This window comes from Adelges cooleyi, unplaced genomic scaffold (genome assembly GCF_023614345.1).
Source record: "Adelges cooleyi isolate 19-005CV unplaced genomic scaffold, UGA_ACOO_1.1 ACOO_flye_CR_arks_rails_tigmint_CR_PRNA_38, whole genome shotgun sequence".
Taxonomy (NCBI): Eukaryota; Metazoa; Arthropoda; class Insecta; order Hemiptera; family Adelgidae; genus Adelges; species Adelges cooleyi.
The window spans coordinates 988,249-1,060,337 of NW_026096056.1; the positions used below are offsets into that span (position 1 = coordinate 988,249).

At 33.5% G+C, this 72,089-nt stretch overlaps 3 protein-coding genes across 3 annotated transcripts; 2 read left to right on the top strand and 1 right to left on the bottom strand.

Moving 5' to 3' along the window:
• Positions 1-543: 543 nt before the first annotated feature.
• LOC126841287 (uncharacterized) lies at positions 544-17,957 on the bottom strand. The gene is made up of 4 exons (XM_050577656.1): positions 17,668-17,957; positions 13,804-13,909; positions 12,817-13,046; positions 544-1,449 (listed from the first exon to the last, which is right to left on the bottom strand). The coding sequence occupies exons 1-4, from the start codon at positions 17,782-17,784 to the stop codon at positions 544-546; spliced, it is 1,359 nt and encodes a 452-aa protein (XP_050433613.1). The 5' UTR covers positions 17,785-17,957.
• Positions 17,958-21,448: 3,491 nt separating this feature from the next.
• LOC126841270 (carcinine transporter) lies at positions 21,449-40,959 on the top strand. Its single transcript, XM_050577624.1, has 12 exons — positions 21,449-21,502; positions 25,390-25,602; positions 27,669-27,854; positions 33,034-33,137; positions 33,336-33,490; positions 34,650-34,818; positions 34,904-35,030; positions 35,095-35,216; positions 35,401-35,615; positions 37,566-37,747; positions 39,821-39,999; positions 40,401-40,959. Exons 1-12 carry the CDS (start codon positions 21,467-21,469, stop codon positions 40,573-40,575), a joined length of 1,863 nt encoding a protein of 620 aa, XP_050433581.1. The 5' UTR covers positions 21,449-21,466; the 3' UTR covers positions 40,576-40,959.
• A 1,233-nt stretch (positions 40,960-42,192) lies between these two features.
• LOC126841272 (uncharacterized) lies at positions 42,193-48,603 on the top strand. The gene is made up of 4 exons (XM_050577626.1): positions 42,193-42,524; positions 46,011-46,062; positions 47,196-47,551; positions 48,275-48,603. The coding sequence occupies exons 2-4, from the start codon at positions 46,038-46,040 to the stop codon at positions 48,473-48,475; spliced, it is 582 nt and encodes a 193-aa protein (XP_050433583.1). The 5' UTR covers positions 42,193-42,524; positions 46,011-46,037; the 3' UTR covers positions 48,476-48,603.
• Positions 48,604-72,089: the final 23,486 nt, after the last annotated feature.

The window sequence follows — 72,089 nt, forward strand, 5'->3', positions numbered from 1 at the left end:
ACGACGATGGTGGTGAAACCTTAAAGGAAAAAAAAAATAATCTTCTTTATTGACTCATTTCAACGCGTTCATTGTGAGTAGATAACAGAGAAAACAAATGGTTGATTCAGCTGTTGTAGTGGCATCGCATTTATTCATAACGCCGTCAATGTAGTTTATCTGTGTTGTTTGGCTACTGATAATTACACCTGCTTAGAACAAGGCGTACACGCGCCTCGTTTGCACACATTTCAAAGTAAATATTATGTTTTGTTTCGACAAAAAACACGTTGGGTTTAAACGCAAAGATTTAATATGTTACATAATATTATAAATCCATCGCCGTGCACACTTAACAGCAGCTGTTAAGTACGGATATTTTTTTTTTAACATTATAGTGGCACACACGGTAAAACGCTAAAACTATGTACAACATTATTGAAAAAAAAAAAAAAAATACATAATATAATTTATAACGTACAATTAACAAAATCATAAAGAGTTGCAATTAATTTAACAGTACTTTACACATGGTTTTGGGCAAGTTAAAATGAAAAATCCAGTTTAAAACTGGCCACAGGCGAGCGCGGCCGGCGACTTGACGGCGTTCAACAGTTTGGCCCCGGTGCCGTCCCAGTTGATCACGTTGGCCTGGGACGACAGCTGTTGGTGACAGCACATGAACGCCTGCCGGACGAACGCCGCGTTCACGCCGATGTCGCTCAGACTTTTGCTGACCATCTGCAGGTACCGCTTGGCGTTGGCCGACACGGCGTTGTCGACGGCGGCCGACACCAGGTCGTCGCCGGTGACGCGTTGGTCGGCCGCCGCGCACCGTTCGTCGTCCGTCTGCCGCGCCGACCGCTGCTTGTCGTCGTCGTCGTCCCTCTGGACGCCGTTGGCCGCGGTGACGGTGGCCACGGTGGTGGTGGTGGTGGTGGTGGAGACGGTGGTGGACGACGCCGGTGACGACGGTGAATCCGCCAAGTCGTCCGGAAGCGTCTGCGAGAATTTCACGTCGCTAATGGTGAACCGCGTCTCGCTGACGTCCACGACGGTGTCGTCCACCGTCCGTGTCTGGAAAAAGGTGTTCCGGATGAACTTGAAAAACGGTATGATGACGAACGTGAACAGGCGTTTCATGACGGCGAACGCTTTGCCCAGCCACTGGAACGGTGTCGGCGGGGCTGCCGTGCCGGCCGGGTCGTCCAGATCGTCGTAAACCGCTTGACGCCTGTTCTTGGGCGCCGCGCCGTCGGTCCGCACTCGTTTGACGACCCGCCGTTTACCGCCGCCGCCGCCGCCGCTGCTGGATTTGATGCCGCCCTCCGGCACGGTCAATGCCGGTGTCACCGCGGTGCCTGTCATGTACAGGCCGTACGCCTGGAATCGATTCCGGCACGCCGCGCCGTCGTCGCCCAGTATTCCGTTGCCTGTTCCCTGCAACTTCCACGCGGACACCGCCGTTGTCTGTTTACAAAAAAGAAATAAAAAAACAATCATAATAAATGATTTACGTTTAAAGCAGTGGTTCCCAAAGTAATTTTTCAAAAAACATTTTTTTTTAACTTGACAAGCAAATCAAGTACTCCGTTTATTGTTTTTAGAACTGGCAAAAAAAAAACAACCTCAAAATAAACCGTTGGGTATGATGCAAGTCTTGCAAATGTTTGGTACAACAATAATTGTGGATGTTATACCCGAATAAAGTCGACCCGAGTTTAAAAATATCAATTGTATCCACATTTCAATATTCCTCCTCCATAACCCCTCCATAATCCATAGTGATGTCAGCACTGTGTCACTTAATTATGAAGGATTATGGAGGGATTATGGAGGAGTATGTAGAAGTATTAAGGAATTATAGAGGATAATTATGGAGGTGAATTAAATGGAGATAGTGGATTAGAGATAATACGCCTCGAGGGCAAGAACATCATAAAAAATAGTGATAATTTATGCAACATACATATAATAGAGAAAAGATATTAGAGATACTAGATAACCAAATTTGGAATATATCACAATCATCATACAATATAAAACGACAAGAAGATAAGAGTACACTATATTATCATTACTATTAACTTGTATTAAATATATTTCACTGACGGTCTTAAGAGCCAATGGATGATATTTTCAGGCAATTTCCAATACAATCAAGCCGAGTGCACAAATTAAAATATATAATAAAGATATGTGTGTTTGTGTGAAGGAAAATTTGTATAAAATTTCGGTATTCAAATCTCAACAAAAACAGTATGACAGTATGGCGATTGTATTGAAAACGCGTCTCTTCTCTTACCTCTGTTAACAATGACGTGTGTGCGGTCCTTAAATAAAATACCTATTTATATTTTTAAAATAGGTTTACATTTTTTTAGTATCTCATTTAAAAGAATGAATTCAGTTCAGTTCCCTGTCGACCCTGTTGACGGATATGCATTTTTTTTATATTTTGCTTTGCAAAAAACAAATTGAATTAAATAAAAAAACCATTAACGCTCTTATAACGCGTGTTTCCACGTTTGCAAAAAAAACAACATAAATTCTAATATTAGCGAGAAACATTTGTTTATAATAAATTATTTTAAACGGGTATCTCCTGGTGATGTATAAAACGTTGTGTTTACGTTTCGGAAAGATTATAATAACGCTTAAATTAATCTTCGGGTTTTAATAAGAAAGCAAAAAAAAAAACTCATTTTTTATTTCTCTGCGGAATTTAGTTGGCAATGACCTAATAGCCGGCAGCAGCAGCAGCAGCAGCAGCAGTATAATCTATCTATTAGTCATAGAAGAGTTAATAAAAACTAATATTTTTGTGGGGAAAAAAAATATAATAATAATTTAAAATGAGCCGTTAAATTCGTTATTATTAATAACGTAACCGTGCTCGATTATTCTTGGCAACGGACGACCGTTTTAGAAAACCGCACACACACGTACTTAGGCTTTTTGGAGTTTCTTCGGGCTTAGAGTTGAGCATGACACATCGGTTAGGTGGATTATATAAGTAATATATTAACCTGACCGTGTCCGAGGCAAAAATGAAAAATATTGCAGTTGTCAGAGCAATAATAACTATTATAGTTAAGACACGGTGGACTTGCCCCACAGGATAGCCGCAGAAAAAAGCAGAAGGGTCACTATCGATGAAAACAAAAAAAGTGACGGCCATGTTGAAAGGGCATTACGTTGACCTTACCTTACTTGTTTTTTTTTATCTATTTAGTACTATCAGTTCGAAATATCGATATTGCGGTTTGTATACACACTATCAGCATGGAAGAAAAAAGGTCAAAATTTAAACCATCTCTTTATATCAAATTATCATGTATATTTATTTAAATTTGTTATAACTGTTAAACTGCTATTTATTATTATGTGGTTTATGAGCGTGCACTTTCTTTAAAGAAATGTGTACTGAAATCATGTGGGCTTGTTTCATTTTCCTGAAAATATCCTGTTCGGTAAGTAGTTTTTGTTATAACTATAAAACAATCATATCAGTCAACAGTTTTAAAATAAATATAAAATAGCTTTTTTCTTTATACTTTAAATGTCAAACCCGGTAAAAGAATTGTCCACTTGATACTGATAGTCTTAATCTAAAATATATTTCATTGTGTGGTAAACATTTTGAGGAAAATATACCTACATTTTTCATACTGAATTTATTGATTGTCATCACCAATATATGTATACATGTTTTACTAGAAATCATTTGATAACAATTTCTAGTAAAACGTGTTTTGTACAATAATTATTTCGTATCTAAAATTTAGTCACACTAAATTGAAGAGGGTTTTTGGCTTTAAATAACAGGAAGAGCACAATCTGGTTTTTATCCAATCCGTGTTGTCATTATGATAATGTACATTTTATTATCTTCTAGTGAATGGAATCGCAATCAATTTGCTCAGCACTATGCCGAAGACAAGACTATGGGAGTGGGCAAAAGGGGTAGTTTAGGGGCTTTATTTTGGACGTTGAACTGGCTTTAAACGGTATGCTAGTACGTAATAACAATGTACAGTATGGATGGAACGATATTGTTGTCACAGCAGATTGCAGCACAAAAATAAAAATCTATTTTTTAACACTTATCAAAATCAACTTTTTATAGTAATTTATTAAAATAACTAATTATTAACCGAACACTCTCCGAAAGCAGGCAAGTAAGTAAGTCGGTAAGCGCAAATATTGGTGTACGTTATTTATTTATTTCCTTTTTTTTTTTTTTATATTACAATAGCTAACTTAAGCTGTTAAGAATATAACATATATATATATATATATAAGTACAAGAAGGTTTGTTGTGACTTAATTTTCTGCTCTGTCGGCTCGACGGTCGTTCCGACATGAGCATATTTTATTATAATACATGTGTATATCTATATAATAATATTGTCATTTTGCTGTCGAGGGGTAACGCACGGCTACGGTCACGGTTGGCATACCGGCTCGAGGGGAAAGTTTTGTATTGTTTTGTCTTTGTATTTAAAACCGTTCGAGTTCGAGGGTTGTAAAAATCGAAATTAAATCCAATTTCTTTTGATTTTAGCTCTACAAACTAAGAGCAAAACAAAACAGCTTTCATAGTGATTTTGAAATTATTATAAAACATGTAAACGCACTTGTTTTAATCGACACTCATCAATGCGCTAATGATTTATTCAAATTTGGCGAACACTACTCCCCAACCCCTTGTGAGATGCCTGGCCTTGTAATTTCGGATGGCATTGCACAAAATGGGGATATTTTGTTTTTCTCGGTTGGCTACACTGCCGGATCAAACAAAGTCCGTTTGAAAGTGTTGTTATTGATCGATTCAAGCACTTTTAAAGGTAAATATTATTGCACTACATTAAACTTTTATAAAATAAATTGGTTACAATTTTAGTGTCAAAACTGATCAAGCTAGTTGAAATCAAATACCCAACCAAAACTGTTTTATTTCCACGAGGTTTGTCTTGGGAATTGCAGATTGACATTGGAAATTGGAATAATTGGACAGACATGTTTTTTTCCACGACAAGACTAAACTCTCAAGACCATTACCAGCTCTCTAGCAACAGTCCATTGTCAAAAAAGTCATCCGAAATCACGGTAAATACCGGTTTTTCAAAAGGTTCATCGTGGAATGGAAAAAATGAATTGTATATTTTTTGATTTTCACCGTTTTCTGCAATAGTGGTAGTAGTGAAAGCTTGTTAAAGAGCCAGGGTGCTAGAGCTAGGACTCGACACATCTGTTGTGTCAACTGAGCTCGGTTTTTTCTATTTTTTTTTTTTTCTAATGATAATAATTTATGGAAAAACGACGGACACGCTTGATTATAGAATAGCCTAAAGCTGGCGCCGAGGAGAGGACAAACGGATTAAAATATTTCAACGGTCGGCCAAAAAAAAAAAAATCGTATAACGAAAGTTTCTGGAGCGGTTCCAAGGAGCGGATATGATTTATTGTGTGTGTATATATTACATAAATAAAAAATAAAATATATATATATATATTATGTAGACATACATCACCGCACACACTCGACTAATACAGCGGATCAAACCGTTCGGAGTGACTGGCCGTCGACGGCAATTATATAATTAGGCACCGTGACGAAAGGTCAAGTATTTGGACTAACGCTAAAAGCTAAGACAAGAAAAAAAAAATCCCCAGGCTCTGTTGTTGTCTTTTTGCGGAATTTCGGTAAACCGCAAGACGTTGGGTTAGTATCAAATTTAAACGCGACCGCAATCATATCATTCATCGTTTCGCTAATTACAGAAATTTGCCATCTTTCAAACGACAGTCTCGTTGGAATAATTGTCGTAGGTCTACTATTGTAATACCACCACCGGCAAACGTTGAATGTGATTCAGAAGTTGCTGCTGTGATAATCTTGTAAAGAATCGTGTGTACACTTTGGTTTAAGATCATCTCATCTCACACTCAATCCCGCGCATCCTTCTCTATGTGATGCTATCTATTTCCAAACCGATAACCTTGTGACTCAATCTTTTAAAAACGATTTACCTACGATAATGGCCCGAATCGGTTAGGTCGGGAATTTAGCACAGAATATGATTTTTGCCAAAGAGCGACACGAAATTCAAAAATCGAGTTAGCGTTAGGTTTGTTTTAGGTTCGTTTAGGTTACATTCTGATTAGGCAGGTAAGGATAGGCAAGATTTAGGTTGGATCATGAACAGACAGGCAAGACTTGGGTTAGATTCTGATTAGATAGGCAAGATTCAGGTTGGATTTGGATAAGATAGGTGAGGTTACTTGGGCTGCTAGATATCAAACTTGTGGTTTTGACGGAAGACGGATAGCCGTACCTAAGTAAAAGCCCGTTGTAAGAGGAGAGGTCGAGAGTAGTGTTTGCCAATCGTGATGCGTTATTGTTTTAAATATTCCGGTGGTTATTATTATAGGCAAACGAACGCTAGTAGCTTCTAATTTGTAACATGGGATTCACTTCGGCGGTCACAAATACTATCTTAAACCGTGAGCCCGAGTGCGAGTGAGTGAGAGAGAGAGAGAGAGAGAAAATAGTAAAATTAATCTCTTGTGGAATGCAAAAAAAAAACCCGTAAGCGTGTGTGTTTGTGCCCAGATTTCACCGAGCACACCTTCATAGTAGCGTTTTCGATAAGCCGAACCGTGATAATATTACTGTTTTAATATAATATCGCATCCGATACCGTGAACTACTATTGCAAAACATAAATTAGTTCAATATAATCCACTGTAAATTCACTATGTTATTATTGTCGTGTACGGTTTATGATCACGGCCATGCCGGACGGGGAGGGGCAAAGGGTTTGGAGGAGAACATAAGACTAATCGCGATATACCCGCAAAGTACACAGTAATAATAATATTATGTTGTATTATCAGTAAACGCGCGCAGTGTACTTGTATGTAACGGTGGTAAATGGAAACAAAAAAAAAAAAAATAATAATAATTTTACCGAAAGAACGACATTTTAAGTGTCGTACTTTAGCTCAGAGAATGTTGAAAAAATATTGAAAAGGTGTTGAAATTTCCTAAGTTATTTAAATGCAAAAAATAATCATCAGTTAAACTAGGGAGCTGAAATTTTGGAGATTTAATTTTTTTTTTTAAAGATTTAAAGGGTAAAAAGAACAGTCCAGTGTACAAAACGCATACTTAGTTTGTATATATATATATATTTTATTGTTTATTTTCTGTAAACACTGTCCAACTTTGAGGAAAAAATTGTATAAAAATATTCATTTTGTTATTCAAATAGCCAAAAATATACATTAGGACTTGGTTAGCTTTTTTTTTGTTTTTTTGAAAGTTACCATTCTCCTAAAATTAAAGTGTATAAGCTAAATAGAGAAAAAAAACAATGACAACGTCTAATGTATTGCCAATTATCACAAATTAGTTACAGCTAGCTGTTTTTCATACTTGTTTCAAATTGAATAAGTTTTAAGCCGAAGGTAATATTGCACGCAGTTTCGGAGCAAAATTACTATTTTAAAAGTCTAAATAGAACTTTTCAAAAATATAAAACATTTACTTTACCTACTGTTGTGTTTTAAAAATATTTCTTTTCAAACCACTACTGTGGTCCAAGTCGAATGCACTGTTTGTTTAGCTAATCGAAACGTTTTTTTTTTTATTTTTTTTTATACAATAAAGTGAAATTATTACTTACATGTGTTGTTTACAAAATGTCCTTGTTTATAAATCAGTGCAGCGAATGTTTCCATTGCTTTTTTTTTTTTTTTTAATTTAATTATTGGTTTACTGCCAACGGTGAGGTAGTTTATTTATTTTCTTATTGTATACAAACGGTCGATTAAAACACTATATTTAAACGTTAATAAAACTTTTTCACCGGTACGGTGGCTTCGGATAAAGATTTTCAATCCAAACCGCGTTAGCAGTGTGTTGTTTTATGTATGGACATATTTTCCAATACTTTAAAAAATAGTATCAAATTTGTTTTCAAAATTTTGTAGTGTAGAATGTAATTGTAACAGTAAATGTAGTTTCAAATAATATATAAAAAAAAAAAACTGCATGTTAACAATATTGCAAGCGAGTAAGTGGTTTGTTGGTTTGTTACAAAATGTATTTTATTACATTGGCTATAGCTATTTTTCGTAGGTTTTTTTTCCGTTGGAAATGTGTTTTTTAAACTTTGGATTTTTATATTATTTTTTTTTTTTTGGTATTAAAGTTTTGGATTTTCGCGTTTAACGTTTATTATATATTTTTTTTTTTGTCACACACCGTACACCGTTGCGGCCGGCCACCTACTTGTAAAATATATACCTATATATATATATATATTTTATACACAACACAATACTCATATGTATTGTGCACGAAATGGAAAATGAAATACTACCGGAACAAATGGGTCACACACAATATCTTGCCAGAAGTGCCATATTATAATAATAATAATAAGTAAAATGCCTTGTGGTGTACAAGTGAAGTCCGCGATGAAGTTACGAGATAAACACGTTTTGGAACGTGTCGTTCCGTGTACCTGTCAAATGAACGCCCTGTATACATGTATACCTGTATATATATATATAATTATTATGTAGTACCCATTCCCGGTGCCGGTGTAGAGGCACATATGTTATTATTATATAGGTATATATACACATGTACATGTTCCTGTAGATTTATTATGTTTTTAGAATAAAAAAAAAAAAAAAAAAATACTAAAATTCCATTGTTATTACTACATATTTTTTTTATACAGTAATATATGCTAATGACAATGTAATAACACATAAATAGTAATAACGCACAGAGTTTTTCTTGTGTCTGTAACGATATATATATATATATATATATATATATATTGTAATATTATTGTTTTTCAACGATTCGGATTTAGTTAGTAAACTCGAAAGATTCAATTATTACGTTCATCGTATAATGCCATGTTTTTTTTTTTGTGAAATAGCGTTTTTACATATATTATAGTTCAACACGACCTAATCCTACTACTCTATAAGACATTCCAACAAATATGTGAAACCCTTAAAATATGAAATACAATATAATATACAAAAGTGTATATATCTGACTAATGTTTAAAAAAACATCATATTGGGGTTGTATTTCTTTGGCTACATATTATAGTTTGTAAAGTAATGAGTCGATGAGTTTTTTGTTATTTTTTTTTTTTTAATCAGCTAATACAAAAGAAATAATATTTAGTTGAAGGTATTGCGTTTAAAAATATCAACACTATATCGTGTTTGAGCAATTTTTGCATTTTAGTAAGTATATATACATTATATAGATATATACATGTATATATATATATATATATATATATATATATATATATATATATATATAATCACATTATTAATTGCATTAATTTGTTTGTAAATACAAAACAAGTAAGCTAATATTAGTTATAGCCTATAGTTTCTTCTAGTTAGGGTTAGGGACTAAAACGCGGTAAAAAATGGTATGTTGCTGTACAGTTTTCGTTTTACTTTTTTACCTGATTTCACTTTTTTAGATTAAGTTAGGTTCGGTTTTACACTGACAAAAAGTTCTGCCGATAACACCGATTGTTGTGAATGAATATATTCTCTTCAGAGTGTTATACCTAGTTTATTATTATTGTTGCTGTAGGCTTGCGTCGAGATTTGCCAGTTATTTTTCTAGTGTAAAAAATGTTCAACTAAAAGCGTACACGCCTGCACTGTATAATAATATATGACGTGACAACGGACACACGTAGGTTAACATGGGCAATTGCCAAATTATCATAAGCGTCGATCCCGATTATACCGTACGGATACGCGCGCTGGGAATTCTTCGGTTGACGGACAAGATTCATTTGACACGGCAGCAAAATAATATACTTTAAAAACTTACAAATGTTTTTTTTTTTAATACGGTAGTAAAAAAAAAAAAATACATGTTAAACACGACCCGAGACAATGTGTTAACATGCGTCCCGTTTTAGTAAATACGTGTATAGTATTATTATTATAAACTCGAATAATTTATAACCTAGCGCAACAAGTCACCGCCGTTTTGTACCAATAAGATTTTGGAACAGAGTTTACACGGATTACTATAATTGGTCGGGGCAAGGACCGACTGGTAAGGAGCTGTCGATTGATTGGGCGAGCAAAAAAGATAATTGATATTATTGGTGCTTTCCAAACACTCGCGGTCCAACCACAACGCACGGTGCGCGTTTTGCACCACGCCCACCAAGTGAACCGACCAATCAAATGGAAATCAACCACTAACAAAACTATACTGCTCTTTTGATATCACTTCCAATCTCGTACCAAGAAGAGGGGTTGAGTAAAAATGTTTACAAGAGGTCTTCTAGAAGCTCAACTATCACCTTCTACAATAATTTTTAATAACTATTAAAATACTACTCACTATAACCGAGAAGCACTTAATTAAACTTGTTCTAATCCAATATGTTATGCCATTTTACAAGTTTTAGCTAAATGCTTCTAAACGTAGGTCTCGACATTCCGATTATGATAATTTTAATAAAATAAAGTATTTAAATTTTCTTTTTAAAATAATTATGAGGAGGGTGTAAAAAATCAAATATTTCCTATAAAATAACAAACAGTACCAGCGGTCGAGATTTAGGTACTTCTTTATACATACATTTTTAAAGGTAATTAAAATGTCATTACCTTTTCTGTAAGACGGGATCGTTTTCAAAACAGGTGAGCTAATAAACTCTCTTTGGCTTTTTCTAGTTTCCAGTTTTATTTTATAATAATACTTATCTACAATATTATTTGTATGCCTCTCGGACACATTTTAAAAAATGTTTATTTTAATAGGTCATGTAAAGGATATGCATTTCTGTAGTCAATAGGTCCATAATCGTAGTAATCGTCTGACATGTTCGATGGGCTTGCAGTGTTTTAGCTCTTATATATACCACGATGGTCAAAATGGTAAAATTGGCGTGACCTATGGAAATATAAAAGCTGGAATCGAGGAATCGTTTGTCGGATAACGTTAAGATCCACTGAGATAAAGTCTTCTATTCATCTATTTTCTTATCAACTGCAGTCTGGTGGCAGTCCATTCATTTCTCCCACGAACGAACGTCTTCCTTGAACTGTGGTGTTTATGAAAAGAAGAGTAAGTCGCAGTATCTAAGTGGCTCGTTGCTGAAACTATACTGACAGTCACAGCTCTGACGATCGTTTTCTTCTACCGTTAGTGTGTCAGCTGCGGCGGTTGCTGTCGGGTTTCTCGATCAAAAGCATATTTTTCTTATTGGCGATTGCATTCTACTAGTTGTGCGGCACTAAGACGGCTTATGGTATTTAGTTATCCACATTGCGCGTTGTTCTCATTCAATGGCGCCGGTTAGTTTCTTGGTATAATACACAGCTTAATAAAAAAAATAATAGTAACCGATCTACCAATTAATCACTACTACGCTGTGTATCTAGAAATATATTTTATACCAAAATATGTGTATAATAATAATAGTAATAATATTCGTGGATTGACACGTTCTAGTCGTTAAATTCCCCACGTTCCTAAGCCGAAATATTTTGATATAGGTAAGAATATATGTTAAATAATATGGTGGCACGCTTAGCTACCTGTTTCTTGCTCCTCTGATCTCCGTGTAATAGAGCTGATGTAAATTTCAAAAAATAAGATGTTATAACCTATCCAATTACCCTTAGCCGAGAAGGTTATGAATTAGGAAGGATTGTCAGAGAGGAGAGACTGATCGAGACAACAGATTACTCTGACCATTTGGGTCTTCTCTGAAAAGTCACCAGGAGAGGGCGAACCCGAGGAGGAATATTGAATCCTTTTGGACATTTTAAATGCCCTCTAAAGAACTCTTTTTATTTTTTTTATGGGTGCTATTGTTAATCACAAGCACAGGAGATTGCGTTACACCGAGCGTGGGTACGCTGAGCGTTTAAATAGCTGGCCGAGGCCTGGCAAAAAAAAAAACACCTATTTCAATTACTGTTGCTCCTCAAATCCGTTTGTTGGCGTTACGTCAAGACCGACAGCTTTCATAAAAACAACCACACGCGTCTAGGACTTTCTAACGAGCCTATACAGTCGGTATACACTTAGAAAAGTAATAAGGAATTATTATTTTTTTTTTATATAAAAAAAAACGTGCAATGTAATAGGCAGGTAGGCAGGTAGGTAGGTAATAATAACAGTTATACGGTACCTATTAATAAGCGTACAATAACATAATGGATGGTGCGTGGGCATACAATACAAACGCATACTGTCTCAATGCGAAATGCATGTCTTATACACGACTGATGATGCATATGATTCAGCCGGTTTGTCTGACAATACATTTTATTCATTTGCCGGACTTGTCTCGGCTAAAAGCGATCACACTGATCTGAAATAATTCAGAACTTGCCACCAAAAAAAAAAACTGATTACAATGCATATTTTGTTATTGACTAATTTCCATGCAGGAAGAAGACACTGAGTGCATTATTATTGCATGTGATCTACGCGCACCGAGCTAAACCTATACAATATTATTAACCATGTTGGAAGGAGTGACAACTTTTTCTGTATTTCCCTATTCGACAGTAGATTGTGGACTTAAAACCCGAACAAACTTAAACCGATTCGTCGCCACCGAGCTGTCTCAGCTGACTATTTCGGTTTGGTTTTATTGTATTTTCTGTCGCTAATTACCATCGAGTTGATTAAGTATGCTATTTTAGCGGAGTATGTGATGTTAACGGTATGTAGATGTAGGTCTGCCACTGACCCGATGCTCGTTTGTGGAAATGTGAAAAATAAAAACGATCACTTACGTTATTGCTACCTTCGGATGCGGTTATTTGTCCGACCGAATGGATTTTCACGTTGACGAACATTGCCCAAATGCCGGTAGAGCTCTTCCACTGAAAGCAAATGTGATTCCACTGGTCTTTGGCCAACGTGGCGCTTTCCGAAGCCACCAGTTTGCCCTTGATGATCACTCGTATGGTCTGCTTGGGTTGCGCCATCAACCGCCACAGGAACACCGTCTCTTTTTTGCTACCTACATTGTGTAAAAATACAGATAAAAGAAAAAATTGTAATTTATACGGGAGAGAAAAACCGGTGTGACAGTTTTTAAAAAATAATTTATAAGTATATAAATATATTACTGTTGTCCATTATCTGTTATCTGTTATCTGTTACCCGTTATCTCTTATCTCTTATCACTTATCTCTTATCTCTAACTGAAAGCGAAAGTGTAACGCGAAAATGGCGACACGAAATTTCTTGTACACAGCCCAATTAACAAGTACTATTCATGTTAAAAATATGTCAAAACCTTTGGAATAAACTCGACTAGATTTTATAATTTAATTAATTCACAATGAATATACTTTGACGTATCATATTCCGAAATTGTAAGTATAGATAAATTAGATAAACGATTTAGCGGTACACACGAGTACCGTTTTGTACAAATTACAAAATTAAAAACATTAATTACCTATGTTAACGAAATAAAGTATATTGTGTCGGATGTTTAGATCATTTAATATGTTTTGTAATTATTGATCTAAGGCTAGATAGCTAGAATATTATCACAGACAAATCAAATTTGACCGCACATTTTCCTCAAAAAACATGGCCGCCAGTATAATATAGTGATAACAAGTTACAAATTTCATATTAAATCCGTCAGAGGTAACTCGATACTCGACTTCTAAACTGTTTTTTAAACTACAAAAAGGTAAATCACATGTTTCTTTCTATACAGTTTAGAAAACGACGATAAAGACACACAATTGTATTATGCTTACCCGTCAGACGGAATATGGTTTGGGCCTGAGTGAAATTTGTCAATTTTATCCAAGTGCAAATTGTGAAGTCGGTCATGTTGTACGACAAGTCGTCGAACTGCACGTACTGAAAAAAAGCAAGTATTCAATTTATTTATTAAAAAAAAAAAACAAATAACTTTATAAATACTATTACATGTCGAGGAACCAATGGGAGACCTACCGAATGAATTCCAAATTTTGGTTTTTTTGGAATGGTGGGTGTGGGAGGGAGAGAGGAACTTAAGCCATTCTAATCAAAACTTACCCTCTTTTTGTGAAGCAACACTACCTTTAAGTGTAGGTCCAATTAATTTAACAAGAATTATAATAATTTATGTAGGTACTACTCTTAGATACTCTCTACAAGATAAGTACTAGATGCGTTTACAGTAGGTAACACATTTGTCCATGTCGATGCCCGCTTTTAATCAAAATTATATGCAATATTCAGATATTATGTAAACTTTACTTCATCAGCTATAGAGTAGTGTTAGAGAGCATCGTTTGGTAATATTATTGGCTTAACACGTGTATGAGTACACGTATGAGTTGTGTGACAGTGTAAACGCGAGAAGTTAAAAACTACTAATAAAATATAATTACTCTCGAAGGACATATTATGTTACTGAAATAGTCAGAAAAGGATTTTTATAGACATAATAACCGTTTTTTGGCAGAAGCTCAATCAATTTTCTTTGCTTAATAAGACCAAATACCAGTACGGAAATAGGTCTGTATTATTCGTTTAATTTAAATATCTCTGGAAATGACTACGAATAGACTTCCAAGATATTATTTCTAGTGTACTTAATAATAGCAATGGTCCTGTTGAAAATGACGGGTTACATCGCCAGTGTTGTATAATATTTGAACAGAGTTGAAAAATATTCAAGTGATTTAATGGAGTTCAACGACATTTAGCATACAGAAAACTATTGGATTATAATTTTATTCGAACTGTCTATTATATTTTTTTTCAACTGAATAATGTAATTTTTTTTAAGTCACTTCAAGTAAGCCATTATGCAAATATATACTTGACAATTTTTAAAGTAATACACCATCTGTTATATCTGTTAGAAATGGCTAATTATAATAATTATAGACCAAAAGTTCTACTTGTAAATCATCTTGTAAACATTCTATCAATGAAAATAACACTTCAGTTCGTTTGATACAAACAACACAATGGAGAAAGTGCTATTATCACGTTGTGTGGTCACATTATACTAATTATATATTAATTGTACGATTATGGTACATTGTAAATTGGGAAGAGTTGGGCAATATCTATTTGGTAAAAAATCTAATAACGTATTAACTGATATAAAAAAGTAATATTTTGTAGGAATAATTTTTAAAGACATTTATACATCTGAAAATTGTTACATCGATATCATTTTAATCCATTAAAGCTTTAAGTGGTTAATTTTTTTAAGATTTTTTTTAATAAATTCCCATTGAAAGAGATCAAACAACGACGCCTAAAGAATGGACAGTTTTGACTAACGTTTTGCGATTAGTCAAAAAACCTTTTACACAATCTCGCTTTGTGCCCAACAGCTGAGAGATTGTGTTGCATCTATAATATCTATATATATATATATATATATATTATAATATTGTACTATTATGTTCTATTCGATTATATTATATTTTCTCAATCGCCATACCTAAGTAGATAATTAGGCACAACACACCATAACGGTTTGCCAACAGCTGTATAATGTTATTACTATTATTATTGTATTGATAATAATTATTATTATCATTACTCAATGTTTTTCAAAAACGGCTTTCAGGTGTCCGACCGATTGCGTGGATTCTATTGATTGCCCATTTTGTTTGACTAATACACTCACTTGAGATGAGTCGACGGTTTTTTATTCACACATAAGAAGTATTCGAGTGTCTTTCGCGCGACTCATCCGCATAATATTTAACTCTCCTTTTTTTTTTTAGTACAACAACGTTCGTGTCAAGAACAAAAAAAAATACATGCGAAAATCACGACGCCAGTTTTTTTTTTTTGAAATCAAGACAAACATTCGACTAGGATGGTGTTATAACATTTAGGTATATGTAGTCAACGACAGTCAATAGCTTAGGACGACGGCGTGGCTTGCTATAATAGTGATATAGAAATTAGTTTTTATTTGTTTTTTAACACTCTATTGTTTAACAATAGTACAATCAGATAAATATCCAATATCCGTGTTAATAAAATACCATATTTAGTTTGTTCCAAGAGTTAAAACAACAAAAATATAATTATTACTAGTTTTCCCTAGCCAATACTCTCAATACTCTCAACATTTTTCAACTAAGCTTGAACTTTCATCTAAGTAGAGTAGGTATATTTTGGTTTTTTTAAAAATTTATAATAAACATAAAGAAATAAGTTAAAAGTGAAAATAGTTGTAATATTAACGTAAAACGTTTGTTTAAAAGAAGAAAATACAATTTTTATTCTTATTTAAATAATAACACATAAATATTCAAAATGTCACAACTTGTAAATATTAATTAAAAAATATTAGGTTATTTAGTCTAGAGGTCCATACCTACTTATTGTACCAAAATACATTAAAAAGAATTTTTTAAAATGAGGAAAATCCGATAAAATAAATGTATTAAGAGTTTTAGTATTGAAAAATTGATATTCAAAAGATTTTTCTTATAGAATCTATGTATAGACTTATACTTAGAGGAGTGGTACGACTAGGGTGGTCAGTTGTAGAGTTTTGTAAAAAAATATCATAATATTGTTATAATTATGAATATCCTTAAAATGTATGTGTTTTCATACTCAAATGAAGACCACATATAGTGTGAATTATCTCTTAAAATGTGTTGTACTAATATTATAAAATAGTTACGTGTCAGTAAAAAATTGATTAACACCTCCCCACCCCCTCCAAAACTCTGAGTATTACAATAATGGTTTTAAAGAGAGATTTTTCAGATCAAAATGTATTTATGAGAATTAGTTATCAGGTATGTTATAACAGCTTCAGCCTATTTTTAGAAATGACTTCTGCGATAAGACAGCACTAGTCGATGGGTCATTTCTTCACGAGGGTTAAAGGGCTATGGCTATTTTGTATATATATATATATAATATTAGGTTCCGGTTTTGATCGAGGTTAAGGTTAAGTTCGCCTATACCTAATTTCAAATGTCTTATGTGGTTTATTGTAAAGTCTTACATATATAAATTGTACACAGAGATAGATGCACTATATGTACAATATTTGTTTTTAAACTCACTCTTGACAGGGTTTGTCTCCTTTTGTCTTTTTAATATGTCGACATTTTCATTTTATCTATTCAATATATTTTTTAGCTATCTACTTAACATTAAAAAAAATATATAGAATTGTTTGTTCGACATTAGTTGAAGTTATTTTGACAAATAATTAACGTTATTTTATATAGAAAAAAGGGGCTCAAGTAACTAAATCAACGCCTTGGAAAAATCTCATAATAATAATACCTTTGAGATGGTAAAAAATTCCCAAATTTATCGAGACAAGAATATTCAATACTTAGCTCTATCCGTTATACTATATTATCTTATAGTTAATTCTCAAGTACACACAAATTCTTTGAGTGTATTGTCTTAAAATATTAATGTTTTTTTTTTTAAAAAAACTGTTCCGTTTTATAGAAAATAACAACACATTATGTTGTCGCTAAAAATAAATAGAAGACCTATGTGGGATTGAACCAATCGAATTTTCAATTTATCAAGACAAAGTGGACACAGTGGACATATATTAGGTAAGTCAATTGTAAATTTTCGGCTTGGCGTTTTATATATTAACAGTTAAGAAGCATTACCTGAGCAGTGTTGCCGGCTGAGGTCATTTCGATTTTGTGACCGGCCAAAGGTCGAGGAATTTGCTGGGCTAAGGCCGCGGAGACAAAGTACACCAAAATAAATAGCACCAAAGTCATTGCTATTATTTTATTTAACAAAAAAAAAAAAAAAATATATCAAAATTTCACTCTAGATTCGTGCATTAATAATGATAATAATTTATCATTGGAAATCCATAATTGTTCACACGCGGCGGTTTAGGTCGGCCAGTTTGATGAATTCGCCTTTTGCAAGGTGTCGCACCAAAACAACACACAAACACAAACTGTCGTGTAAGTCCCCGTCGCTGAACACATACAATATACAGCAGAAAGGCACGTTCACAATGGGGAGGCATAACGTACAATAATATTCCACCACATCCACATTCACATTGTGAAACACACAGACAGACACACATTATACATGTTGTATTAAATAATAATAATAATATAATATAATGTTTTGGAGCTATTACGATTTCCACACCGCAGTCACCACCGTCTCGGCGTATCTGATCGCAGGTGCCCTAACAGAAGTGAAAGTGCTTTATAATATTATTATATTTGTTTCCTATACTCTAGTAGTAGTAGTAGTAGTAGTAGTGGGTATACTTACATACTTACTTAATTACTTACTAACGGCCGTTTGGTGGTATACTTCAGTCGTGCACAGCAGCTATCGCGTTATGAGATCATAGAACACAATATTAGCGCTATCCCACAGGACCTTTGCCCATACAGTTAAAATAAAAAATATTTAAATATATAGAGCTGTAACGCGGTATTATTATAATGTCTTGTACAGTGTGTTGTACTTTGTGTTGTGAAAAGCGACCGACAGTGTGACCACTTTTAAATATACCGTTGTTGACACTGCACGGTATCGCTCTTATCAATAATTATAATTAAGAAGGGGAGATAAATTAAAATTTCATATCGCGATAAAATCCGAACAGTACTGACGAGTGGAATCGTGTTTTGTATCGCACGGTTGCAGTAGTAAAACTATTTTTAAAATATAGGGAAATGTAATTTCGTTCTATTGGTCGCACTGCAGCTCGCATTTTCGAAACGGCCAAACAAAAATTATGCATCTGGTTTTTCATCGCCACAACAGAATTACAAGCCAGACACGTTTTAATTTAGAAGCTACATTAACTCAACTTGACCTTTCTTTAAAATGCTGTTGTTTTTACATAGTTACCTCTAATCAAACCTAAACCAGCCTGCTTCCATTTGGGGACAATCAACTCGCGAGCAGTCTTCAAATAATATATATATATATATGTTTTTGTTTAATAGTTTAACAGTTATTTATGTTACTTAAGTTACATAATATTATATTGGAGAGAAACGCAAGACACTTCGTGGAAAATAATTAAAATTTTAATGGTTTTTTTATTTTTGAAAGCATTTTTATTTTCGTTATTATATAATAATATCATTGATGATATTGAATTACCTTAGTTAACTTTATAAATAGCAGAAGAATAATGAAATTTGCTGGACAATTTGACTGGTAGATAATCAATTTTAAATAACAATTACTTTTATAGTTATTAAAGTTTAGGACTGAAGGGAGGGTGGAGTGAAGTATGATTTTTATCTGTGCACATTACTCGAGCGCACTTCACCTTTGACAATTATTCTTATAATTATTTTTATAGGAAATACTATTCTTATTTTAAATGCATATTATACCATTCAAGTCGATAGCACTCTGGAAAATTGGAAGACAATTAAAACTTATAAAAATAGAAATAATAATTAGTGTCTTACGTTAAATAAATCACTCGGTATTGTATACATTTTTAGAGATTTTAAAACATTTTTAACTGAAATCAAAATGTTTAAAGACTTGTGCTATTTGGCAATCACAACACATTTACTTGTTCCTATTTAGATTAGGGGTTAGGTTAGGCTAGTCGATTTAACTCTAATTTAAATTGCACTAAAGCAATGTAGGTATCGCATTTTTAGCTAAATTGATTAGGTTTGTCTGAGTTTAAGTTCGATTTTGTATTATCCAAACGTTTGCCTGAAGTTATTTTGATAGTTTTCAAATTAACACAGAACTGCGCCACTGTACCGTTGTGGTACGTTTGGAATCCGAGTGAAAAAACGATTGACATTATATTTTTATATTTTGTGTTCATTTGCCAAAAAGGATCACCTTGGTCGTAACAAAAAAAAAAAACAATCCAACCGTATTATATATTATTATAATATAGTAAGTGATACACTCCGGGCCGTATAGGTATGTGTGTATATAATATATTATTATTATTTTTATAATGACAACAATTCCGACAAAGGATGACGAAATTATCACACACGTTATTATTCAATTGGATAATTCCACCTATATGTACATACATTACACCTGTAACGCGATACTTGTCCTATATATATATATATATATATATATATATATATATATTTTACTATTTGAAAATCGACAATGTCTGTGGTTGTTGGTGCAGCACACAAATAAATAGGGCACGGACGATTATTTTTATCTAAATAGGACAAATACTTTAGTATTGGTTTCGATTTGATTGAGATTTATTTAATTTTTTTCAAATTAAACTGTTCATCATGTTATTGCAACTTCTTAACGAACACAATACAATAGGTATTCAGTTCAAAATTATTACTTTTAATTACAGCATTAGTCAATTCAATAGTGATATTTTTTCAAATCATAACAATTAGGTTAATCTCATAAAGCTAAATATTGTTTTATTTTGTAATATTCACACACTTTCTCATTTTAACAAAATTGATTAATTTGTTATGAGAAATAATTTTGATCAGGTTATTACCGGGTGATTATGAACAAAATGACATAAATGGAATAAGGAGGGGAAGGAGAGAGTATATGTTTTAAATCCAATCAAGTATGATTCGGTCGTATCGTTTTCTAAGCTTATACATTTTAGTCTACTAGAAACCAGCCTTTGGAAAAAATGCTAGCCAAGTCAGGGTGAGCATATAGACTTTTTTGATTTTTGTAAAGTTATAAGAATTTATTGGGGAAAAAAATGTGTTTACATTATAGCATACAACTATAAAGCTCTGCAATGAATGAAGTATACCGGATAAAGTTCTGAGACTTTCCGCAGCACATGTCTACGTGCCAAGGTTAGACCTAAACCAGATCCTGAATAACAAAATACAATTTTTAACCTTAGCTTCGATATTCTATCAGCTTAAGGTACAATTGAAAATTAGCAAGTCTACACGGTGTAACGCGTGGATTTTTGTTTTAAATTCAAAATCTTACACCACAATCCGATCAACCTGTATGTTATCTTATGCCTATCTTCTCAATATTAAAGGTAACTATTAAACTATTATTTCTATTACCTACCTTACTCGCAGGTTTTTGTTAAAAATCAAGAAAGTAAAAATCCAATTGCCATTTTCGCCCATTACAAAACTATTATGCAACCGACCCATTTCGTCCTTTCCGGTAGATTTACTATTTACGGTCGTTTCATTCGTCCGTACGGTACATACATGCTTATGACATATATATATTAATAATATATTTATACATACAACTGTGTATTTAAAAAACGCGTCGGCGATAGTTGAAGGTCTTCGGATAAAACCTAAAACAACGGGTGAAAAAATCGATGTGCTAAGCCCGAGCAAGTATTGTTTTTTTTTTCTTCTTTTTTTTTTAATAATCCAATAAACAGTTTTTTTTTTTTGTTGACGATATGATCGACGCCGTGTGTAGTGATGTATCTAGTCCGTCGCAGTTCTCGTCATGGACAACAGCCGTTCGGCTGGCAAAGAAAAATCCGTAAGTAGAAATCAGAATAGTTTATTAGGTACACAGTTTCTAGAAGATGAGACGAGAATCTTCTCTCCGTCTGTCTTTTTTTTTTTTGGAATCTTGTAGTTTAGCGCCTTGAAATCCTGAAATCCGAGTTTAAAGTCCTGTTATTTTGCTTTGAGGCCGACAAAACAACTGACAATATATTATTATGTCGACCGTTGTCGTTTAACCCAGTAGCTCCAACGCCCATTTTTGAAAACGACTCATCCCATAAACCACGACTTCCATTCAGAGTGTTGGCCGTCCTAGTCGAGTAGGTTGATACCTGTAATGCTACTGACAATTGAATTTACAATAGCTGCTCCTCCTGAAAACGAGTCTGTGATGGGCACTAGGTTTCACCGCAAGCACCAAGCTGTATACTAGGTTCCAGTATGCATATTTATGTTTTTTTTTTTTTAAATATAATACAAATTAGCCATTAGGTATTATTATTATTGTGTGTTAAAGGAGAAAACTCGGTTGCTAAAAAAAAAAAAATATTAGAAACCCAACGGCGGTGCTGAGCCCCGTGAAATCGTGCGTTAATCGAAAGTACAGTAATAATTATTAGTGACTGCTTTAATAGTACAATAGAACCGACTTCATAATATTATATTATATGATAATAACAACAACAACGATCGGTGGTGGCCGATCGATTCGGACCGGACGAATAAAATCAAATGGTAAACATAATAATAATAATAATATTAAAACCAAGTCATAAATCATTTTAATACACATTAAATTAACGATCATCGTACCCATAGGTAGTTAATTTCATTGCAGCACCGGCGATTATGTCGGCCTAACCTGCTGCTGCAGTATACCTCTAATTACTGGTGTAATACTTACTGGGCGGCGCACATAAACAACTTCAAAGTCAATGTATTACAATAATAATAGCGTATAATCCGGCAATAACATTATAAACGTTAAATCAATATGTCGGTGCATCCGACTAGCCGGGCCGGGAAGTGGCTATTAAAATATATTAATCACTCTCTCACCGTAATGATAGACATTAAAACATTCAAGATGTCACAAGCCTGTCTGTGGTCGATTAGCCCCGGCCGTCGGCTATAAATTCGGCATAAGGGACTTGATAAATACAACCGCACAAGTAACTAAACTTCTTCCAACCAGTCTAACTAATGTGACACCTAGTGTGACGAAGGGTTTTTTTGAAGGAGGCGGATAACATATTGTTATGTACTCAGAGCAATTGAAGAATGTAGTTGGATGATGTAAATGCGGTCAAGGAAAGTCCACATTGAATGAAAGAAAGGACAATTCAATAGAATCGTGGAAGTGGCTGATATTATGAGAGAGCCGAGATAAGAACCAACGCGAAAGAGACATTTTGAGAAATGGCCAATAGCTGCGAAAAAATGATAATGAATGAAAAGGGAGGAAGATCTATGATGTAGAGGCTTAGAGAAAGACCAAAGTGGATGGAGTCAATGAAGAATTTTTGAAGAAATAGGATTTGGTTGGCCGAAGGTGTGTCGCACGATTGAGAGACTTGTAATCATAAGCAGAGGCGTGTCGAACCTTGTCAAAATAGAAACTTTGGCAATGCTAGTGCGACTTCTCTGATTTTGGAAGAGAAGGATTGGGATTTAAAAAAATATTTTATCCGTTAGATTACAGTAAAAATGAAAGTAGGTACACTAAACTATTTGGGATGTCAATAACAGCAGCCATAACTATAATCTAATATGGTATTTGGTTATTTATATTATAAATCTCTATCGGTGCTATAGGTAAAGAGTCAATGAAAGTGAGATAGAGGGTTGAAACAGAAGATAGACTGATATAGATAAAGGAATTAGGATGTAACTTGTTATTTAGTCAACTTACTTTAGCAAAAGTTGGAACGACATTTTATCCAACGATTAAATCACAACCGTTTGCATGTTTGTTCTTTTTTGTTTTACTATAGCTGCCTACACGCGATGGTTGTTATCAAAGAGCGGATTTATTGGTTTTGAAAAGTTCTCAAGTTGGTCACACTGTTTTATTTGAATTTGCGCGGGGAATCAGATATATAATAAACTAGATCGTTAACTTAGTGATAAGTCCATTCATGTGGGATTTATGTGTGTATAAAATAATATGTATGTATCTGTGTGATTTTGTGCCATCGACTTAATATTTTAACTGTCATAAACAGTGATAGCAGCTGTTATAAACATGCGATGAGGTTCTTATTGCCACAAAGATGGCAGCAACGATATAGAAGAAAGAACTTACAAATCCGCTCTCGAGTTAGTTATTATTATTATTATTATTATTATTTTCCCTCTTCCAATGTGTGTGTGTGTGTGTGTACAACGAGTTTGTTACCAGATTTTGGCCTGAATTCCATTTTGGATCCGGCGACCATTGCCAACGGCCGTCATACACGTCTTTTGGTGCACACAATATGACATTGACTGTCTTCCCGCGGGATCATCTACACACGTCTGGAACTGTCAAAGCTGTCCCGGCCACTCCGGGGTCGTTAATAACGGCAACACGATTGTTTGTGTCGTGTTTATCTATCGTTTCGTTTCTTTTTAATTTAATAATCTCCAAGTTATTTTCGGCGCGCATCCGCCATTGAAATTGAAATCAAACATGACCGTTACACGCGGCACGCTATGACGGTTTTATAACGCGAGGCATGTTTGTTTTCAAAATAAATTTTAAAAAATGGCCAGTAACCAAATTTCACATTGACATTGGTTGCTTCTGTTTCGCTAAAAGCAATCTAATCGTCCGCGAGTGGTCGTACAAAAAAGCTCGCAAGACGCACTGATTAAAAAAAAACGCACAAAAAATTAATTGCCAAAAAAAAAAAATTGATAATCTAACGGAGAAACCGATTGAAATAAAAGTTTTTTAGAAAAAAAACACACACGACGTTTGTATAAAAAAAAACATATTGAAGATTCTTTCGTGCACCACAATCTATTTTTATTTAATTTTTTGTAATTAAAATAATATTGGATTGAAATCTCACAAATCAAACTTATGTATCAAATGTCATTCAGTCTGGCTATTTTTTTAGCAAGTCTACCTAATTAAAAACATTTACTTGTTTTTTGGGGGCTTTCACTCTTTTAGTCTCCTTGGTAACTTTCTAAATAAATATAAAATCCGTATTATCTAGCATAAATCAGCATTAATTATTGTTATCATAACGCTTGGTTTATACAAATTATACTTCTAATTAATTAATTCAACCCCGTCAACGATATTTTTATCCGCATGTGAAAAATATGTATATAAATTATTCATTGGGCGATTAATACTCGTGATAAAATCTGATTTTTCAATGTTTCAATGAAAACATAACGTGAAATCATGCTAATAAATTCTTTTCAATTAGTTACCATCGTTGAATGACGGTTCGTTTGGTTGAATTTGGTTACAATTAGATTTCAAAACGTCTGTGTTTATCTTATCCTAATCTTGTATTTTGTTATTATATTTTTGAGTCTGTGAAAATTATGTGATTTACATAATTCCAGTATACAGTATAGAATATTATACTTAAACGTATTGTATTAGTTCAATATGTAAAATTTAATTGAAAAAAGCAAATTTGACTCCCAATAGCGTCCTGTAGTGCCATAGCTGTATTTATTTACAAAAACCTATCCAAATTTAAAAAAGTTGTTATTAAAAGTTTACCGTTCATAAGTAACCGTTGAAAAATTAATTTTTTTATTCCAAAATAAAAAGTAACTCAGGACTGAAAGGGTCGAGTGGACTTTTATTCCAAAAACGACTGTTTCAAAAACACTTCGGTTAAAACGTTTTTTTTTAAACTTAACTTACTGACTTGCTTACACCATTCACTTGGACCGTACTTGTCTTAGGATAACGTCGACTTGGACGAAGTTTTGCCCATCGTCGGAGAGTTTGGCCGGTACCAAAAGTTGCTGTTGTGGTTCGTGTGTCTGCCGGCATGCATCCCTTGTGGTTTCGGTGCGTTCAATCAGCTGTTCATGTCCGACGTGCCTCCCCACTGGTGCAGGGTGCCGGAATTGTCCAATTTCACTGCAGAACAGAGAAGGTCGATTTACCAACAGGTTGGTGGTACCTAATAATAATAATAATAATAGGTACATCACAGTGTTAAACAGCTACTTAATCAAGTCTGAGCCAGAAAATTTAACGAGAAAGGGCTATTATATGTTTACCTACACTGTGCATGTCTAAACGTACAGTTTTGAGGTTTAACACGGTACTTACCACAAGCTATAACTAGTTCACTAACAAAACTTAAAACATGATAATATATTATGTTTCCACCACCCTCTTTGTTCAGTCAAAAGGTGCCATAAGGAGAAGACATTCGATATCAATTTAATTAAATCAGCAATACTGGAAGCTTATAAATACTAAATAGCAAGTCACTTGCCAATAAACAATACTAATGTAAAGTTGTCTCTCTTTCCAAAAAAAATAAATCAAATATTTTTAAATTAAACTTTTATCGGTTATCACTCTTCAGTATTTACATACCTAATTTACAAAATGGCCACCATCGTGAACATGTTGCCAATTTTTAGTTACTCTAATTATATTCATCAAGTCCGCAAAAAAAAAGGAGTTGTTCAAGTCAACTCTAAATCAACTCCGGCTTAATAAAATCCGTATTCAGTTAATTATGCAATGTTGACAAATTGTTTTTTGTCGATTAATGAAAATGTTGATAATGTAATCATCAAATTAAGTCATATAATGATGACATGGCGTTCGGGTTGAACATAATGCCAACCTAACATAATTAACTGAATATGGATTTTAGAGTGGATTAAGAGTTGACTTGAGCAATTCCTTGTTTTTGCGGACTTATTGAATTTAACTAAGTAACTAAAAATTGAAGTGTCCTATCCTATCCCGGTAGGCCTATCCTTATGGTACATAATATACTTAAACAGTTATTTAAAACATAGAGTTATATTATAAAGAGATGAACTAACGTGTATTGTGTGCGATAGTGAAGTAAACAAAATGACTAAAACCAGTGTGGCTACACAAAAGAAAAAAAAAGTCTTAATTGTTGAGCGGTTGGTACTGTTTATGATGAAATATGTATTCACTCCTTATCTTAAAATATTATCGTTTTTCCAAGATTGATACTGTTATCATTGATTTGTTATCAACAAGATTATCGAACGATATTTTTTATTTTATTTTACCCAAACAGACTGACTTATGTCGTTTAATCAACTGTGATAATAATTAATAAATAATATTATATTGTTCTAGAACGGAAGCGTATTAAGAAAATAACTTTCTTTTCGGACGCTCGTCGAAAACCATAAACCGATGTGTTTTGTAGGTTTTGCCATTGGAAAAGACTGACATAATAATAATAATATAATATAATTAGCGTTATTATTATTAAATACAGTGTCTCGTGCACAGCTTGAGTCCGACTGTAAGTTTCTCATTTTGATCTGGCCAAATAACAAACAATAAATACTATAACTAGATATTGCCCATTGTCTCCGGATGATAATAATAGTAATAATAATAATTCTCTTTTTGCGTCACCATTGTGCCGGCACTTGTTGTTGACAGATCTGCGTGATAAATCGTTGTCGTGTGTCGTATATTGGTATTGGTCAATGAATTATTATAAATATTATATTATATACTATTTCATTATCATATTATATTATACATGCAACTGCATTACACAAAGTAATATTATTGTATCGACACGGATTTTTCAACAACCGAGTATTGCTATTGAGATGATTGGTAGTCAGTTTTAATTAGGCAATATTTAAAAACCAAGCGGTCTTAGTAAATTTCCACCGTGTCAGTTTATTATTATCAGATTAATTGAGGCGCTCAGATGCCAAACCGATTAACTCTCCATTTTGTTTTTAAATTGCGAATAATAGCATGGTTGGATTAAAAAAATGTATAATTTTCAGTGGCCAAGACAAATAATTCCATAGTGGAATTTTTCACCACTAGAGTGCGCTAAGTACATTGGCAATTGTACTTACACGCATTGTTTCGAATAACTTTAACTGCCTGTCCTGGAAAACGTTCATTTTATGGAATTAATCGTTTTGGCAACTGAGCGCCTCAATTGTCAAGTAGATTTATATGAAACCGATTTGCCCTTTTCCAGAGCAACGCGACTCAAGTGAAGAACGGATGCATGAGGTACGCTGTTAATTGGACGGACCTCCTTAAGGATTCGGACCGTGTCGGCGATGACTTGCAAATGCTGGTGAACCAGAGTTGGCCCATTGAAAAATGCCTCGACGGTTGGGAGTACGATACCAGCGTGGTGCAGTCTTCCATCGTTATCGACGTGAGGACTAATCTTTGTTAATTGTTATTATTGAACATTTGGACGTGAACGGGCTATGGTTTGTGACCCAATGGGGAGCTGGGAAAGGGGAGGAGGAGATGGGATAATTCCTGGATAACCTCGACAAGAGAATCGGTTGATCATAAGACACTATATTGTCCATTGTCTCTCCTTCGAGGGAAAGGTCGAACCGGGTTTGAATCCGACCTGACCTGGCCATTACAAATGCAGAGTCTAGACCAGCCAAATTAATAGAATAAGCTTACTTACAAACCAATTGTTTTTGGAGTATAAGATGGCAATTGGCGTAAAGGAGATGTGCGCTAAAACACATTGTGATGAAAGGCTAAAGAGTTGAACGGGGTTATCGCGGAAAATCAATTTGGATTTATGACAGAAAGATCTACAATGGATGCCAAACGTATGTCATGTTTATGGCTCAGATAATTAAAATGGTCAGGTTCAATGTAGTATTGATCGTATTATTATTATTACTAAATGAATACGCTAAAAATGACTGGGAAAACGCCGTTTCGACCACACGATTTGCTTACTTATTTAATTAACCTAACCTATTTGTTTTTTTTAATAAGCTATTTTGGATTGCCGCAATATAAAATTTTGTATTTGAACAAATAGAATACAAATAAATATTATCACTTATTCCATTCAAAATTAAAGACTTTGGAGCAAAAATTGGGTTTTTGGAGGAGATATTGCAGAAAAGTAGCTGGAGACAAAAACTGGCCATTACAAATGCAGCCAAATTAATCAAATATGTTTACTTACAAGACAACTGTTCGGTAATGAGGAGGGTTTAGAACAAGAGTGGCAGAGTTAGTTTAGGAATGTTGAGAGGACAGAGGAGAAATTGTAAAACAGACAAGAGAGTATAGATTGGGATTTATATAGGTAGACTTTGACCGAAGAAGATGTGAACAGCAGAATGACATCGAGCGAAGAAATGTGAAAGGGATAAGATTTCGTTGGCCGATACTATTTATATGGGATTAGGCAATAGATAGAAGAAGAAAATGTATTTTTGAACAATTTTTGTTGGTCTTAGAATGATTGTATTTTGTGACTTTTAACAAACCATGTATTTAATTGCCCCTTCTTGGATAAATATTCTATCTTGAAATTATTAATTGATCAATACTGTGTCTGTGTGTATATTTAAAAAATATTATAAAAATTAATTATTTTTACATATGAGTAAACGAAAAAAAAAAACTCATAATATGGAAAAATGAAATGTAATGGAAATTCTAAACAACACTCCTTAACTTCTCGGCCAACACGGAAGTTATGTGTGGTGAACGATAAATTATTATTAGTCGATAGGCGTGTTGCGTTCTCTCATCCGGGAATTGTTGTATTATTATATTGTTATCGAACATTTACATTTACATACACCTAATGATATTATACAGCGGCAGTCTTGGGCATCAACGCCTATTATAAACTAAACATAAAGCTAGCAACACAATCACACCAGGCTGGTTCGGTACATTAAGTAAAACATTTTGGCGGACACGTGGAGAGATAGGAGTAGATATTCTTGTGGAATATCTACTAATTACTACAAGCTTGTGGCTTGTAGTAATTAAAACAAAATAACCATCAAACCAGCTGTTTATAAGTCAAGTATAGCTTAGCCGCAAATACCGATGAAAAATATTGGTATTCATGCCTAATCATCACTGTACATTTTTTTAAAAAAAATTGCCATAACAAAATAATATATTATTTTGTATAAAAACAAAACGATTATTTTAACAAACAGTAAAGTTGACTACTTATGAAATAAGAATAACAAAAATAAATAGAATACAATTGACAACATGACGCTGGTTATCAATTAACACCCTGTATATTGGTGAAGTCGACTGTACACATTTCAAAAATGTCCTGCTGTGTATTATTAGTGTCCTACTGCTTTGGAAAATAAAACCTGCACAACATTATAGGGTCATTCCACGTGAAATCACCTAATGGGTGTGCGACTGTACTTAAAAAATGTTTGAAATTTTTATCATACATTCTTTATAGGTCTTTAATAACAAAAAAATTAAAAAAACATTACCTAGGTAGGTCAATTTTTAAAAAAAATTATCCAAAAACACCTCATGTTCCTGACCCTGTAATTTAACCGCCGATAGTGGTATGAACATGAAACCTGCACAGTATAGTTAAAATTCGAATTAAATGTACTTTAACCAAGTTTTAAGAAAATATATTTTTTTTTTTTTAACCCTAGAAATTTTTTTTGAATTTTTGAATTTATCAAAAACTTTTTTTGGGGTCAAACAGTTAAAAATTAAAAACAAATATTTGGTTTTTATAAAATTTAAGTTATATTCTTATGATTCCTGTCATCTTTGAACCAATTAAGTTTTTTTTTGCCATTAATTTACGGCTTCAAACATGGGTATTTTGCTGAAAACTACCTACTCTAATGACCCACAACACGAAAATTTTCCAAATTCACTTATAATTACTTATAAGTGAGTAGAACATCTGGTAAAAGTTCATCGTCGCAGAATTAATGGTACACAATTGCGTATTTTGATCAGACGCCATACCTCAGAACCAGTCGAGTGGGATCAAGAATTCTATTTTAAATTTGTCCTGGGAAATTTTGAAAAGTGCACCTGAATATTCTATCTGCCTCTACCTCTAGCAATGTTAAAAGTCTGAAACATTTGGTCACAATAGCGTTCTCACCTAATAGCCCAAAACGTAGGGTTGCACGTGCACTTGAGCAATTTCTTAGCGCATTATTGTTATTATTATTATTGCTACATCAGCTGTTGTTTTGGCCAAAATGAAACCAGAACGGCATCAGAGCTCGGTCGGACAATCAATTGGATCGTCTAGCCGGCGTTATAATTACTATCGGTATCCACCTGAGGTTATAATAATAATAATATCGTTATTGTCGCATGTCTATACTATACTTACTTAGCATGTATATATCTATATATATATATATCGTCAATGAAAAGACGTTGATCGACTTTCTTGGATCCGAAACAGTCGAGCCGTTACGGTGACGATAATAAGGACAATTATTATTAATATTACATTTTACACAGGCCGCACTTGCACACACACCACACCCATATATACATGTATAAATGATTATTATATGCTCAACGCGGTTGTACGCATTCGAATTCCGGCCGGAACTAAGTTGTTGCGCAAAAAAAAAAAAAAATTAAATAATAATAATAAAAAAAAAAACAAAAAATGACTATAACAATCGGTTTCTTCCGCATAATTAACGATAATACAGCCGTTCACTTCAAGACGGCCGACCGGTTTGTAAAACGAGCAAAGCCTAAACTAAAAAAACCTTAGTGAAGGATCAGAAAAATACATATACTGTTTATGTAACAGCTTGTTTGAAAAAAGTAATTTAAACGATGCAAAACATAAACGTCTACATTTTATTATGTTACATCAGTCTATGTCACGTTAACCATTAATAATAATTATTAATTGTTATTATTTTAAATGTGATTTCAAACTTACATTTGCGAAAATATCCTTCGAACAGTAATTGTAGGTAATAATTAAGGTATTTTTTTTTTTAGACTGATGTTATTTATATTTTTGTATTGTTTATAAGTATTAAAAATTTTCTGGAATAAAGAAAACATTATGAATTGAAAATTCGACATGTACTATTGTCTTTGGTTTACTCAACGTTTGAACTACGGAAAAGGAATTGAAAATTTCATTAAAAAAATTATAAACATCCAAAAGTAACTGTAAACAAATGATAAAACCACTATTTTTTAAAAAATACAAATTTTTTTTAAAAAAAAATACATCAAAATTTTGTTTTTGGCGTATGTGTGTTTAAAGTATATGCAAACATTTCTCCTCAATTTCTAGATCAACCCCTAAAATACCATCTCAAAGGGTTAGTTTTCAGTATAATAAAATGGAATTCTACAAATAGTATTTGAATTTTCCCCAAAAATCGAACGCTTTGTAATTATTTCGAATAAATTTTTATGATTTTTCCTTACCTTTCAAAACTCAAACGAAAACGTTGTCAGGAAAATGTCCAGTTTTTTGATCCCTGAAAAGACGTGGCTGCTTTAGAATGTTACATAGAATTGTTTGGTAAAAGTAACAACGCACATCTGTCTCCGACTTATTCAAATACCGTCAGAACACATGTATAAATAATCTTGTAAGCTGTTGAATAAAAGCATTGATGCGAACAAGAACGAGAAGAAAACCACTATATCCTGAAATAAACCATGAGCCTCAAATGCAACAGTTGTGACCAATGTAAAACGACCAAACGCAATAGCATTAATATCCCTAATGTAATGTTAACCACCAACGGTGTTGTTAAATAATAATGAGTAAAATACCGTTGCAGTAATAATATAATAATAATAATAATATAATTACAATTAATGTATAACAACCGTATGTATAGAAACGATAAGGATGTAATTAAATTATTTTTAAAAGACAGCAAAGGTAAGGTGTTTTTTGGATAATTTTTAAGTAACTGAACAAATACTTAACATGGAAATTCTAAAACGTAACACAGCTAATAAAATATATTTGGCTAAGCCGAAGAATTTTGTTTTTTTTTTTTAATATCGTTTATTTTTTAATATAAAACATGTACTGACGTGTAATTTCTAAGAATAGCAAAAAAAAAAAAAAAATCGTACGTCTATTTCCAGAGAAACTAAATTAAGAAACGATTCACGATAGCGATAAACATATTTACATAATATATTTAAAACGAAAAAAAACTATTTAAACAGTAAATAAACTATTTTTAACGGGGGGAAAAAAAAAAATCATAAATTCAATTTTATATTCAATAAATTATATCACTGCTAACAGCTGACGTGTGGGAGAGCAATGCTGTTTGTACGGGTTTGTAACCCAAAAACGTTGATACTTGCTTTAAAAAAAAATTATTATAATGCGTTTTTATCGCCATGAAAATTGACGCAAAAAGACATGACTAGACTGAAAGAATGGCGTTTGTCTTGTGGGACAAGCCGTTAACAGATATGGAAGTAGGCGATTGGCAAGATCGGTGTTTGGATGCAAATCACATATATTCTAATAATGTCTTACAATATTATTTCAAAAGAATTTGGGAAGTTATTGGTGTATTTTTTTTTTTTTACAGTTTGATTTGGTCTGCGACAGGGACATTTACCCCACTTTCGGATTGGCCGCGCTGAACATTGGCGGGCCCATCGGAGTGTACTTTTTTGGAGTTCTAAACGACAGGCGAGTGAGATGATACAGCAAATACACACTGTACACTGGTCTCGTTTGGGCTTAACCAAAGGGATGCATTTGGTTTGGGTATGCCGTAAGAAGCGAAGACGGTTGAAAACGGGTGGGAGAGTTTTGGGGGTAGAAGACGGTTTTTTTTTTTTGGAAATACATTTTTTTTTTCATGCAGATGTCGTGCCTGTCTTACAGGTATGGACGGAGGAAATCATACTTCTTGTGTTTGGCCACTTTGATTACTGGCAGTCTTCTGACGGCCAGTGCGACCCATTTCTGGTGGTGGGCCGCTTCGAGGATGATCGTCGGTTTCACCATACCGGCTGTATATCAAATTCCGTTTATAATATGCAAGTATACTTAAATATTGTTTAGACTTACCCTTGTATAAAGGTCGATATCGATAACGATAAAGATGCATTTAAAGTATATCAGGAACAAACAAAACGGTGTACAAAAAAAAAGAAATCGTTCAAAGCCAACTATCCGACACGAATGAAATATATATAAATGTATATTTTCTGATTTTTAAGTGTTTTTTTTGTTATTAAAAACATATTTTTTTTTTTTATTGAATACTGCAAATTTTACGTTGCAGCGGTTATAAATAAAACCGAGAACTGGCTATGGTCACTGGATAAAAGTCTTAGGTGGGATAAGAGCTATAAAAAAAAACTTAAGCTATAACGTTTATTATATATATATATAGTTGTCGTATTTAGTTTACATAATATAATATCTTACACGTGTAATCCTTGGCGATAAAGTTTTTTTTATATTTATTAAACATACACATAAAAAAAATTGAGCCAACAACTGTTGAGAGTTGTGTGTAAGTATAATAATAATTTTTATATGCAATTATTATTAACGGCTCTTCAAAGTTTTGTTATTTTTAAAAAAGAACATTTTACGCTTTAATTATTTAAATGTTTGGTCACTATGAATATAGGTAGGCTGGGACCGAAAGAGTTAACTCTTCAACACCTAACCAACCTTTAACACCTAACCTCCAGATTTGTATTCCAAAAAAGGTCTGATTATAGCCTTGTATAACGCGAGCTTGTCGTTTAAGGATAGGACGAGAGTTGACTATTTTTCCTTTGGCTTTTAGATGGGTCCAAACTAGACCGAGACGGTTCACTTCATTTACGGTCGAGAGTGGGTGCGTTGCTTATGAATACAGCTGTTGGACAGTGAATTGGTCTCGAAGAAAACGTATTAAAGGGAGATTCAGATTCATGTGGTTCAGGAGCCTTTGAATGTAAGATACCTAAGATTTAGGGGTGTCACTGTCCTGGGGAATTCCAGCCAGTATTGGGTAAATCGTGCAAATTGTTTGCTCGGGCTACTAATGTTTTATGATTCTTGGCGGGACTTTACTTAACTTTGGAGGCCCAAATCCTTATCGAAGGCTCGAGCCACATCTTTTGAGTTAGGATTGACTATGAGGACAACACGGGTCATGCATAGCACTTGTTGTTCTGACCACTTGCTCCTCGGTTTCAGCTCTTGAACTGGTCGGCCCCAATTACAGGTCGTTCATCACGGTGATGACGTGCATGTTTTACACGCTGGGCTTGGTGCTGCTGTCGGGCATCACGTACTTTGTGCGCGACTGGACGTACCTGGCTCTGGTCACCTCGACGCCGTTCAGCCTGTACTTTATTTACTGGTGGCAAGTAAAGAGAGAGACAATGACCGGAAATCGCACGGCCGAGGCTCATCATTGACCATTTTGTTTCCCCGTGTGGCTATTGCAGGTTTCTACCGGAATCGCCCAGATGGCTTTTGGCCAAAGGCCGGCTGGAAGAAGCGCTGAAAATACTGGAGACCCTGGCCAGGGTCAACGGCACCGTGTTGCCGGACACGTTCAAGCAGAAACTCAAGGTCGGAAACGGCTAATGAAACCGCAAACGGTGAATAATAATTCTCTATTGTGTTTTGCACGCAGCAAAAGATGATGATGCAGAGGACGTTGAGCGAAGAGCGCCGTCTGAAAACGGGGCCCGGCGTGTTTGCCCTTTGCCGGACGCCTAACATGCGATTGAAAACGATTCTCATAACGTTCAATTGGTCTGTACCGCAGCTAGATGAATCACTAATTGCAGAAAGGGCTAAATCCCAATAAACTGTCCAGGGCCCGTTCTTTTCCGCACCTAACCGTTTTAGATTGTCACAATGCAGGACATGTCTGCAATTAGAGATTCGCAGTATTATATTTTGTTCGTTCGATTATATTATTACATACATTGTGCAGGTTTGCCAACGACATGGTGTACGTCGGGTTGAGCTATTACGGACCTTCGCTCGGCCAAAACCAATACCTGAGCTTTTTGTTATCTTCCATCGTGGAGGTGCCCAGCTACTTGGTCTGCTGGCTGCTCATGGACCGTTGGGGTCGCCGATGGCCTCTGTGTCTGGCCATGACGCTGAGCGGTCTCAGCTGCATCGTCACCGTTACTCTTCCTACAGGTACGAGTCGACACGATTTGAAGCAGTAGCTTAGGCACAATTTTCCTATGGGAAGTGGTATGCAGTGGTATGTAAATCTTGCCCTTATGGCTGGACCAAAAAGAGAGAATTATGATTTTTTTCTTCAAGAGGATTGAAAGCGGTCTGTTTTGATTGACGTTTTAGACTTAAAGGCCTGACATAATTAAGTAATCGATTTTTGATGTTTCAATTGAAATTGGGATTAAATTATATTTTAACTTCTCAAATTTTTAGTATACACTTGCTTGGCCTTTTTTTTAAGTAAACGAAGCAGTTATTCCAAAAAAGCCCAATGAGCTCAAATATTTTTTTTCTCCTTCTTCTACTTCAAGGCGTTTCGCAGGTCGTTTAGGCTCATTGCTGGTCTCTGTCCCTAGCCAGTTGTTCCCCGTTATCCGTTCTTAACCACTCTATCCTTCATCCATCTTTGTCCTCTTGGCCTTTTGTGCTCTCAAATATTTGTACAGAATTAAAATTCGATGGGTTTGAACAGCTATTTTTGCAATTTTCGACTCTCGCGATCATTTTGATTTTTTTTTTAAATTAGACAGATGAAAAGCTCGGCATTTTTACTATAAAATATTATGTCAAATTAAGAGTGGGGTTGGGACATAGGCCTGGATAGCCTGCGCTTAAGTACGGCCTTGAGTAGGTATAACACACACACAGTATACACGATCAGCGATAAGCTATGTATTTCTTTTTATAGGACTTTATAGAACCATCACAGCTAGATTGGCTTGGCTGCACGTTCTATTGCAGCCTAATACGATTAATCGTAAACTATGTATAAAGTTGGCAAATTTGAAAAATAAACATGACTAATAGAAAGCTTAGAATTATTATAGTCAAAAGGTTTTATATCTAAAATAAATTAAAAGCATTTTTTTTTCCACAAAACAAATGTTTACATTGTTATAAAGGACAAAGATTCGATATTTAAAATAACAGTAACACAGTTTTTTGGGCTAATGATTTACTTTTCAGCGTAACTTGGTTGTTTTGAAAAATAAAATCATTAAATCAAGTTGGAAAATAACGTCTAAAAATGTACAGGAAAAAACGTTGGTTGATTTAAAATTCGACCAAACCGAACACAAATTTAAGATAAAAAAAAATCCATTAAAGGCAACTCTCACATGTTATTTTCAAACATTTTTCCAACTTTTTTTTTTGTTTAAGTAAAATAGATTTTTTTTGGTAAATTAAATCAACAAAATCCGTTTACAGTTTGATTAAATAATGCAGCTTGTAATAAGATAAAATAAATAAAATTATTGAAACAAAAGTATCTACTTCCAATTGTTAATCAATTTAATGATGTCAGTTTTAATGCTATTTAAATTATTACTATCGTTTAATAGATGATTATAAAGTTTTGTACCTACTTGATAGACTCTTCATGAAAACCCTCCATAATAATATTATTATTATAAAACTATTTAAGTAGTGATGTGTAGTGAACAAGCGGTCAATTGCAGATGTGGCGTAACACAACTAGAGAGCGCGCAGTCTATCGTTATGTTGTTTTTATTTTATTATATTTTTTTTTTAAATTTGGTTTTAAGTTTTTTCACCTCGAATTACAATCTATAAAAATATTCAACTAATATACGTTTTCGCTTTGACCGTGTCAATATTATCTCACAATAAACCGAAGAAACGCCACTGCAACATACTAATAGTGTATTACAGTGGTTTTTTGATAGGTACATTTTGTTGGTTGTGTCGCATTTACCGTTTTGGTGAATGTGAACAAAATCCAAGTTTGAAGTTTGAATAATAACGTCCAACAAAATAAACTTAACTACTTTAAAACGGCAATAGCTTAGTGTCTTACCTACTTGCGTTGAATTGATCACCCTGTATGTGCGCACATTGTCTATGAAATATGAGTGATTTTTTTTCTCGGCCAACAATTTGTTCTAGATGCTGTTACAACAACGCTGATATTGTTTTTGTTTTCCAAGTTCACCATATCGGCTTCGTTTCTGATCATCTATCCTTTTGCCGGAGAACTTTACCCCACACAACTCAGGGGTGTCGGAATAGGAGCTTCTGCTTATATCGCCGGACTCGGACTGATCTTGATACCGTTCATCAATTACCTGGTGAGTGCAACACCTCCTCAGTGTTTTAGAATATTTGTTTACTAAATGGAAAATAAAATAAAATATTTATACAAACAAATCTAACCACATCCAAAACAATCCACTACCCCAAACGAATCAAGTTAAATACTTAGGTTCACGTTGTCTTGACAAACGCCCAACTTGGAAAGACCATATTACAGCAGGAAAAAAAAAACAATTAAACGCCAGACTACGTCCACTTCGTCCTCTTTTGCGTTCCAAACTGAATCTCTAAATCAAATTACTCATTTACCAAACTGTTTATCAAATAAGACCCAGCACTGTGATCTCCAAATCGTTTATGTAAACATGATCACTAAAAAACTTCATAATAAATTCAGCACTCGACCCATTCCCAACATAAACTACCTCTCTTCTAAATCATATCCCAGATGATAATCCACCAAGAAGGTTAAAAAAGAAACGGCGCAGAGACCTCCTTTGAATAAATCTTTCACTCTAAAATAAAGTAGGTAGCTCCATTGGGTGCCCTCCTACATCATATCATAGTGATGTGGACTTGTGATTAAATTTTAGACTATTTTGTGTACAATTTGCATCATAAACGTTGGTTTTCAAATGGTTCTTTTGTTTTGGTTAAAATCTTAACACACTGAGAACCGTTCTAAATTGGACAAGAGCCAAAATAGCATTTAAAGTACTCCGAGAGCTTTTCGGACGGAAAAAAATGTTTAACAGTTCGTTGACTATATTTATGATGGATTTTTTTTTAATTTTTATTTTCATTTTGTAACCGTTCCACCAAAGACGCACAACGCGATAAGTGTACACAACGTCTTATATTTCTTTGCCATTGATTCGCGTCGGTCAACTTCGGAATGTGTGCCAAAATAACAACTGGTGATTAACAAAATATCAATTAGACACAACAAATAATTCAGGTTAAATATAGGAGTTAATAAACACACACACACATATGTATAGAAGTGTGTTTACATATATATACATATAATATATGTTTCCAATCGACTTGAATGATTTGAAATAAAAAAAAAAACAATTGAAAAAAATGGAACAATCATGGCGTGAGGTCAAAAACCTAAGCGACTAAGGCCTAAACGCACAACTGTATAAACAAAATAGAAAAAAAAAATAAAAAATAAATCACTCAATCGAGTATTGTATAATACGTTAACGGTCAACCAGTAAAAACAACAAAATAACATTTCAATTTAAGTCTGTTTATGTTTTATTAGCTGTTGTTAATTATGAGACGGACAAGTATAATCGTTCGGTACAGACCCACTTTTTCAAATAGCAACCAAAATTATTTTAAACCAATAGAAATCGGTTAAGTTTCTATGTACACGGAGTGTGCTATGTAAAAAAAAATACTAATAATAATGAAATAAAAAATAAAATAACAATTTATCGTGTTCGGTTGAAGACAGTAAATATCAACAAAAATAAAATCCCTTTTTTTGGCACCTGTAAAAAATAATTAAAATGCCCTAACAGCCTAATGAATACTAATTAAAATAACATTTCTGAAATTTAAAATTCTACTTTTACCAAGATGATATTATGTATCTCACGAAGAAACTTATTTATGCCAGATTTTGATCCACCGTATACACAATTTCTCCGGAGAACTGTTGACACAGAAACATAACATATATTTCTATTTCAGTCCACCCTTGTAAAATATTATGTAACTAACTAATAGTGTGTATTAAATTTAACTATTATCGCCCCATTAGACATTTCTGCGGATAAAACTACTGTTTGTATATACATTTTTGGAAACGTATTTGATTTGGCAGAGAGAAACCAATATTTTCTATTCAAAGTGGCGTTGCCCACCGTTTGGGTTGCCAAAGCATATACTATTCAATGTACAAATACACAAGACAATTTTAAACAATAAATAAACGCCATTAACTGTGCAGGAAAACAAATACAAAATATATTCATTCGGTGTTTTCTATTTTTTTTTTTTTATATACATTGACAACGATTACAACACAATCTGTCTGGGACAATATTGTTTTCAATTGAATAATTATTGTTGTGTTTTGTTCTAACCGACAGGGCCGTGAGAACCTTGTGCTGCCACTGTTGATAATGGGCATACTGTCGGTGATTGGCGGCATAACCGGGCTAAGACTACCGGAAACGCTACACTACAAGCTGCCCCAAACCGTCGAAGAGGGCGAGGAATTCGGCAAGAACTGGACCATGGCCGACTGTATCAATTGCATACCCAAAAAGTGAGCCGTTCGCGCAAACTAGAGGAAGGGTGGGGGGGGGAGGCTAAAGAAGTTCAGACCAGGGGAAAAAAAACTCGGTAAGAAAAAGGAAAAAAGTGAACCCTGGTACATAGGACCGTGGAAATGTCTTAACTACACACAGTAAGAGGACCCCGGTACCTACTTGTCTTGTATCTAATCTTTCATCTCTTGTCTCCAATCTCTCCCCCCCCCCCGAGTCACAGGACATATCCACGGTGAATCCCCCAAACCTAATTACTCGGGGACTTGGCCACCTTGCCCGATTTGAACTTCCCTAGCCCTCCCCCCTCCCCACTGCCCAGTCGCGCCAATGTACACGACTCGACTGTGTCTAATTGTTGCATCTTGTCTTTTGGCGTGCATTTATTTTTTACACACAGACCCGCCGAGCACACCGATTCGTACGAAGACCTGACCGAAAACTTGGAAATGTCACAGACCGCCGAACCGTCCACCGGACTTGTGAGGAGCCGGTCCAAGTTTACCCGGCAACAGAGCACCATGGAAACGCCCCTGGACTCGGCCGGTGTGGTCAAAATGACTTGTTGGTATTGACCGCCACAACGAGGGACTGGAAAATATGCTTGTTTTTGTCCTACTGCAGTTGGTAGTTAAAGTCGGATAAAGTCTGTGTCAATAAACTACAAACACAATTGTTTATTCCGGAAACTTGATTTGTCTTCTAAAGTACTGAAAATCCCCTTTTAAAGCAAACGATTAGTTGCAATCGTGTAGAAAAAGCCCATAAGATATGATTTTTTCAAATCAAAGTAACATATTTACCTATATATGTTATTATATAGGTATATATATATTTTTAAGATTTTTTTTTAAATTAATTAATACTCGTTTGCGATGTAAGCACCAAGTTTTCTATTGCACTTAACTATTTTACTTTTTTAATTTATTATTATTATTATTTTTTTTTTAATTCAAAATAGCCAGTCAAATTAGTTAAGTGTAATAAAAATGAGTATAAATTAATTTTGAAAAAAAAAATCTCAAAAATATTCACTAGAACAAAAGTTGTTTCATTTATCTTATCTTTTTGGGACAAATCTCTTCTGGAATTTATGTAGCAAAAGGTTTTTATCGATTAACACAAAACACATATGACTATAAATTTTGGGTGTGTATCAAGCGAAACCCGATAAATTTAATAATAGTTTTAAAATGTTATTTTTATTAAAAAATTGTATTCTACTTAAACATTATAATACCGCTATACCGGTTTGGTCAAACTCATTTTTAACTGTAAGTATTTTTTCTAAAATCAAATACACACCGCTAAATCTATTACTTAATATGTACTTATATGACTCAATCCACTCTGTGCTTGTTGTTTAATACAGTTTCGTTTGCGTCAAACCTTATTGTATTAAATGTAGGTAAAAAAAAAATCGTCGCGGTCATTGTAACAGTTATTGAGAAACGTGCAATAAAAAAAAATTTCAACAATAACAACATCTCAACAAATCAAAATATTGTAAGTAGCATGTTAAGAGGTCGAAATCGGAACTAGTGCAGTTAAAATCTATTAACATGTACATATATTGTACATCTAAGTAAGTTTAGCATTAATTGTTTCGTTGAATGAACTAAAACAAGTATCACTTTAAATAGGTGCCCATAAACATATTATTGACATGACTTGATAATTTTTACTTCAAAATTTAGGTGCAACCCTGAATACACTTATTCCTTATAAATTTCAACTCAAAATTATAGCTAATAATTTAAAGTTAAAAATTGAAAACTCTTATAGGTTTTTTTTGTTGAGTTTTCCCCAATTTAAATTTTTTCAACTTTGACCCCAAAACACTGCAAAGAAACAGAATCAAGTATAGATTAGCTTATAATATTTTATTATTGTTAAACTGTGTAACATATTTTTTAGATTAAACTGCCAAGACTATAAACCGCTAAAAATTCAAAAAAGGACATTAAAAATATACTGTTGTTAAAAATCATTTAGTAAACAAATCTAGAACTATATTTAAATAGGGTCTAAATTAATATTATAATCTATCCAAAATTTGAATTTAACAAAGACTTGAGAAGTACAGTTGTAACGGGTTAGTTAACAGGTATATATTTTATTAATTTACATAATATTGTGTATTATTATGATGGCTTTGAACGTTTTTAGGTTTTCCAACGACAACGCGTTTGTATTACATACAATTATTTTTTTACTTACTTTAACGAGTGTTTAAGTACTTGTTTTGTTTTTTAAATTCTCTTTTAACCTTACACGAGTACAACGCCATCATAACCGCGGTTTACTGACACAACACGGTACCCCTATGATAATGTTGATGACGATCATGTGTGTCTATGGGCTGTGGACAAACCGAGGAAATATGTTTCCGAGGTTATCGACACGGACTACCCGCTGACCGATTTGGCCTTAAATAGCAACGACTTTCATCAATGTTCAACTACAAGTGCACCGACGGTTGTCCATCGAGCAGCAACGATATTGACTTCAGTGTTTTTTTTCGGTGAGTACAATCTGCACTATTTACCATAACAGCTATCCTAGGTAAAAACCAAAAGAGAACAATGGGTTTTTACCTTAAAAAATTATTATTTATATATGTATATATATATACATACCGAGTGGTTCTATAACGCCCATACACCGCTAGTTTACTTTATAAAATAATTGCAATTGTGTAGTGTTTCTTTTTGAAAACATTTTTGTTTATGCTCGGGTTCCCTATGCTTATTATATTACTAGAAAAAATTCAAATTTTTCAATCTTTTAGAGTATTTCCTTGAGCTCTATCGACTGTTAGAAGCTTAATAGTTAAGCATATATTTTTATAAGTTTTTAAGTTGAAAATAGTTTGCTGAAAATCTTGATTGGTCGTTAACCAGCTATGAATAATTGGTTTTAAACTTCAAAAATAATTATTTGAAACTGGTTATGGAGCGGTAAAATTGTTCAGTAAATTATCCTTTTAGTTTAAAAAGCTAGTTAAATATACTAACCCCGTTGCTATTTAATTTTTATAAGTTGATAGAGCTCAAGCAAATATGCAAAAAAATTTGATATTGTCTAATATTGTACTACATTGTATATAACAAATCAAATATTTCAAAAAAGCATCACCAAAAAATTGCAATTATTTTAAGATTAAACTAGCGTGCGACGTTATAATAACTATATGTACTATATAACTATACAAACTATAAGTATCCGAAAACACCATAAATAATACCATTGAGTATATATATATATATAATATATATACATCAATGATAATACTCAACAATTTACAATAGTTACACTTACTATAGAAATAAAAAATACAATAAAAATGTATTTTTGTTTTCTTGTAGTTGAGTTATAATAAATACAATTGCTGACAAGTTGTCAAACTTTCTGAAGAGTACTTAACTTTAGACTTATAATTTTGATTTGATATTGAATTTTGATACATTACCGGTAAAATATGACATGTTTCCCAAGTAATGAACGGTTATTCACATTAAGTATTAACAACCGAATTTATTACTATAGAAAATATACTGATTTGTTAATAAATTTAAATGAATAATACAATTATACAGCTCAATATTTGTATCCTTTGGCGCTCAGAACATAGCTGTTTTGATAACAGAAACTAGTTTACATAAAAATCATTGATATTCGGCTATTTTTAAAAATAATATTATTAATTAATTTTTTTCATAATTGGAATTGTGTCTAGTTTTGAACATTTCAAATTAGGCAATTCTGATATGGAAAAGAAATACAAATATTGAAGTAGTTTTTATGTAAATAACTGGAAATTTCGGTGAATCTATCTGGAAAAAAAAATTGAAATCTTTAAAAGTTCTGTTTGTTTTCTTTGTAAAAAGTTGCAAATTTTTCCACTCCAAGAGTAGGTTAGTGGTTAGACTGGGTCAGAAAGGTTATGGTTGTCTCACCCCAATAAGGACTGTAAACCTAAGAACTTCACCTAACCGTCTCTGCTTGAATTTGTTGTCCACACACACGGTTGTACACGTTTAATTTTGTTTTACATATTTAAATTCTACACACAGGTAAAGGACACGCGGGCACGAGGATTTAAATAGTGTAATGTAAAAAATTTTAATTTTAATTTTTTTGATTCCCGTTAAAACAATGAACAACAAAACAAACACAGCCATAACAATAATTGGAACACGACGGTCGCGAAAGACGTTTGGAATGAAAAAAAATACTTAATACAATCAAAATGCACATGATATATTTCGATAAAGGAAAAAAAAAATTATTAAACATACTTGCCAACTCCGCAATGTGTTACATGAAAGGAGCCGTTGATTAACATTTTTTTTAGATTTTTTTTTTTGTTTAAATTTTTTCCAAGGCGTCAACTCAATCGGGACGATTCCTAGTATAAGACCATAACGATAAACAATATTATTTTTCTTATGGAAACACTAGTGTAACGCGATACTGTCGTTGTTCTGTCCGACTTCATTATTGTTAGAATAAAATAATATGACCTAACCTTACTGTCTGGGCGAATAGGTGAAGTCCTGCAAAATTATTACAGCTATTCAACTTAAAAAGCGCGTTAAGACCTTCGATGAGACTAAAACATGGCGAACATGTCTTTTTAGTAGGGCAGTACTCATTTTTTTATGCATTTTCCTAGTGTCCTTAACAATAGTGTCGAGTACATGAAATGGTACTCTTTTATTTTTGGAAGGTATTACGGGCTAATACATGTTGATGATTATTTTAGAATTTTATTGTTCATTTATATTTTATGACTCGACCAAATGCATACTAATACATTATAACAGTATAACATAATGCCGGTCTCTGATGAAAAATGTAATAAAATGTTCAAGACTTTAAAACCGGATACTATAAGTTACTAAAAGCAATTCACGGATCTCAAAAATATATTTGACTTTTTCATTATGTTTTTAAATTAAAAATTACATTCTGATGAATGTAATTTTGAAAAATGCTTCGCGGAGGAAGCATGTTATTATAATTTTTTTTTAATTCAAATGTTATGCTTTTATATTATAAAATTTCAAATGTTATTAAAGTTAAATATGTAGGAAGCATATCGATAAAGTTTTGTAATTATAATTAAAATTTTATACTCGGTATTTTTACCTTTAAAAATTAATTTAAATACATACATACTTTTCAATAATCATACATTAGAATATTTCTTATATTTCCAACGCATTAAGTTTCAAGGTATTTTCATCATGAAGACACACACCTAAAAAAACATTTTATACACACGGAGATGACCTATGCGATATGCAATAGGCTAAATGGGTAGAAAAGTACACACATTCGCCAATATTATGATAGAGGAGGAGCTAAGTTTTAAAATGTACTTTTTTTTAAATTTTTATATCTGGTCACCTTAAGTATAATAATTACAATACCATAAAAATATGTCTAACAGAACATATTGTTATAAATATAATTAATTGCAAGATTTTCCGAGTGAAAGCAGAAGAGGGATGACTTGAAGGTACTATATAGGTACTCTGGGAGGTTTTTTTTAATGAAAACTGATGTCTAATAAATTTAAATATCGGCCTAAAATGTATTCTTGTGCAACACTCGACACTTGTGCGGTTCACGGCCGGCGTGGATTTTTCATTGATAAAAATTACTATAAATAATAATGTATGTATTTGGCCGCCGGAATGTCAGCAGAATTACCGTTGTTTGAGTATAATAATATAATAAAATGCAAACAGAAAATAAGATTCATCGAAAAAAAAATATTGACAAATATTAAACTGACGCAAAAAATAATGAACTTGAAAAACATGCATATTATACAGAACAATATATTGAAATAAACAAAATTCGTGTTGTCTTTTATATTATGATAAATTACAAGCAGGTGCAACAGGTTTTGCTTGGATTTTAAGTATATTTTTTAGTTCAGCGTGTGTGTGTTTATTTGTTTTGTTAACTTATTGTGTTTTTTTTTCTTACAATTTAGAAAACCGCAAGTGATTCGACAGACAACATGAGCGGATATTTGACAATCTTTGGTGAGTTCAAATATATTTATCATAGCAGTGTACAAATACCAACACAAAAATAGTATGTCTGACTGTGTAAATTAAGGCGTTCTGCCCAAATTTTAGGTAGTTTGAAAAAATTCTAATAATTGACTGAGCTGAGCAGTGTAGAAATGGAAGATTGACATTTTTCCTTCCTATTTGTACATATATATATATATAGTATAGTTTATTTAGCGAGGCAATGGTTATTATTAGAGCTTTTGTGCCCAACCACAGAGTCTATAAAATGACCTTTATTTTTGTACTGCAGGACAGTGTTGAGTTTGAGCATCATTCGAAAAACAGTGTATTGGGATGTCTCGTAAAAGTTTGCTTTATTATTAGTTGTTTTTTGAATAACAAAATATGACATTTTTTTTTACACAAGAACAAAATATATACCTTTTATATGTGCATTTCATTTGTACTAAATTGATTCAAGTCTTGTTTTAAATTGACTGAATATATTATTATGCTTAAAGAAAATTCGATAAGAAAATATTCAAAAATTATCATACAAGATAATTCCAACTAATTCTGAACCAGTCGAAATCTCAGAAGGTATTAGACTTTTTAGAATTATTCTTTTATAGTTAATATTTCACCCAATTTAAATTTATTTTTCAAAAATACAACCCCATCCCTTCTTGAACATTATTCAGAGATCTCCGGGGGATGAATTCTATTTTCGTTTTAGTGTTTATGCAATGATCTTATCAAAAAATACTACTTATTTCATAGTAAAAACTGTTTATGAGAAATTTTTAGCCAAAAAAAAAACTTAACTAATTGAGCAATCAGTTTTTTAGAATAAGAGAATATTTTAGGAAATTCAACGGTACGGTAAACCCGGTAAAACCTTGGAGAACCTTGAGTTTTTTATATCAGGGTATACAGGGTGATCATTTTATAGCGAACCGCTCAACATCTCATTGGGCTTTATCAATAACTGAATTTGTTTTTTATATAATGTGATCTCAATTTTCTACAAAATTGGGATAAAGGTGGATATTGGTTTTTATTTCGAACCAGTCTACCGTTTACACAACAGCTGTGCTTTTGGTTTTTTTTGTTTGTTTTCAAACGATGGCTGTATTATGGGGGTTTCCCCGTTTGTGCAGGGCTGATGCTTTTGCAAACCTTGGTAAAGAGTGGCGCACAGGAAGACGGCGTTTGGTTGGCCGAAGTGGCGGGAAAACCGATCGCCTTGACCAGGATCGAACGCAACGACCAAGAGGAGTCGACCGGCGATTTCTTCGTCAAAGAAGGCAGCGCGTTCCCGAAAATGACCAGACGGGGATACGCGGGCGAAGAGTTCTTCCTGAAAGCGTCCAAGTCCGTGCCCAGGATAGGCCGGAGAAACGACGACTTCAAGTCAGCCCCCAAGAGGTCCTGGGCCAAGTCCATGCCCAGGATAGGCCAGAGAAACGGCGACTTCAAGACGATCCCCAAGAGATCCGCATCAGGAGGTGGCACGGTATGTGTTAAGACATTATTTTCCTTAGAAAATAGCTACATTACTTTTTTACATGTTTATGTCTATTGGCGGCTGGGGGTCAATACGAAAATCTTTGCATGTGCGTGTGGCGCGATCTAGCGGCTGTTTTTTGAACGAATGAACTGATAAAAAGTTATCTGATAAGAGATAAGTGATAAAATTTCGGCCCGTTTCCCGTTTACTCGTAGGTACAAAATATTTTAATTCAATACTTAGTACATTCCTTAATTTCACACTTTATACGCAAAACAAGTATGGACTTCTTTAAGTCATAAAGAATGTTAGCGTTTAAAATTTTGAACTCACATCAATCGTTCACCGTGACTGTGAATTTCCAGCGACAGTGTGACCACTTTAACGACAGAAATAAATGTTCTTTTTTTTAAGGGCGTTTGCAACACTGCACAGCGCTTACAATCCTTATCGGCCATACATATCATTAGATAAACTCGAATGTCATACAACAAAACGTTATAAATGGTAGGTCATTCGGTTTGTATATCACAATGTTGCAGTAGCGAAAATATCTACCAGAGCAATGTAATATCGTCATTGTGGTCACACTGCAGCTGGCCTTTTCTGGCTAACTTTATGGTATTTGTTCTTATTGCGAACGCCTCGGTACTTGCTTAATTATATTACATCAAGCTTGCGATTATGATAACAATAGTAATAATTGTGTAAATACATGCATGCACACAGGATCCGGCGGCTCCTGAGGAATATTGGCAGTGGCTCCAGTCCAACGGCCATGTCGAGTTGAACAGCAAACCGGATTTTGACTTCCCCTACGGCTGCCAGCAACTGGATGCAAAAACTATATTTCTGGTCGACATGTACAACTTTGTGTGCAACGACCAATTCTACTGTTGTGCCACCGCCAAGCGCGTCGCTTCCAAATGAACCCCGTCGTTGCCGTATCCGAATCCGTGTAGTCTTGCCCTGATTGCATATTATATGATCAATTATGAACTCTGCAAAATTTGTTTTCTAAAATATACCATTTAACACAATTATACGTCATAAAATAATACAGTCTAGACAATACATTTAAAGTGTACAGTTTTAGTTTTAGTTCTTTAAAGAGTGAATAGCATCCAAGCACTGTGACTTTCATTGTGCGCACCTTCTTATCTATTTGCAATATTGGTCTTATCTCGCCGCTGTGTCCTACTCCGTCTGATAACAGCTGTTTGTGTTGAAGAGTACCTAGTCTCATTCATAGTTCAGTATCTCCTTCAGCATTCCCATGTCTTTGGTTCCACAATTTCCCGGGAAAGGTCTGCCAAAGAGGAATTGCCCTTTAAGGGAGTCATATTCACACAAGATAAGGTGTGACGTTTCCTCTTCTTTTCCACATTACTTACAAATTGGTGATCCTGTAATCTTCATACTGTGTAGATGTTTGAGTAAATGTCCAACTGGCAAGCTCGTTTGGTTCCTGTTGATATTTTTAAGATCCTTCAATAATATGCCAGGATGCTTGATGAACATCTTTGATTGACATTTGTCTAGATACTATGTGCGTCTGTGCTCCAGTTTTTCGGTATTACTATCAGGATTTGCCTGCCTACTTGACTTCCGTTTGTTCACTGTCCTTGTCTCTGGTATATTTTACACAAATAAAAAAGCCTGTTTAGAAAAAGGGTGGATATTGTTTCTGGCAAACTAACTCCCTGCGCATCTCTCACTAATCTAATGGACAGGAAGTTAAACTTGAGGCATGACATAAGTAAAATGGTATAGAAGCAAACGCTGTTACACAAGTTAAAAACAAAATAATAATAACTTATCACTACCGGCGTGTTATAATATTTATACAACGGTTATTATTATGTGGAACTGAGTGATTTTTTTTAAAATTGTATTTATGAACCTACGTCACCGATTGTATGCACATATAATAATATATACACATTTTTTTTTATTTATATATATTCTACCGCAAAGTATGGTATGGACGTAATATACATACACACACTTAACGATATGAAAATTTACTTGATAAAAAAAAAAAAAAAATGCGTGTTGCGTTCAGAGATAAGAGATGGACAAACTGCATTGTACATGCCTCGTGTATTGCACCGGCCGTTGTACCAATGCCAAATGTTAGTAGGTCAATAATTCATTCCATAAGCTGTTTGTAACCAGGGATAATTATTATTGACTTAAGACATTATAGCCGATAACACGGACGAAGTGGTGCAAAACAGTTGAAAATTAAAAAAAATTAAATGGTTCCAAAAAGTTCACACTGATTGCATACAACCGGGGCCAGATTATAACCTATATTTTAAGTAGGTTAGAGTAGTGAATTTACTTAAGTAAAACATTATAATGATACATCCTACCTATCATCATTTTGTTTATCTCATCCTACATTTTAGTTTTTCTAGTTTTTCTAGTTTTTAATATTTTTCTAGTTTTTCTATCTTTTCTAGTTTTTTTAGTTTTTCTAATTTTTCTAGTATCTCTAGTTTTTTCTAGTTTTTCTAGTTTTTCTAAAAAAGATAGAAAAACTAGAAAAACTAGAGAAACTCTAAAAACTAGAAAAACTCGAAAAACTAGAAAAGATAGAAAAACATTTCTATCTTTTCTAGTTATTCTAGTTTTTCTATCATTTCTAGATTTTAAAGCATTTCTAGTTTTTCTAGTATTTCTAGTTTTTCTAGTTTTTCTATCATTTCTAGTTTTAAAAGTTCTTATAGTTTTTCTATCTTTTCTAGTTTTCCTAGTTTTTCTAGTTTTTCTAGTTATTCTAGTTTTTCTAAAAAAGATAGAAAAACTAGAAAAACAAGAAAAGATAAATAACTAGAAAAACTAGAAATATAATGATACATCCTACAAAATTCCATTCTACCCATAAACCTAAAACGACAAATTTCGGTAATGTCCACAAACAATATTGAAAATAATTAAACAAGTGCAGCATAAAAAATACAAAAAAAAAAATGTTTCAAAAAAGTTAACAATAATTTAAAATAAGATTTTGGTCAGTTGCTCAGTTGTTAAACAATTAATGTATTTACCAAAAGTTATAATATCAAGCAAATTGGTCGTTTCCATAAGTAAAAACAGTTTGTCAATTGTATAAGACATATTCGTTATCATTATGAACTACTTGGATCATTTGTAAGTAATATATAACATATTAAAACTTTAAGTTATAAAATATAATGTTAATAAGTAAGTTAAACTTGATAATATGATAAATAATTTGTTATTAATTACATGTACGCAAATGAAACAGTAACAATACAATTTTACCGTTCAAATATTTTTTCTTTTTAATAATTTAGTACAATTTTATAATTTTCCAATATTGTTGTATGTGATAACATTCGTAGTATTAGTTTACCTAATTAATTTTGTATTTTTTTTATTTTTAAACAAAAAAATTCTCTTAATTAAAATATCAATAAATATTTATTTGCCTAATTGAAACAATTCAAACATTCAAATAGCAATATCGATGACTTAAACAATATATATATATATATAAAAATCTTATCGACATACTGATAAAAAATATATTATTTCAACGCCTTGACTTGGCCCAAGTTTTAACCACCGTGTAATTTATATTGGAAAGTATGTTCTGTACCTATTTTTTTTTGCAGGTAACCGAGTATTAGATAAGGATTAAATTTAATTTTGGTTTATTTTCCCATTGTATAAAAAAAAACTTTTCAAGAAAAAACTGGGGTGTTTTTTTTTTTACCATCCAACCAAAGCCGCGTTTTCTCGTCTAATTTAATTATTATTATTATTATTATCATATAAACGTGTAGCCCTCGCACATATTATTATTATTGCTGTACTGTAACACTGTTATTGCTATGATCAACCCTCCGACGAAGCTGGTCACGGTTCGGGGATGACATAGTGGGTTAATTACAAAATACATCAGAAATGATTTATACACTATCGGTATCCCGAGGTGGCCTAATATAATATATATATCTCTATATATAATATATAATACACGTATATAGCTGGCGGGGTTCGATTATTTTAATTATAAGGGGGGCGAGAGGGGAAGGAGCGAGCTCAAGTGCAAAAAAAAAAAACCACATATTATTAATTAAAACCAAAAGAGGTCAAACGACTAACATGCGGCCAAGAACAGCGGCGGCGTTTTGTTCTGTTATTATTAAAAAAAATATATACATAATATATATTATATCAGGCGCATAATTATTACATTGGGTAAATCGCAACACACATTGTACATAACGTTTGCATGAATCCATCCTAGAGCAATCGTACCGTGTAATTGTTGGCAATGAGGAAAAAGTGAAATTAAAATATCAAACTTAACCGATAACATTTTTTTTTTATTGGCAACGCTTTGTACATTGTTACTACTATATATATATTGTAATATCTCTAATAATATATGTAATCTGCACAATATTAGTAATTATGTACACTGTGGTGGTGCTAGGCGATGCAAATCATATTTTATCATAGCTGTTAATGTATAATGTAGGTACATGCGATTGCATACAAACGAGCCAATAATTATTTCCAAACGTGTGTTTGTGTACACTTTGTACCCGCGTGTTAAGTCTTAAGTTCGGGAACCGTTAAATCGGCCGTAAGGAGTGATCGTTGAAAAACAATAGCACTTAAGGGCAGGTCGTTTTCTTATCAGTGTCCAGCCTTGTTCCAATTACACCCCTGCAACCCGTACCCCTTGGTGGTAAACGGTCGTTGTTGTGAGAGATCATTTTGAAGAGTCAATGAAAACCCATAACGTGGGCATTGTAACTCGACAGATAGGTCCAAATATGAATTTGGATTTTAGGCGGTCTTCCTAGCTGGTTCTTCTTTTACCGCTTGTTTTCCCTTGCAGCATTGTTAGCTTTGTCAGCCACATCTCCACGTGCTTCCATCATTTCCCACGCTTGTAGGTACTTACTGTACTTTATCAGAGTGGATCAGACTATAACATTTTGTTCACTTGATGACGCAGCACATATCGAAATGTCCATCCGACGTTGTTTGTAGAATAATTATTAATCGGTCGCGGTAGGCAGTGTAATTATTATTTGGTAAGTTTGCGTTTGTCGTGATGGAAATTTGTCCTTATGTCCTCTCCTTTGACGACCGCAGAGTGTAGTGTAACTTGTAGTATTATAATATAGCATATATAATACAAAGTAGTATTAACCCTAACGGAACAGTAAAAGCGTTTGACATGGAAGTTTTCAATCCGTCTTGAAGATGCCACCATAAGACACAACGTAGGTATAGTATAAGACTGATGGAGGCCGTCTCGGATCCGGAAACCGATCACATATTATACAAATTCGATATTGTTGCAATACCGCGGTACACACACTAAGGTAAGGACTATGGAGGGGCGCTAGCCAAAAGCACATATATATATATATATATATATATATAATACCGAAGGCATAATAATAATAATCTGGCACGATATTTCACGGTAAATTGCATTTGATTGAATCATCCCCCACACACAGAGTGGTCGACCCCTTTTATTCCACCCACCGTTGTATGCGTTTCAAACGGAGAGCACATTCTATGAATATAATAATAACAATATTATAAAGTATGCCAGTTCTCGGTGGCGCTGTATTATTATTTTGTTTAACATTTTTTTATCTCAATAATAATATAACAAAACCTTCAAACGAGATAATAATATACTTTTTCAAAAAGGAAATATGTACCTTGTACACACACACACACACACACACACAATATGACAATTTAAATAAGATATAATATTTATATTAACCGGAAGTAATCGGCAATAGAAAGTAAAAACGTTTTCAAAAGACCACATTCGCGGGCTCGGATCCAATAGAAGGTTCTAAGTGGGTTTTTTTATTTTTGTTAAATTCACTTTTTTTTTTTTGTAACTTAGGCTTTGCATTTTGCCCAGCTTTTCTTTGGCTATACTGCCAGGAACTCAACGCGTTAAGAATCAAAGAAGTTATTCGGTGCAAAATAGTTGACTACTTGACTCGACACTATCGCAGACCATAGATAGAATGGTAAGTATAATCTATTTAAGCAGAGATCCTAAAAGAGTGTGGACGTTACACAAAGATATTTCAGCAGTTCAAAACGGTTTTTTTTTTTAAACGTTTGCACGTTATTCCAAGAGTACAATATGATAAATTGATGATAATATGTTTGTTCGACTGCTAATTAGGCTAAATATCCAAACCAACGTAATGAACATAACATACAAGTCATGTATAAGTAGTAAATCAAAATAAAGGTCGGATCCTGTCGAATCAAGATACACACACACACACACCGAACAACCAATTAACCAAATCGTGTACAAATATTTCACTATATTACATCGTTTGGACCTCGCCGAGTACCTCCCCTCGCCCCTCCCCCCCCACTTCCTTACCTGCAGTGCAAATAATCGGTTAACGATAACGATAATACTCTCTACTCTATCTACAATAGTAGACGTTTTGGAAAACAAATAAAAAATAATTGGAAGGGTCCGAAAAAAGGGTTAACAGTCAACGTGTGTGTGTGTGCGCGAAAGGGGTGAATGGATTTTGATTATTTAATTGGCCGCAGGTACACCCTCTCGCCCCAAGTCCACACGGGCTTCCCCTTAAACTGTTTTTGCTCTCATCCACCTTGTGCACGCTTGTGTAATTATTATCGTTGCTCTTCCGACAATGCCCTTTTGATTGCTGCACACAACAGACACTGAGAGTGTGTACAGTTGTACCCCATTGCCGACCAATCGCTTACATTGCAATTACCTACAGTGATGTGACGACTGTTGTTATTTTACAGGAGACGCTAAAATAGCAGCGCATATTGTGCATATTGATTTTATGCAATAAAAAGTTAACACACTTTGTTTTACTCCAAAGTGAAGTCACTCGTTGGTATTACACTACACGTTGACTTGTCACAATAAAAACTACTGTGGGATAATAATATTGTTAGTTGGTTACTAATGTTGGTTACTGTAATTGCCAATGTGGTAGAAAGAATATCTTTTTTTAATTTGAACAAACATTGTAATTAAAATCAATGAGATCATTCATCGGTCCAGTGCCAAGTGTCAATAATGTTATATAACAGGACAACATTGCTGACTGTTTATGGTATAATTGGTAAATATTTAAATGTTGAGTTATTTTTAGGAACTGGAGTTGGTACGGGACAATTTTTTTTTTTTTTGAAACATTGTATCTGTTATAAAATAAAAAAAAAATGATCAACTATATTATTATCTGAAACTGTTGAAACAAATCCATTATAATCCTGTTATGTATATTTATTGTTTTGTGGAAAAAAAAATGAATATTGTCAGTTAAATGCAACTCGATTAATATATTAAATACAATATATTTAGAGAAAGATGTACTCAATTCGAATACCGAAAAAGGGACATTGCGAGCAAAGATTAAAAAATTATTATTACTCGAGTGTAAACAAACACAATAATTGTCCCGAATCCTTTTACAACCCACTTTGTGACAATACCATTAGGAACCCCTAACGCGCCATAATCGTTAAACCGACAATGTACTGCGTCTCTCACATTGTGTAGCCTTGGCTCGGTGATTTTGTTTAGTCTTTAGAATAAACCCAAAATTGACCGCAGCTGTAATTATTGTAGTGTACACAACACAAACCATGAGCATTGATTATAGGCTCATAAATAATAATTATTGTCGGCCGACCGATTTAGTCTAAATAAAATACATATTATTATGTACACAGTTCGGAGAAGGCTAATGTCGATAGAGTTTTTACATAAAGATCCCGTTGGCGTCTTGTGGATTTTTTATGTTTTTAGAAACGTTCATTGCATAAAAAAAAAATTGAAAAAACACCATTGATGACACTCGACCGGTGTAAACTTAACGTTAATATTATATTTTAGGTTCACAATATTATGTTAACATGAATGGCAAAGTAGTTTACCGTGGTGGTAAACGAACAAACCTTATTAATCATCGTACCGTGACGGTTTTTTTTTGGGGGGGGGGTTGCTTAAAAAAAACGATAATAACTATAGTGTTCATTTGTATAAAACGCCACGTTAATAGAAATATATCAAAGTCTGTAAAGACTTTTTTCCTTACCCCTTACCCCCCCCCCCCAAATTATGTCGTCAGAGTTATCGACATTGATCCACGCGAATAACCCTATTTATCCTTATCTTTATCCTCAGTCACTCGAACGGGGGCGCACTTTATACATATATAAATATATGTGTGTGTATAAAATATAAAATATAGAAAGTCACGGTATTCACGGCGACCCCAAGCATTATGCTTTTGGGAATATTAATAACATTACATTTTATAGGTATTTGTAATGGTGGCTTTAGTTCATTTCGGTTTTTGCAAATGTCTTCTCAATTTCGTATCAAAGCTAAACATGCTATAAGTCCATCCCTTCCCCTTTAAATTCGGAAAAACACCAAAAACTTATAAATGATGTTCAGCACATGTTAACGAGGATAAGTGGACTTGGATAAAAAATCATCTAGTAGTCCTAACACTGACGGAAAACTAATTTAATTGATCACTACATCATTTGAGTATTCAGACATGACTTACACGTTTCAGGGCACAAACCGTGCAGTTGCATTTCCAGACTTGATTAATTTATCTTATTAATTAATTTACCGCTCATAAATTTCACCATTTAAACACAATTGGCTAATAGCAAGTTTATTTATTTATGATTCATAAGTGTAAGAGTATTTTTTTCTTCTAAATTTCTATTAGTATTTACTTTGATTTTAGTATTTTAAACGGAAATTTTAAACACTGTAAAAAAAATATGACCTTTTTTTAGATGAAATACCAAAATGTATACAATTTTTCAGACCTTTATTGGTTGAATATTTTTCCCAGACAGTCGATTTGTACTTGTGTAAACAGTCTCCAAAATAGAAAACAAAATATAGATACGATGCACTAATATGATAGATATTCTACTAGAAAATCTTACAAAAAGATAATTTTAAATTCTAAAAAAAATTTTTTTGACTTAACATAAAACTACAAACGCTACACCAATTCTGATATTAGCAACTAAAAAAAAAAACCTATTAGAAATAAATTCTATACAATTACTATATAGTTAGATATAGTAATAATAATAATAATATGGCATAAGGTTTTTGTTCATTGATCGACTGGCAATGATGTCATCATAGTAGTAATTGCCAGCTATGGCAGCCTGGCCACTAAGACAAAACAAACTCCACACATATAAACCGCAGTTACCACGGTTTACCCAGATTCATTATGTGTGCAATGTAAATAACCAGCTATACTTAATGTATATAAGAACAATATTATGACGTCATTACATACTCCTAGTGCTAGGTTTGACTTTATGTCGCTTGTTTGAGGACAATTTTTTTAGATACAGAATTGTCAAGAAGATTTTTTCGGTTGTCACAACCGAATCGTTTCAAACAGTTAACAGTTCAAATCGACTGACTGGGAAAAATATTCATTCAATAAAGGTCTGAAAAATTGTATACATTTTGGTTTTTCATTTGAAAAAAGGTCATAATTTTTGTACAGTGTTAAAAGTGTCCGTTTAAAATACTAAAATCAAAGCAAATACTAATAGAAATTTAGAAGAAAAAAAATACTCCTTAACCGACGAAACATAAATAAACTTGCTATTGGCCAGTTATGTTTAAATGGTGACATTTATGAGCGAATAATTGTTTGGATTTTACATGAAATTCTTGTGTTTTGGAAAAGTTTATATAGGTATATAAATTATAATGTGTAAATGCGCTAAGCAATGGCGTTTATTACATGAATTAATCAAGTCTGAAAATGCAAGGGTTTTCCTTAATAGAAAAAATGTTTCACTAAAGTATTTTGAGGAAACTGCATATGTCGTAGCCCCATTCTGGATCTACCTTTGGTCTAATTTTCATACATAAACCCCTAATACTTTGTATGAAAGAGCGAAAGGAAGAAAACAATTCCACCCCTTCTGAGTGTACGATAACTGTTTAGATTGTCAACGTTTGTCGGTAGTACTACGTCTTAAGAATATTCCATACAAATTTGGAACTAATAGGACTATTTTGAAAAATTAATTCAATAATTTAACAGGTTATATTCCCTATGAATTATTTTAGGCCAGATATTATGAAAACACTAAAATATTAGCCAGAAACTTGCTAATATGTTTATTAGCCACCTTAGATACTAGCTTGTTACTGCTTGTTCTGGGTGTTAATAGGTCGTATATTAAATTACATTGAATTTATTTTTCAGTTATAGCTCGATCGTTGCGAATACGACACACAATTTAAAAAAATTAACCCATCCCCATTCCCAACCCCAACCCCATTCCCAGCCGTCTCTTTTCGCCAAGCTGTAAGACATATATGTATAAAAAAAAAAAGACGAAATGATATGCATAAGTTTATATTATTAACACGGTGACGTACAAAGGTAACAAATTAACGGGTACAAATTTCTGGCGCTGCACAATTGTTGCAAAACCGGTAGCACGGTATTTGCGACGGTTATGAAAATAAAAAAAACAACGTGCGTTCACCGTGATATCAACAAAAGTGTAAATCGTCTAAACCGTGATCTGGTGTAGATTGAACGGGCCGCGTCTACCGTGCACGTCGACGGCTCTCAGAATGAAATAATAAGTATGGCCTTTGATGAGTTCTAGAATTTCGCAAGCTATCGGCATCGTTGTCGTCGCTCTGATGTCGTCCGCTTTCTCCCACATGGACACGTCCGGGCGCTCGTCGGTCTTGTGGTATATGTACAATTCGTACACGCTCGTTTCAGCCGTGCCCTGGACCGGCGTGTAGTACCAAATCAGCCGGGCGCTGTTGCCCGCCACTCGCACCACCTCGAACCGCGGCGCCGCCGGCACGTTCTTCCAGAACGGCTGGCTCTTGTGGGGCGGCACTCGGGGAAAACACGGCGGGTACGTCCACGTCTTGTTGCCGCCGAGGCCCGAGCTGCTGCTGCTGGCAGCGACCGCCGCCGCGGGTTTGTTGATCGGCGTCACGCGGGCCATTTGCGTGGCGAAATAATCCACTTTGGGCTGCTCACGCTGTTGGTTCTCGCCGCCATCGTCTTGCACGGTCTCCACCACCAAGTAAGGTATACAACCACCTTCTTCGGCCGTCTTGGCGTCCGTGCCAGCACCGCGTTCCTCCTCCTCCTCGTCGCTGTCGTCGTCAACGGTCAAGTCGATCGAGTCCAGAATTGTCTGGGGCATCGCCCTGGCTCTGCGTGCGACCGTGTTGTTGTTCATCTTTTTGCCAACGACATTGACACGGTTGGGCTGAGGTTTATATTTGAGCGCAAAGTTTCGACGGCCGACCATCGACGGGCGCCTGAGGAAAGAGAAATAGGATATTCGTGGATTCGTCTAGATCCGGTAGGACCTAGGTCGCGATTTTGTCAATTTATGAATTTCAAGAGTCCAGGAGCGCCGGTACTCCCGAAGCTCATAAATTGACAAAACCGTGAAATAGTATGAGAGACAACTCACGGGAAACCCGATTGGTAAGGCAAGCCACTGTGTCCGGGAATAGGATAGGCTCTGCAATATTATGAATACAATCCGAGTTAGAAAAAATAAACGTCATCAATACGACATGATATTTTTGTGATCTCACTTGTTTGGGCCGCGATCGACTTTTTCGGTTTGGACGACTTTTGAATCCACGTTCTGACTTTTGTCGGCCATGAGTTTTTTAAGTTGGTCAAGTTCTTGCTTAACTTCGTTATACTTGCTCTTCCATTTGCCAACGTTCACGAAACGTTCGCGTCTCATTTTGTCTTCTTTTTCAATCAAAAATTTCACCAAATCGCATACGTCGTAAAATTCCGTCTTAGACTTTTTGGTTTGTGCGTTGGCTGCGCCATGCTCGCCGGACATCTTATTCTTCACTCCACGGACCGTTTCGGGTTCCATTGCAATTATAAATTGGTAAACGACCAAAATTATTCACAAATACAAAAATAGTAATCAGTCAAGTTCAGAATGAACTAATAACAAGAACACAATGAAACAGTGCTAACAAGATTAATGACAAAGATTTATAGTGGTTAGCGTACAAGAAAATACAAAGGGGGATAATGAATCGATTCAGACAAATGAACACGAAATGTTAACAACTGCTATTAAACTGTGTATAGTTTGTTTATTAGAATATAACCATGGCAAAGCGAATAAGCAACCGTTTATTGAATTACGTTCAGGTAAATATTAAATAAACTAGCCAGCAGCAAAATATACGGTTGCTACGGACACATAATAACTTTATGATTCAAATATTTTATTTCATTTGCTTCCAGCGTATTCCAAAAATGTGTTATACTTAGTCACTGATAACTAACAACATTAGACGACCAGACGATAAATCCTCTATACTGTTAGCATAATACATATAGTATCACAGATGACTTTCACCAATAGAATAGCTAAGTTCAGATAGTAAACATGTCCAATTGTTTAGCAAACTTAGTTGATCAAGAAATTATGGTCCTTAAAAGACATGTTAAAAGAGAGATATTTCATGCAATAGCATAATATGGGAAAAAAGTTAACGTTGATTAATCGTTAAGGGCAGAAATGAGTCATGTTTAGGACATGAATGCTCATCCTGTAATCAGCAATTGACTTGTTTACTGGTATAGTTTTAAAACACTATTCCTGACCTAAAATATTTTTCTTGTATGATATTTATCTTTGGAAATACTTTGGTAAAACATATCCGGACAGACATGTTAATTTTTAATGTTTGGGTCGTGACTAAACTTTTAAGGCCATTTTCCAACACTCCGGTAACAGTCAAAGTTCAAAAGTCATCCGAAATTACGGTAAATTATTATGTCCACGATATTATACTATTAGCATAAGTTAATTAAAAACAATAAATTATAGAAAAAAAAATACAGCGTTGCTCGCGTGTGTGGGATTCTTAGACGGCGGGCCCGACAAAAATATAATATGATAATACACTATACTTATGTGTTATTCGTAATCTTATCTACCGTGTGAGATGTACACGGGGGACCGACCGGCGAAAAGAAAAATATGTCTATTGTATATTATATATTATACATTGTATAATATTATAATATTATCGAATACAAACTAGTAGTACACAAGACCGAAAAAAAAAACGCAGAGTCGAGACATATTTGCCCGAGACAAGAAGAAGGATATCACAGCCGACACCGGATCGCTGACAGTGTATTTCACACACACACACACACAAAAAAAAATACTTATATACAAATATATATATATATGTATATAACATAATATACTTATACTTACATATATACACACACACAGCAGACCAACATGACCGTCACCGCGGCTCGCCGAATGCTGATTTCACACAAAGTCCTCCAGTTGGTGTATTTGCGCCCACGGTAAACGAATGGTTTTTTAAATAAAAAAAAATATATATATATATATAAATTCTTTAAATACATATATAAATTTCTCTCCTAGTCTACTGGGTGATAATCTACAGGGAATACTGGTAAAACCGTTACACAAATCGTTAACAACATTATTATTTACAACACTTTTTTAACCGGGCAAAAAAAATCCAAATTGCCAATAATAATTTGTTTTGCCGCCTTATTTGAAGGCCATTGGCATTGGAGGTTTACCAGGGAAAACAATAACAGCTATAGTTCTGTTTGTGCAATCATACTTAGACCTGTGCCGACTTCGAAAATGATATGGGTATAAAATACAATATTACCTATGTATCAGCTTTAGGGGAACAGTGTCAAGCCAAACAAGTATCTTATGATTAACTTTATAAATAGGAATAATTTGTCTGCAACTTTGGTATTAACTTCAAAAGTACCTATTTATCCAAAACTGACTCGTCGACATGGCTGTGTTGTAATTGTAAAATTACACAAACAAAAAGGTTTTCCAAGACAAAAACTGTGCGTCTTATCCTTGACGAACCACCCTGTATTGTGTGGCGTATCGGTATTTTTATTTATTTATTTTTTTTTTTAACTATTTTTTATTATTATTATTGTTAACGGGACGCGGCACGGCGTAGTGACATTGATTTTTTCTTTTAACTCGGACCGTGTGAAATAAAAGACCGCTAGCCGATAATAACTTATATACATAATACATACATACATATGCAAATATTATAAGTGTAATATTATGACCGGTTCGTAGAACAGAGGCGAACAGGAGCCGAGATAAAACACACAGAGTGTATAAAAATTATAATAAAACGCACACACACACACACATAAGAAGTAAGATTAAGACTTATATATAATATATATATATATATACATCTATAGCCGTTATGGTGTGTGTGATGTACATATAAGGAGATGGGGTCTGGTGGAAAATATCCAATCCGGTGGTCCGATCTCAGACTAGAAAACAAGGCCAGGTCAAAATTTTCGTTGGCTCAAAACGTATCATAGTCTCTTGTACTTGTTCAATGTTTATTCCCGGACTTGGCACTGGCCAATTTTAAAATAGAAAAAATAATTCAAAATATAATCATACTGCTTAGGTTGGTCGTGGAAAGTTATATGTACATACAAATGTGTGTATCGAATACAGTGACTGTGTCTGTAACGGGTTATGTGATACAATGCCAAGTGCAAGGGTTGTTTAACATATTATGTTGAATATACAAATTAAAAAAAGTTTGAGACGATAAACAAATTTTTGTTAATAAAATAATAATATGAAATACTAAATCAAAATACAAAATAATAACAATAATACAAAATACTAAATCTATGTTTGTCGACTAAATAATGTTTATTCATCATCTGAAAACCTTGTTTTTACAACTATTTACCAATCTGTGTGACCATAAACCATTAAATTAGTTAACAAATATAATAATATATTTATCCGGTTGAGTACATTTCGGTATAATTTGAGTCTCTCATCAACTTGATAATACATAGTGGTTAACAAATTCCATAATTTTAGCCAGCTGCCCATTTGATTCGACAACGAAATGATACAAAATTATAAACATTGTACTGTTTTGTGTGTGTGTGTGTGTTTGACCACAAACATGTTAACTGTATATTACTATTGAAAACAACATTGGACGCAGTTGTTGCATACTTAATAATTATTGAATTATTATTGTCATAATAATTATTGAAAGTTCCGTTTTGTACAAATGAGGAGAAGAAAATATATTATATTTTATTGAATGGAAAAATAAAAAATCGCATAGAAGCAACATTTGTGATTAGAAAATAAATATAGGTCATTCTTGTTGTTTAGAAGTGTTCTAAATGGGTTTGCCGGTGTTTAAATATGCACACTGTTACTATTATAATGCAGATAGGTGCATTTAATTATTTGCAAAATGTTGTTTTTGATCTAGTCTCGTTGTGAGAAATTTTTTTATTGCCCAACACAACTATTAGGTGCGTTTGAAAATTAATTTTAATTAAAATGTAATCTATTACTAAACTTGCAATATCGAAATGCGGAAAGTTTATTTTTGATTTATAGTAGTGTATTGCGCTCAACTAATACTATTGTACAGATTACATATTGTGTGTATATGCGTTTGCAATGAACATCGTGTTGTGATAGATAACGGTTTACTTAATTGATTTTCAGGAAATACATTAATAATTTTTTTCTACACGCGGTACAATAATTATTGCTCGAATCTAACAAGTATACTGTGATTAGCAATTATTTATTATACACGGAAATCCTGTTTATCTCATACCTGATGACGTATCATCATAACTTGTGTCGAGTGCGAAATAAACGGAAATCAGACTTTGAATGCGTTTAATAACTGCACGAGCTTTTTACATTTTTTTTTATCAACACTATTTTTACTTTGATTCTTCGACACTGTTATTATTATCATGGAGATGTTCTCGGTTTAATAATCGACCCACGTGGTGGATAAGCTCTGTACCGAGCGGCAATCGTGTACATACCTATACATTGTACTTGAGTTGATAACAATAATAATTAATATTAATTTTACACATATACAGTTGCAACAATATATATTATTTCCATCTGTTTACATATTATGTATGTACCTATTATACATATTGCAACATATCATAGAATTTTTTTTTTTTTAGGAATTTTTACAGTGCTAAAAGCACTGGATAATTTACAATATTACCTCACGCAGCTCTATTTTATATAAAAATCCAGAAAAGGATTCTCAAGCTGTCCAACGTTTTTAGTAACCGTAGGCATTTGGCTTTGGTTATTATTTTCAAAAAAAAGTAAAAGTAACAACTATAATTTTATGACTTTTTTTTTTCTACAAAAGTTTCTATTCAAAACGGCTCTTATTTATTCCCTTTATCGGTTTCGTCGAAACATAACAATAATAGTATACATCAATTATTATCATTATGCTGGATTGCACAAAACTTTGTGGGTTCTATTTCGAACCCTTGTTAGAGCACTGTCCGACTAAAGTTTTGCGCCAACCAGCAATGTTAAGTACACTTTTAACGGACAAGAATTTCTAAGAAAAATGGCACCCCCCCCCCTCTCCAAACGGCTTTGTTTGTTAAGCAAATAAATGGAAAATAAAAATCTACCAAGAAAAGTCGGTTCGGATCGGGTTCGGTCTAAGTATTGCCTAGGTAATGCCCAAGTATTGAATTTTCGACTTAGACTTGTTCCCCTCCCCTCTCCGTCGTCCATCCTAATTTGAAAATCCCAAAATCAAATCGTTATAGAGCATACATAATGTACTTTTACATTGTGTTCGTGGCGGTCTCTTTGATAATTTAATGTGCTAAAAAAAGGGGGGAGGGGGAAAGGCCGTTGACCTATGTTTCTTATTATCAGCATAAGCGACTTGGCCTTGTTGAACGCGTACAAAAAAGTATTGAAAAATCACAACCGTCGGTTGCATGTTTAATTTTTTAAGCTGTTGTCTTTTGGTTTTTAGGAAAAGCCACTCGACCAAAGGCAAATCGTCCAATTGAACCGTCTTAAAATTATTTTGCTTTTTGTAAAAAAAAAAAACAGAGCTTTAAAACCAATATATTTTGACAAATAAAGGCCGTTCGGTTATTGCGAATAGTGTGCAGCAAACGGCAATGTCTAAGAAGATGCATTAATTAAACGCACGTGCCGACCTTTGCAATCTTTTGAAACGATTACAAGTGTTCCCATATCTTATTCTCATTATCATGTACCGATATAATGTATACTATACTCATAGCACTCGTACATCCGCTATACCGGGTAATGCATATTATCATCATTATTATTATTATCTACTCCACAACGTTTGGTGATAATATTATAATTTTTTTTTTTATACTCGAGCAGGTACATTAAATTGTTACAATTTTTATCATACATTTACTATTGAAAATGTTGTCGATAATTTTTTTTTTCACTTTAGCTGCTCAAAAAATGGCTTCAAAACAGTGTAATATTTTGTTGTTAAGCAGTTTAACGTAGGAAATGTCTAAGAAAAAAACTGGTTGTGTTCGTTGCCAATTTATTTGGATATTATGCTTATTTGTATGTAATCTTCAAAGTATTATGTTGAATTCAAACGCCATTTTGGTGGTAATGCCGCCCAAAGAGATTATTTTCAAGAGATTCGACTACTTGGTAAAGTAAAGTTGCCGTTTGGGCCAATACATTACCGCTGGTACATATATTATACCCGGTGTAGTACTGTTACTATGTCATAACGTCAAGTAGGTAGGTTGAATGCACATTGCACAATAATAATTAACGTTAAAAAGATAAGTGCGTCATTGTTGCAAAGTTTTTTGTTTTTTAATGGACTGTTACTCGGTATGCAACTGTTATCGGCCCCGAAATATTGTTTTTTAGCGCACACATAGCCGGCTTATCTGTCGATTAAAAAAACATATTATATATATACAGGGTGATCAACTTACTGTCAAATGTTTTTATCGGTATTCGTTGTATTTATCGCATTTGTGCATTTTTTCAACATAAAATGTATAAAAGCTGAACGCTTGTCTTATTGAACAACAAAATATAAAACTTCTTCTTTGAAATTTCATCGTCTTTTGATTTTATAATAGACTTTTTTGGTCTAAAACCAACATGGACCGAGTTAAACGCATTATGCGCCTAGCCACGTTCACACGAAACATATATATTTTAAATCGCTGACGAGTATTGTTGTGTGACAGTCAGAAAAACAAACGGATTATCAAAAAAGATTCCCAACTATATTAATTATTACATACTACAGTTTAGGCTTTAAATTAATTTAAAAAAAAATATAGTCCATATCAATATATATACAGGGTAATTATTTTTTATCTACATGTTGTTTGTTGCCTATGATAAAAAAGTCACCCTGTATATAATGTAAAAAAAATTCTCAACCATTTTAATCATAATTAATATATATTACTTATTATTCGCACACTGCACACTGCACACACATTTAGACATTCGCATAGCTGTTATGAAACGCATGCACACGTACATAATGTACATATTAATATTATTTTAATTATATTTATATATATATACATACATGTTGAATGCATTTTTTTTGTGTGTGCAAACGCAGTGTACAATGAACGCGATGCGCGAGTGCGTTGGCCATTACCAGACTTGTGTTTAGTTAACGGGTTAGATATATGTTTAAAAAAACGGATACGGATATAATAATAATAATAATAATAATAATAATATAATATAATACATGTGTAATGTGTATAGTATACATAAATTTATACACACAAACCGCCACCGTAATTAGCGCAATGTTATTTCAATGACGACTTGACGACACACAACAATTGTAGTGTAATAATTTATTATAAGCAAGTAAGTTTAACGATATTATAATGTTATAACTAAAACGCAGCTTGTTGCCAACGGTTAATGCACTAATGGTGAGAAGATAGCGAGATAGACACAATATTTTGTCTTGGCATTAATATAAGATAATCACATACAAGGTAGTTCGGACTGCATACACACGAGGTGCAATGATTTGAATTTGATAAAAAGTCTGCGTGTTACACATCTTATAAACGCTTAATTTTCAATTAACATACTTAAACCGCAAGAGATAGAAAGTCGATTCTAAGCGGCCAGGGAACATGTACACAAACAAAGGATTTAAGTTGTCAAACATGAGTTATGAAAGTTGTAAGTGTAATCAGATTTTTGTCGCCTTTTTTAGGACTTTATTAAGGTTATAAATATGGCTGAGGGTCTGTTTCAAGAATTTGCGACACCGTTTTTTACGACAGTGATAAGAGACGGCTGATAAAAGATTAGTGATAAGAGACCTGCTGATAACGGTCGAGAGGCCGCTGACGATAAGAGATCAGTGACAAATGTAGGAGAGGGAGGGAATACTGGATAGAGACAGTGGAGGAACAAGAGCCTTCTTGAATGAACCATAAGATAATATAATATTCATTATCCAAAGTTTTATCTTCGAGAAAAGTTTGTGATTTTGAACGAAAAACTCTTGATTATGTCATTTGAAAAATTAAAAAAGGTGGAACTATATTTTAAAATATAAGTCATGATTTCAATTCGGCGCCCTTGTTTAGATATAGTGGTAAAGAAACGTTCAAGAAAAAATATGTAAAATGCTACAAAGCATATTATTGTGTAATTAATGAGCGGTCATTAACACAGGGTGATCCATTTGATGTAAGACACTCTATTTCTATAGATACATTTTCAAATAACATGCATTCAATTAGGTTAAATTAAATTAGTCAACTCATAATATTGTGTAATATTAGCAAACTCTACCTTATATTTTACACTAGAACCTAACATGCTTTGGCCTTTGTTGTTTGGGGGATGATGTTGTAATATAGTCTTGTGGATATACAAAAGTATTATGTACCTATATATCCCAATACAAAGGTTTAATAAACGCAAATTATTGTTGAACAATACAAAAGCCAAAAGGAACGTAGGAGAGTTTTTACTTAGATAAGACATAAGTCACCCCCAATTTGTTGACCGATGTTTGGCCATTTTTTAAAAAAATTTTTTAAATAGTCACTTATTATAAAACGACTTATAAAGCTATTAAATATATATATATATATATATATATATATATATATATATATATATAATTATATATATATAATCCATAAACGAAAGCATTAGAAACAACAGACTAAAAAGGATCAGCTCTCATGTTGGTTCTGCAATATGTATTTATTTTCATACTATGTCGGATAATAATAATACCAATAAGTATGTAAGCATAAGCCGTTTTGCCACAAACGATTGCGTTTTTCAACTTATCCTTCTTGCACAGCATATATATATATATATATATTATAGATAGATATAAGAAAATCAAACCCTGACATATTATAGTTATTAAACATACCGACGTATTATCATCCCTTCGGCGCATCCGCCTATTATTTTATCGAAATCGATTCAACGTGGGGAATATCAAGTACACCAAGTCGGGGATGAAGACATAACCGACTTTGTCTGTACACATTTAACCCATACACACTGTAGATAAACATGGCCAGTACAAAAAAACACAGTTGTTCTGTGCGGATGATGTACAAATTCCTATTCCAATTATGTTTGTATATTATTTACATATTTTGAAAACCCAGACCACTACATTGTGCTCGACCGCCGTCTTGGCCGCTCAAGGACAACGCGTGGGGGGTGCAATCTTACATAATATAGTACAATGTTTACTTAATCCCTGTGGTCGGGTTGAATAAAAATAGTTTTAATATATTTTTTTTTTTTTTATCTTAACCGCATAATATTATGTTATTTAAATTAGATTAAACCGTCAAGAATTTGGGGAAATAGGTGAAAAAGTATATTACAATATTAAAAAAAAATACTTTTATAAAATGTGGTGTACAGCAATTTCTTTGAAAACTAAATTTAAAACCTAATGGCAATGTGTTCTTTTTGACAAAATAAAAAAGTATATATTGGACAAGTAGCGTTTCTGCTACAACGGACACTGAAGGGTTGAGTTTTAAGGTTTTTAAAACCCCAAACCCACCACCACCCCTGTTCACCGCCAACGATAACGTTAGAAAGATTAAAGTAGCTTTTGAGAGGTTCAAACTACTTTTTAACGTTTTTTATAACAAAAAAATTACACAAATAAGTAAATCGTTTCAATCGATACACAGTCTGTATGATAAAAGTTGCTCAGAAAAATAGTAGCAAACTTTCAAAGACACATTCTGTGATTGTATTTAAATATCTTCTGAAACTATCTTGGGTTAGCTTACAAGTTCCTACAACTGATTGGCCAAATATTTCATAGAATGTAAGCAATTTGTATACAATTACCTTTTAACTTGTGTGTTTAATTTAAAAAATAATTTTTATTTACTTTCTACAAATTTAACCAAGTCCTGTATACTTTTGTTTTGCTTTAAACTGTACTTAAACCAGCCACGAAATTGTGCATAACAGCTATACCTAATTATTGTCCAGCCTTGTTGAATACTAGGTATTAACCAAATACCATTGTAAAGCTAAAAAAATGTACACTTTTGATAAACGTTTGCCAATTCTACAAAAACGTCCAAAGCTGGCCACCCGAACAACGCCTTTTTATTTCAATTACCGTACTAAAATACTAGTGATTTTTAAAAAAAAAATTTTTTTTAACCTGTGTGACTTATACTTGTGATTAAAATCCCATACTGCCTTTGCGGGTCTCGTATAGGTGATATCGATTTGGACAATTATCATTATTATTATGTTTCTTCGAACAAATTGCACCGTATAATAATATATTAATGTAATATTATAAATTATCTTGGTGAACAACAACAGCCGACCAAGGTTGAAAGTCTTGAAAAAAAATTGCAAAGCTGTTAAAAATGTGCAAGGTGTGCTTGCACACGCTTTGCACGTCGACGGACAAAGGCGAGGAGCTTTTCGGCGAAAAAGAAATTAAATTTTTCGGACTTCGGATAACTATTTTTAGGTACACGGCTGTGCTGAGAATCTTATATATATATATATATATATTATCACCTGTGGCCCGTTGATAACCGTCGAGATTAAGCGCTTCAGACGCAGAGGGCATCCAAAGGGGACAAGCAAAAATCTCAGAAAAATCTCTTATGTTTCACCAGGTTGGGAAAATAGTTGCTAATAACCTGCTGTTAATAGTCTCACGTTGTGTCCCTTTTTGGCTTGTCGCCACTTCACAATTATTGGGAGTGTTGCTATCCAACAATTATTATAGTCTGAAATTTCAGGCTTTTCATATAGTAAACAGATTTTAGTCATAAATCAGGAAATTGAGTCCCTGTCCCGGTCTGTAATGCCAAATTACAATTTGAGTAAATATGATAAATCAACACAGCTCGATGTAGGTACTGCTATTTCAATATTGAATTACCTAACCGACTTGGTCGTTCATTCTTACCATTTCGAAACGATGGTTGTAGCGACTCAATTCACATATTGTACTCAAATAGATATATAAAAACAAAGATTAATAATTATTTTATACCTACAGCAAAATTAAAAATTGTTTTTTGATTAGTTGAAAAACTATCTACAACATCATTCACAGATGTAGTTACTGTGTGATGGACGTTTGGCAAAGCCAATTTCGTTCTCAGCCATGTGTTTAACCTGTTTAGCAATGTAAGAAAATGCTGCGAATTTAAATTATGTATTATCATTCTTATCATTCGTATCATTATTATCATTTTTATCATTCGTATCATTGTTATCATTATTATCATTCGTAGCATTCTTATCATTATTATATACAGAGTAAGACCAATAAAAATGGTTTAGTGATTATTTTTAAGAAATAGTTGAACTTGAATGTCAGAATTGGAGTGACAAAGCTGCAGAAGGAATTGTGTAAACGTTTATAATAATTGTATAAATTGATTTTAAAACCAATCATGACTTGGGTCACCAACTAGACTATGTATTTTTATTTTTTATTTTGATAAAATACTATATGCACCTACTTACGATGACGTGGAAAATCAATAAAACAAAAGCCTAAACAACGGTAAACAGTAATACTAGTAAGAATTTTCGATATATATATATACATATTGTATACATGTCGCGTTAATAATAAATTTAATTATCGGCAGCGGACGTTCACATTGACAGTCAGCAAAAAAAAAAAAATCAAAAAAAATCATAGCGATTTTCGAGACGTCCATTTTTCCATACAAATACACACAACACAATAATAATAATATAATGTTTCTGTCAGGCGATCGACACTCGATGTTGTCATTTCCTGTTGTCTGGCCCGTTTGTCCGTCCATTGTACAACATATATTATAATAATAATAATATATAACATGTACATAATAAGTGTATACCTATATAATATATGTATTATAATATACAAAGTATTGATATATGTATATATATATATATATATAAGTACTAAGCCCCGTCGTCCACTGAGAACGTAACAATTCTTGTATTTTAATTTTCAAATAACAATAATAATAATTATATATAGGTATAAAAAATAAACACACACATACACACACATCCTATGTGTAACGTAAAACCGGTGTAGGATTTTTTTTTCCATCGATGCCTATAATGCATGTTTTTTAATGCTATTTTTTTTTTGGTTTTAAACCGTACACCATAATTCGTCAGCAATATCGTGTGCAATAAAAATATTACAATATAATATTAATAAATAATAATATGTAAAATGTCTGCAAAGTTTTGTTCTTTTTTTTTTATGAGCTTGTCGAGAAGTTACAAAATAGCAGTATTATTTTGTTATATAGAGGGTCTTATTAGAATCACCTTGACACGTGTAGAGGTGCAGTGAAGAGTTTCAGAACTTTATCTGTTGTGTAGCTGTTGATTCATTATAGAGCTTCAAATTTGTGTAAATCATAAAAAAACACATTTCTCCAATAATTGCTTGGTAATAAAAATATATATTTAAAATAATTCTTCAACAATTTCAAAATCAAAAAAGTAATCAGCCAAGGAAGATGTACACAAACAAAGGATTTAAATTGTCAAACATGAGTTATGAAAGTTGTAAGTGTAATCAGATTTTTGTCGCCATTTTTAGAACTTTATTAATGTTAAATATGGCTGAGGGTCTGTTTCAAGAATTTGCGACACCGTTTTTTCCGATAGTGATAAGAAACGGCTGATAAAAGATTAGTGATAAGAGACCTGCTGATAACGGTCGAGAGGCCGCTGACGATAAGAGATCAGTGACAAATGTAGGAGAGGGAGGGAATACTGGATAGAGACAGGTGAGGAGCATGAACCTTGTTGAATGTACCATAAGATAAGAAGACATTATAAGGACATAATTTTTTTTCAAATAGGAACATAGGTTTTTGATTCGGTCGTATACTGTCGGGTTGAATCGATTTACTTAAAAAATATCAATTATATTATACTTGTTTTATTGCGAGACAATAATAATATCAGGCAAACACACAACGGGCTAACGTAGAAGGATCATACACCAATCAAGAGGATAACA

What these genes read in the sequence shown, in the direction of transcription:
- LOC126841270 (XM_050577624.1), top strand. Translation starts at nt 21,467, where the DNA reads ATGGACAACAGCCGTTCGGCTGGCAAAGAAAAATCC. An exon ending in CTGTACTTTATTTACTGGTG is followed by an intron (nt 34,819 to 34,903) that starts GCAAGTAAAGAG and finishes TGGCTATTGCAG; the next exon opens with GTTTCTACCGGAATCGCCCA. An exon ending in ATCAATTGCATACCCAAAAA is followed by an intron (nt 40,000 to 40,400) that starts GTGAGCCGTTCG and finishes TTTTACACACAG; the next exon opens with ACCCGCCGAGCACACCGATT.
- LOC126841287 (XM_050577656.1), bottom strand. Translation starts at nt 17,784, where the DNA reads ATGACTTTGGTGCTATTTATTTTGGTGTACTTTGTCTCCGCGGCCTTA. An exon ending in CAGCCGGCAACACTGCTCAG is followed by an intron (nt 13,910 to 17,667) that starts GTAATGCTTCTT and finishes GCTTTTTTTCAG; the next exon opens with TACGTGCAGTTCGACGACTT. An exon ending in CATCCGAAGGTAGCAATAAC is followed by an intron (nt 1,450 to 12,816) that starts GTAAGTGATCGT and finishes TTTTGTAAACAG; the next exon opens with ACAACGGCGGTGTCCGCGTG.
- LOC126841272 (XM_050577626.1), top strand. Translation starts at nt 46,038, where the DNA reads ATGAGCGGATATTTGACAATCTTTG. An exon ending in CGGATATTTGACAATCTTTG is followed by an intron (nt 46,063 to 47,195) that starts GTGAGTTCAAAT and finishes CCGTTTGTGCAG; the next exon opens with GGCTGATGCTTTTGCAAACC. An exon ending in CCGCATCAGGAGGTGGCACG is followed by an intron (nt 47,552 to 48,274) that starts GTATGTGTTAAG and finishes GCATGCACACAG; the next exon opens with GATCCGGCGGCTCCTGAGGA.